We start from the raw sequence: 60,313 nt of genomic DNA on the forward strand, positions 1-60,313 counted from the left end.
ACTGTGACTCCAGTTCTAGGGGACCCAACACCCAAGACAAAACAGCAGTACACATCCCTGGCAGGGTGTTAGTAGCGTGAAAGCACATAAGCACTAAACTTTCACCTTGTTTCAAAGGCTGCTTGTGTTGAAGTGTACCCACAACGGGTCATTTGTCATCAGGCAGAATGCAGCAGTGTTTCCACTTAATGTTTATCTGCACACCAAGTGTGTACCTGGTGCCAGAGGGGCCCAAAAGAGGATGTTGGCGCTGAGACTTGAACCTGTGTCCTCTGAAAGAACAGCCTGTGTTCTTTATAGCTGATCCATCTCTCCAGGCCCTAAAGATAATCCTTGCTGATACTGGTGAAGGTGTGTCAAGAAAACAAATTCTGGGCTGGAGAGATGGCTCGGCGGTTAAGAGCACTGGCTGCTCTTCCAGAGGACCTGAGTTCAATTCCCAGCAACCACATGGTGGCTCACAACCATCTGTAATGAGATCTGGTGCCCTCTTCTGGCCTGCAGGGATACATGCAAGCAGAGCACTGTATACATAATAAATAAATGAATAAATCTTAAAAAAAAAAAAAAAAGAAAAGAAAAAAAATTCTTGGAGCAAAGACTTTTTAATGAATATTTTACAAATACACCAGAGAATCATGCAATGCTGCCTGCATTGGATGCAATCCTGGGCCACAAGTCTGCACATTCCTTTGCGACTGGACCTGTGATAGCAGAACCTGCACAGAAAAGGAAGACGGGTCAGACAGAGGGTCAGATAGTTCATGCTCCCAGAGCAGTCACCCAGCCCGAGACACACAAGATAGCTTGAACTGATTCGTACCTTTCATCTCGCCTTTATTGTTTACTATGACTCCTGCATTGTCTTCAAAATAAAGAAACACCCCATCTTTTCTTCGATACGACTTTCGTTGTCGAATTACCACCGCTGGATGGACTAAGGAGGAGAAACAGGGCAGCAGTTATCACCTGGCAAAGCCCTAAAACAAGCATAAAGGCAAGCAGCTATACCACAGAACGTCCACTCAGCATTAGGTTTCCATCACCCAGCTGCGAGGACAAGAATCAAGGCAAACATCACCCCTTAAGCAGCCATCATTTTTGTTCAGAAAGAGATATATACATTCCTTTCCAGAATAATTCCAAAATATAAACTTAAAACACTGTCTGCTACGCCTTTCCCTCTTATCTAGCAAGCTAGGACCACAGGATCAGATGTCAGCGCCCAAGAGCTCAGTTGACAGAATTTGCCTTGTATGCAAGAGTGATGTAGTAGTTAGTACATGCCTGTAACCTAGCACTCTAATGAAGAATGTGGCCTTCACAACAACCTTAGAGGGCTTCCCCTACAACGTACACACATTTTGACCTACAAATATTAACTACACCAAATAAAAACATATTTTTACGTGTCAGTTTCTACACAGTTCCTTGTTTGCTGTCCAACACATCTAAAGAGAACCCATTACTGGTGTTTGTTTGAAGTATATTATCCCCTGAACTGCCCAATTAATGCCCAGTACACTCTACCTTACTAAGGACAGGAAATGTTTTCTTTAGACTTTGTGTTCCTTTACTGGAGAAAGAATTCTCATCGGTATACAGTGATGCACAAATATTACACACAATCCATTCTGTTACTTTTGCCTAATGATGAGGTAGTTCCACTTGGAAAAAACAAGACTAGATCCCTTTGGGACCTTACCGATGTCAGACAAGACACAACAAGAACCACCACCATCTCTTCAGAGTCTAAAAACCACCTAGCCTGGCTTCCACTTCTATTGTAGAATTAGAACTAAGCTCAACTTTTAAAGCTACCTGTTTAAAAGCCCTCTCTTCTGCATATTCAAGTTGATGCACTACCTTTATGCACAATATTAAGACTGAATTCCTAAAGACAGAGATTCTGACTCCCGTTAAAGCTACAGATCAGGAAAAAATAAATAACTAATACTAATAAGTAACTAACGCTAAGTCTCAGTTGGAGATTCCCAACTATGATGGCAGAAACCAAGGATGTCCCCACCAGTGGTAGAGACAACAACAGTACAGCCAGCTGTTACCCTCCCCACAGTAAGGGTCACATGCTCTACTCTCCTCTGACAGCTTCCTGAGCCACCAACCAGAGCTTGGAAGTGTTCTGAGAAGAGGCTTGGGGGAACAAAGAAAGCTCCTCCCTGCCCCCCATACAGTCTCTTTGTGTAGCTTTGCAGCCTGTCCTGTAACTTGCAGAGATCCACCTGGCTCTGCCTCCCCAAGTGCTGGGATTAAAGATGTGTGCCACCACCTCCTGGCTTTCCCCGTTTTTTGAGACAGGACATCTGTGTAGCCCTGGCTGTCCTTGAACTTGCTCTGCAGACCAGGCTGGCCTCTGCCTCATGGAGTGCTGGGACTAAAGGGGTGTGACATGACCACTGCCCAGCACACAGATTTCTAACTGAACACTGGGGTTTGTGGAGGCTGACTGCAAAGTGTTGCTATAGCACAACAGCACACCCCCACCCCATTTGTGCCATGCCAAGGGACTGCTAGGAACGTCCCTGGGGGGGGGGGGGACAGAACAGTGCTTTTAAACCCAGCACCTAGGAAACTGAGGTGTGTGGATCTGAGTTCAAGGCCAGGCAGGTCTACATTGAAACCCTGCAGTGAAAGAGTTCAATAGCCAGCCAGGGAGGTTGAGGCCTGTCCCTTGTAATTCATCCATATACCTGATGGGAACACTTTTTGGGGTTGTGCATTACTCCGTTTATGGCTATCATAAAAGGAAACATGCTCTTCTGTGGTGACAACAAGACACCTTTAAAGCTGTGCTTGCTTCCAGCTGTTCAAACAATAAGCCACACATCAAATACACCCATTCAGGATTACCATACAAGGAACCAGAGACCTTTCCTCATAAAACCAGGTGGTCTATTACTGTCTGATGAACTTTGCCAGGTGAGCCACAGATTAAACAGCAGAGACCTGAGCTTACAGAAGAATATTCAGGAAAACGACAAGACGATACTCCATAAACCAAAACAGTCAGGCCTGTGGCTCATGCCTCAAAGTCCAATACAGGCTACAAAGTCTGGGAGCACGAAAAACTGTAGGAGCAGTACAACCGATCAACAGCGTCTCAAATGAACAGAAGTCATGTGGAGGTTTTGGCAGCCACCAAAATAAGAAAAAAAAAAAAAAAATCAATCCCCTTCCCCAATATATGGAGAACTTCAACTATCCACCATGGTCTACTCACCCTTTTTCCTTAGTTCTGGTTTGCCTTTCTTAACTGTGGCCATCACCATGTCGCCCACACCAGCAGCAGGAAGTCTGTTCAGTCGTCCCTTGATTCCCTTCACAGAGATGATATACAAATTTTTGGCTCCTACCAAAACGAGAAAAAAAAAGTTAAAAATAAAACAGGTGCAAAGGAAAAAATAATATTTGCAGGAGACGGCGGCGGTATATTGCCCGCTTAGGGTCAGCCCGGGCCACGCAGCAAGTATCTCAACCTCAAAAAGCCAAAGAAACAAAACAAAAGCGACTTCTTACACTTCCCAAGCCCCTTCACACTCACTGGACAGCCAAGCAATCTTTCAGATGTATCTTGTCACAACACCGATTGAAGTAAACAACACCACAAGTTGCCACTTCACCCAAAAGTGGTGTTTTCACTCTGCCCCTTCTTGACGGCTCAGTGGGTCACCAGCAAACGGCCCACTGAGTGCTTTTAAAAGGGGGATCGCGGCGGGCACGGCCGAGAGGCTCACCTGTATTGTCAGCACAGTTGATCACAGCTCCTACCGGAAGACCCAGGGAAATCCGGAATTTCGCTCCGGAGGACCCACCACGTCCTGCGGGGAGGGAAAGAAACCAGATAAAGCAACCACTGTGTCCAGGATTCCCAGTGCCCCCTCACAGTCCCACACTAAAATGGCATAAACTTTGCAAGAATAGCGTCTCCCTGTGTGCCGCCCCGTTGCCACAGGACCTGGCTGACCCCATATTACCATCCTCCTGTCGAGGTTAAGGGGGTTTGGACGACTCCAGCCTCAACTTTTAATCATCGATTCTGCAAAGGCAGGCCGGCTAGCACCCCACTGCGCAGCCGTGCGCGGGGCGATCTCACGGGCTCCGTCCAGCCCCACGCTCCTCTCCTGCCAGCTCGGCGCCCCAACTCCGCCACCCTCCTCCTCCAGGGCTTTCCCGAGGCCTCCGCGGCGCCCATCCACTCCCTCTCCGGCCCGAGAACTGCAAAGCGCCGCCGCCGCCCGGAGCCGTCGCCACAGACCCGAGCGGCCGCCCAGCGCGGCGGATGCCCGCGGATCCCCAAGCCCAAATTCTCACCTCGCTTCGACATCTTGAACGCCCGGAAAGAGTCAGAAAGGAAGTCAGTACAAGGGACACTGGGATATGAACGGGAAGCCCCGCCCAGCCAGCCATGTGACCGGATCTCCGGACACCCGCCTCTTCCCTCGTGGCGCAGCTGTATGACGTAGAAAGCCTGGGCCTCTGCAACGTCCGGGAGGTGTAAACGGTGGTTTAATGATGTAGGCGCAAATGAATTTGGTTCTCTTCCCAACGGCCGCGGAAGTAATTGGAGACATAGACACATTGTTTTTTGTCTTTATTAATTTGCTCAACGGCTTCTTTTGAGCTTCGTTGCCAAGCTCTTCTCTGGATACCAGGAATTCAAAAATAATGCGTGCACCGGGCGTGGTGGTACTCTCTGGGAATCCAAATAAATACATAAGTAAAAATAAATTGTCCAGTAAGGGTTCCCAAAGAACAGATAGACATCGGGGAAGAGCGAGCTCACAATGGTTTCATTAAGTTCTGGAACAATGAATGCCTGTGGGGCGCTACAGGTCACTCCCATCTGTGTGTTTGGTACCATTACATTCTGTTGTTTTAATTTTATTTTTTTTCCAAAGTGAAGAAAGAATACTTTCTTTTTTGCTCGGTTTTTCTAAACAGAGTTTCTCTGTGTAGCCCTGGCTGTCCAGGAACTCGCTCTGTAGACCAGGCTGGTCTTCGAACTCAGAAATCAGAGATTCGCACTCCCCTGCCTCTGCCTCCCGAGTGCTGGGATTAAAGGCGTGCTGCACCACTGGCGAGCCCAATACTTTTTCTTTTTCTTTTTTTCGAAACAGGGTTTCTCTGTGTAGTTTTTGGTGCCTGTCCTGAATCTCTCTCTGTAGACCAGGCTGGCCTCGAACTAACAGAGATCTGCCTGCCTCTGCCTCCCGAGTGCTGGGATTAAAGGCGTGTGCCACCACTGCCCTACTTCTTAGTGACAGTGCACACAGCTGAAGTCAGACAACCAGTCAGTATCTCATCTTTATTACTCTCAAAATTACCCTATACAGCTATCAGTGAACGATTGGCTCTGTTGCTTCTTAAAGATGTGCAAAGTTCCTAAATAAAGTTTAAATATAGTATAATTTATATATATATTTATAGTATAATCAAAATGAGCGTATTTTAATTTATTAGTATTAATCGTCCCCTTTTCACTGCCTCAACCTCTCCCCATTTTTCTGGCCTCTTTCCTTCTGTTGACACATTCATTCAAATATATGTTGAATGCTTACTTTAGGCCAGATTCTGTCTGAGTCATACATCAGATTACACGAAGGAACAAAATAGAATTGTTCTTGCCTTTATGGATTTTACCACCTGCCAGAGTAGAGGTTAGAACCAGATATTAGACACTAAAGAACAGAACTAGTTTTGAAAATTGCAGTAGTGCATTAAGTGGAACAAATCATTATGAAGAAAAAAAAGTGACGGGTCTGGAAAGTGAAGAGGCAGATTACATAGGAAATATTAATGCCTGATGGTGCAGACTTGTAATCCCACATATTCAGAAGTTAGGCAGGAGGATCCCAAGTTCAAGGCCACCTTGGGCAATGTAGAAAGACCCTGTCTGAAACTGTAAAGTAGGAAAAGGGCTGGAGGTGTATCTCAGTGGTGGAACACATGCCTAACAAGATTCTAGGTCTTGTCCCCAACACTGAAAAAAGGTGGGAAATTTCTTTTTAGTTTCTATTTGTGGGTGCGTGTGCGTGTGCGTGTGCGTGTGTGTGTGTGTGTGTGTGTTGTATGTAAAATCATGGCCAGAAAGATGGATCCAGGAGTAAAGGTGCTTGCCATGTAAGCCAGACCACTGAGTTTGATCCCCAGAACCCAGGTAAAGGTGGAAGGAGAGAACCAACTCCATAAAGTTTTCCTCTGAACCCACACACAGCATGGCACATGTGCCCACACACATTATTTATTCATAAGCAACAATGATAAAGTTTAAAGTATCCAACTGTCAAAGGTCACTTACAAGCCCTAGACAAGAACTTGCCTAAGACTTGTGACTAGCAAGGAAGCTGGGTGTCACTGAGAGAGGCAAGGAAGGATGAACAGCAGGAGCACGAAGGAACTAAAGAAAATAATGATAAATTATTTTAGAAAGTGTAAGTCCAGAATGGTGGAATGTCTGAAGTCTCAGGACTTGGGAGGCAGTGGACGGAGGATTGCTGGGTGTTTGAAGTCAGCTTGTGCCATTCTGCAATTTCCTGTCTCAAAACAAAACACACACACACACACACACAACACACACACACACACACACACCAAGAAAAAAAAAAAAAAGAAGAAGAAAAGAAAGAAAAGAAGGGGCGAGCTACAGAGGTTACTCAGTGGTTAAGGAGCATTTGCTCCTTTGGCAGAGGACCTGGTTCTGTCCCCAGTACACACACAGCAGTTTACAACCATCTGTGACTCTAGTTCCCATGGCTCTGACACTCTCTTTTGGCTCTGTGGGCATCTGGCAAGTATGTAGTGCACATATCCATATGCAGGCAAACACTCGTATACATAAAAATCAAATTAAAAAGGTGGAAAAATATGAAAAGAATAATGGAAATGGGTCATGGAGAGCTTTGCTCCCTGCTGTAGAGATGTGGGAAACTGTGGCCCGATTTCAAGCCAACATGGGGCACAATCTGAATGTCTGGTCAGAGGAAGGTTGCTGCAGAGCCGCTCTTCACAAAAGAAGTGCTTGATTTGGATTTGAGTGACAGCAGGAGAACTAATGTGATGAAGTGAGATTCTAGATTCATTTTGGAGATGAAACCAAAATAAGTGGAATGGGAAAGAAAAGAGCCGAGACGTGCCTAAGGCCCCGAGTCGTCCTGGACATTGGGAAGATGGCATTGCCATCAACCCACACAGAGACTACGGGAGGACTCTGTGTCTGTCTCCCTGATGCTAGGAACAGTCCTTTGGGTTAGGGCTACCACCAGTGTGACAACTAGAGAAAGTGATACATTATTTTTTCTCTTTCCCATGCAGCCAGATTTAATCACCAGGGACTGTTAACTCTTCCTGAACTGTTTGCCAGGCTTCCCAAGGCAGGCCTTTGACTCAGCACTATCGCAGCAGCTTCTAAGTGGTCTAACCCCAGTCTTCCATTGCTTGCAACTCTGTGCTAGACCCAATGTTCTCGTAGAATAAAGTCTAAGGTTCTGTCTTAGTTACTGTCTATTGCTGTGAAGAGACACCATGACCAAGGCAACTTATAAAAAATAAAGCATTTAAGTAGGGGCTTGCTTCCCAGTCAGAGGGTAAATCCATGGCTACCAATGTAGGGAGCATGGCACCAGGCAGGCATGAGAACGTGAAGTAACTGAGAGCTTACATCTGACCCCAAGTTGGAGGTAGAGAACAAGAGACTAGGTCTGGCATGAGCTTTTGAAATCTCCAGTCCACCCCTAGTGACAGACTTCTCCAACAAGGCCACACCTCCTAATCCTTCCCAAAACAGTTCCACCAACTAGGAACCAAGCATTCAAATATAAAAGCCTATGGGGACATTCTCATTCAAACCACCCCAGTTCCTTACCACAGCATTGCAATCTTTCCCACAATTGCTTGTCCCCAATTGACCTCATCTCCTGCCATCTTGTCTCTTATACTTCACATTCCAGCAACACCAAATGACCCAGGGTTCCTGGTTATACCCTTCAATTTCACACCTTATATTTGTATAGTGTATCCTGTTTTCCACTACCCATCAAGGACAGGGTCTTGGAGCCCGGAGTGGTGGTGCACGTCTTTAATCTCAGCATTGAGGAAGCAGAGGCAGGTGGATCTCTTGCCTGGTCTACAGAGAGTTTCAGGATAGCCAGAGCTGCACAGAGAAATTGTCTTGAAAAACAAAACAAACAAAAAAAACAAACAAAAAAGATAGGGTCAGGGCTGGAGAGATGGCTCAGCGGTTAGGAGCATTGGTTGCTCTTCCAGAAGTCCGGAGTTCAATTCCCAGCACCCACATGGTGGCTCACAATCATCTGTAATGAAATCTGATGCTGTCTTCTGGCATAAAGGTATATGTGCAGAAAGAGCACTACATAAAATAAATATAAATACATCTTTTTTTTTTTTTTTTTTTTTTTTTTTTTAAGACAGGGTCTTTCATGATTTGCCCTGTAAGGTGCTCATATAGCCTTGAAGTCACTCTGTGACTCAGGCAGGACTTGAACTTTTTTGTTTTTTGTTTTTTTTTTTTTTTTTGGTTTTTCGAGACAGGGTTTCTCTGTGTAGCTTTGTGCCTTTCCTGGAACTCACTTGGTAGCCCAGGCTGACCTCGAACTCACAGAGATCCGCCTGGCTCTGCCTCCCGAGTGCTGGGATTAAAGGCGTGCGCCACCACCGCCCGGCTAACTTTTTTGTTTTGTTTTGTTTTTCCAGACAGGGTTTCTCTGTGTAGCTTTAGAGCCTGTCCTGGATCTCACTCTGTAGACAGAGATCCCCCTGGCTCTGCCTCCAGAGTGCTGGGATCAAAGGTGTGTGCCACCGCTGCCCGGCGGGACTAGAACTTACGATCCTCCTGATTTAGCTTCCTGTGCCACCATGCTCAGCTTTTACTCTTAATTTTTTTTTTTTTTTTTTTTTTTGAGATAGAGTCTCACTGTGTATCCCTGGCTGGCCTGGAACAAGATATTGCCCAAGATATTTTCTCCGTAATAAGTTGAGGACGATCATGTTGGGAAGAGAGATCTCAGGAACTGAGCACAAGAGTGACAGACTAGAGAAAATTTAAAAAGAAAAAGAAAAACCTAAAAAGGAGGCTGGAATCGACCAGTATTCCTCTGTATTAGTCATCGGGCCGTTGTCTCCTTCCTCCTTCCCCTCCTCCCCCTCCTCCCCCTCCTCCCCCTCCTCCCCTCCTCCCCCTCTTTTTCACCTTTACTCTCACCCCTTCATCAATATCGTCTCCCCCTTCTCCTTCTTCACTGTCTGTATCAGGAATCAATAGTATTGCAAGGGATTGGGCCAAATGCCACATTTTTTAGAGACAGAGTCTCTCTGTGTAACTCAGTTCATGTAAACTAGGACGGCTGGCCTCGAACTCACAGGGATCTACTTGCGTCTACCCCGAGTGCTTGGATTAAATGTGTTAGCCACTATTTTAGAGTTACTATTACTGGGATGAAACAACACGACCAAAAGCAAGTTGGGGAGGAAAGGGTTTATTTGGCTTCCCCTTCCACATCACTGTTCACTACTGGAGGAAGCCAGGACAGGAACTCAATCAAGCCTGGCAGGAACTGGAGGCAGAAGCTGATATAGAAGCCATGAAGGGTATTGCTTACTAGCTTGTTCTTTATGGCTTGCTCAGCCTGCTGTCTCATAGAACCCAGGCCCACCAGCCCGGGGATAGAACCACCCACAGTGGGCTGGGCCCTCCCTATCAGTCACTAATTAAGAAAATGCCCTACAGGCTTCCCTACAGCTTGATCTTATAAAGGCATTTTCCTGGGACTAACTGTAGATCAGGCTGGCCTCGAACTTTCAGAGATCCACCTGATGGAGGCGTTTTCTTAATTGAGGTTCCCTCCTTTTTGATGACTTAGCTTGTGTCAAGTTGATATAGAACCATCCAATAGAGCCAACTTGTTCAACTGTCACATATCACCTTTTTAAATTTAAAAAAAAAATTTTTTTTGGGGGGGGGTTTCGAGACAGGGTTTCTCTGTGTAGCTTTGCGCCATTCCTGGAACTCGCTTTGTAGACCAGGCTGGCCTGGAACTCAGAAAGATCCGCCTGCCTCTGCCTCCCAAGTGCTGGATCACATGTCACCTTTGATGACCTCTCCTAACTCATTTGCATGGAATGACCAGTGAACTGGATAAAGAAGTCCTGTGATGCTTCATGCTACCTCTTCCCGGTGGCTTTATTCTGAGTTTGACTTGAATGTTTTGTCAAATCCTTTCCAGACTTTTATTTCAGTGCATTTTGAAGATGGATCACCTCTCTCATCTGGATGAAGTTCTTTGGAGAGAACTTTTTCTTTTTTTAAACTTCTTTTCTGGTGTTTTGAGGCAAGGTTTCGAGGCCAGCCTGGTCTATAGAGTGAGTTTTAGGACAAACAGAGCTGTTATAGATAGAAACCTTGTCTTGATAACCGGGCGGTGGTGGTGCACACCTTTAATCTAAGCACTGGGGAGCCAGAGGCAGGCGGATCTTTGTGAGTTCCAGGACAGCCTGGTCTGCAAAATGAGTTCCAGGAAAGGCGCAAAAACACAGAGAAACCCTGTCTCGAAAAACCAAAAAACAAACAACAAAAAAAACCCAAAAAACCTTGTCTTCAAAAAAACACAAACAAACAAACAAAAAAACAGAAACAAAATTCGATTGCAGCAGGCATAGCTGAAGAACTGGCTCAGTGGTTAAGAGTACTTACTGGCTGCGCTGAGTGGTGGTGGCGGCGGCGGCGGCGGCGGCGGCGGCGGCGGCGCACGCCTTTAATCCCAGCACTCAGGAGGCAGAGACAGGTGGATCTTGAGGCCAGCCTGGTCTACAAAGAGAGTTCCAGGACAGCCAGGATTGTTACAGAGAGAAACCCTGTCTCAAAAAAAAAAAAAATCTGTTGCCTAGGACTTTTAGTGTAGTGTGCAAAACCAAAACCCCCAAATGTCTAACATCCAGTTTACAGACATTAAATGCTCCCCAATGAGGGAAGTATAAAGCCAAATTGTCTTCAGTAATGTTTCCCCATTTATTTATTTATTTAGTTTTTTTGAGACAGGGTTTTTCTGTGTAGCCCTGTCTGTCCTGAAACTCATTCTGTAGATCAGGCTGGCCTTGAACTCAGAAAACTGCCTGCCTCTGCCCAAGTGCTGGGACTAAAGGTATACACCACCACTGCCTGGCCCTATTTATTTATTTATTTGTTTGTTTGTTTATTTTGAGACAGGGTTTCTCTGTGTAACTTTGGAGTCTGCCCTGGAAATTGTTCTGTAGACCAGGCTGGCCTTGAACTCATGACTTAGACGCTGAAGGAATGGTGGGATAAAAAGTTTATACAAACTGAAAGGTCACTCACCCAGGATGCTTTCAAACAGAATGCAGACCTCCATCTAAAGCTCTGAAAATGAAAGAAACGCTATCGAACACAACCACCCCTAAACCACCCCCTCAGAATCAACCGAGGGCTCCCCAGTCGAATCACAGGATGCTGGAGCCACAAAAAGATCCTTCCCCTGAAGCAGCACCAGGCACTTGGGCACTAGGAGATCATGTTGGTCCTGGAAGCCGATCTGGGGCCTCCTCTAGTGCAAGTGGATTTTCCCAGGCTGTGGTGGCACACGCCTTTAATCCCAGCACTCTTGAGGCAGAGGCAGGTGGCTCTCTATAAATTCTAGGCCAGTCTGGTCTACAGAGCAAGTACCTGGCCAGCCAAGGGCTAACTACTGATACTGTTTACAAAAATTAGAAGAAAGAGGAGGAGGAGAAAGAGAGGAAGGAAGGAAGGTTGCATTGTCCTTGGGGCCCCTCTTTGAGCACCATAATTGGACTGTACAAAACCTCACACCATTGTCACCTCAAAAGGAATAAGAGTTTATTCAGGAGCCAAACACAAGTGACTGTGGCCTGGGAGCACAGATTCAGTTCATTCTAAACGCCACGTTTCAATGTGTTCAATATGATAACAATTCTCTGAAGTTTTTACAGAAATAGAACAAGGAAAAACCACAAATCAAGGCTTTGTGTGTGTGTGTGTGTGTGTGTGTGTGTGTGTGTGTGTGTGTGTGTGTGTGTTTTGTTGTCCTGGGATTACAGGCATGTGCCTTCATGCCTGGTCCTAACACACTTTTAAAAGGAATTGGTGAAAACAGCAGGTAGGCAAGTTACATCAAAGTGGGAAGCCTCTTGGAATAGTCCTGGAATGTTTTCTGATGGCAGCCTTTAACTGGTGGGGTCTGTTGCTACATTCCATAAGGATTTACCTAATAGTCACAAGGATGTTAGGTCATTCATAGACACCTGCAATTAGAGATAATCCTCTACTTAGAGGGTAAGATAGCCCAAGACATTCCAACTGTCCACAATCAGTGATGTTCTTTTGTTTTTTTCCCCAGACAGCGCTTCTCTGTAGCCCTGGCTGTCCTGGATCTCGCTCTGTAGACCAGGCTGACCTTAAACTCACAGAGATCCGCCTGCCTCTGCCTCCCGAGTGCTGGGATTAAAGGCTTGTGCCATCACCTCCTGGCTACATTTATTTCTAAATATAACCTGTTTGTTTCATCCATGCAGTGTTGCTTGGATACATGTTTTCAGGCTTACCATTTGGAACTGGACAACCAGTAGATGTGCTGTCCCTGGGAGACCCACCTCTCCTGCTTCTGGTTTTATTCAATTGCCTGTCACTCTTTGTGTAGGGCCAAGGCCTTGTGGGGTTTCCCTGTCCATTTTGGCATATTCATTGATGTCATCCTCGTCCAGCTCACATTTGGACAGCCATGTTGGTGAGACTTTATGTGTGGAGCTTCTGATGTTACTAGGAGACACAGTCTCACAGCAAAGTCCCCGATCCTCTGCCTCTTAACAGTCTTTAGGTCTCCTCTTCTGCAGAGTTCCCTGAGCATTCTGAAGGAGTGTTTTGTAGATGTGTCCATTAGGACTGGGCTCCACAATTCTGCATGTTAATTAGTGGTATTTTCTATAATGGTCTCTGTTGCAAAGAGACGATTCCTTGATTGGGGTGAAGACTACACTTATCTGGGTAAAAGTCTACTAGAGCATTGGCCAAGCATGTCCCAAAGCTCTGGGTTCAACTCCCAGCACAAAGTCTTGGATTTCGTCATCAAAGAGCCGTCTTAGATATTCTCTCCGCATTTTGATTTTGGAGTGCTTCTTACTTGGAACATATATCTTGTTTAATATTTTAAATTGCACTTAAAGTGTGTGTGTGTGTGTGTGTGTGTGTGTGTGTGTGTAACTTGTGGGAACTGATCCTTTTCTTACACTCAGGGATTGAACTCAAATCGTGGGGTTTGGTGGTAAGTACCTTTACCTGCTGAGCCGTCTCACCCACCCTAAGTCCAGGCAAACTGTTTGCTTCTTGAGTGCCGGGATCACTTTGCGGTCTTTGTGTTCTCCAAAGTCCTTGCTTGGCACACTGCCTGATTCACTGTGAGCCTTAGGATGTATTTCCTTGCCAGCTTACAAGCTGAGTAACTTCAACTCCATGACTGCAGCCAGCAGCTGAGTGTTATCGAGAAAAAGCACACGCCACTCCACCCACCTCTAAAAGGTTTTGTCTAGCATTCCTACACCTCTGCCCAAGTATGTTCACCTTTTTCCTTTCCAAAATGATCACCCTATGGTTTCTCCTGTCTTGAACCGCCCCCCCCCCCCCATGCTCTTGCCTCTTTCTCTCAGCTGAAGAGCTTGCCCATTCCTTTCTGCAGAAAACAGCTGCAATGGTGGGATGGGAAACACTAAGTACAGGGGATCTCTAGGTAGGTTTGCCAACTCTTGTCTTAGAAATACACACACGGGGCTGGAGAGATGGCTCAGTGGTTAAGGGCACCAGCTACTCTTCTAGAGTTCAATTCCCAGCACCCCCATGGCAGATCACAGCTATCTGTAACTCCTGTTCTGAGATATCCGACGTCCTCATGCAGGCAAAGCACCAATACATGTGAAATAAAAGAAGTAAGTAAGGCGGGGCAGTGGTGGTGCACGCCTTTAATCCCAGCACTCGGGAGGCAGAGGCAGGCGGATCTCTGTGAGTTCGAGGCCAGCCTGGTCTACATATCAAGATCCAGGACAGGCACCAAAGCTACACAGAGAAACCCTGTCTTGAAAAACCAAAAAAAAAAAAAAAAAAAAAAAAAAAGTAAATAAATCCTTTAAAAAGAATAGCCTGATGCAGTGGTGGCCTATGCTTTCAACATCTGCCTGAAATATCCATCTAATGTCTCCATTCTGTATATAGCTTAGTGGTAGAAAACTCACATGGCATGCTGAACTCCTAAGCTCAATCCCCAGTGCCATCAAAAGTAAAAACATTGAACACACACACACACACACACACACACACACACACACACACACACGCACGCACAACACATGGGGTTTCTCTCTGTAGCCTCGGCTGGATATTGAGCCTACTGTTGACTGTAGCACCAGAATATGACTTCTGCAAGGATAGGGAGCCATGCACTTATTGCTTTCTCTTGAATGAGACTTTCATTATTGCTGTTGTTGAGACAGGGTCATGCCATAGAGCCCAGACTGGACCTGGAATTGGAACTGGCCATCGTTTTCCTCAGCCTTCAAAGTGCAGTCATTACAGGTGTAACTCACCACATCTGGCTGAGATTTTTCAAAAAGATGTTTTTTTTTTTTTTACTTTAAACAAAATTATTTATTTATTTATTTTATGTGTATGTGTGTAAGTGAAGATGTGCCACAGCAAATGAGTGGCAATCAAGGGACAGCTCTTAAGTCCTTCCTTCCCACTCTGGCTCTGGAGATTGACCTCAGCTCATCAGGCTCGGTGGCAAATGCCTTTACTCACTAATCCATCCCCGTTTCTCAGTGCTATCTGAATTTACCAACTAACAAGGACGAATTAAGAGCGGTGTCTTTAAATGTTACAGGCACGTCACGTTGTGTGCCTGTTATCCCAGCACTGAGGAAGCCGAGTCAGGAGGATCACCACCAGTTCTGGGTCAGCCAGAGCTACATATTGAGACTTTGTCTCAAAATAAACTATTAAAAACATCTTTGGGTAAATTTTCATGTTACCAAGCCAATGAACTCATCTTTTCTTTATTATCAATACTTGAGAAGCTGAATCATAATTGAAAGTGGCTTAGTGAATGTCACTGGTGCCAAAGAAATGCACTAAGTGATTTTACTATTCAACTACCCAGCCAAAGTAGAGGTTACCTAGGGATCACACCGGTAGAGATATCAAGGCACTCACTTGTTCAGGAACCTCTATATAGATGGTGATCAAAGGCACACTGTAACAAACCCACATGCACTGGAATGATCTCCAAAAAGATGGGGTTTTTAAATAAATATTTATTTATTTTAAGACAGGGTTTCTCTGTGTAGTTTTGGTGCCTGTCCTGGATCTCACTCTGTAGACCAGGCTGGCCTCGAACTCACAGAGATCCGCCTGACTCTGCCTCCCAAGTGCTGGGATCAAAGGCATGTGTCACTGCTGTCTGGCAAGATGAGTTTTTTTTAATTAACATTTTTTTACATTTATTGTGTGTGTGTATGTGTGAGTGTTTAGGTGAGTGTAGAGGTTAGAGAATAACTTGCAAGAGTTGATTCTCTCCTTCTACTACATGGGTTCTAGGAAATGAACTCAAATTATCAGGCTGAATAGCAAGTACCTCTACTTGAACTATCTTGTTGGGCCCCCAAAAACATGGTGTGTGTGTTTGTGTTAGGATCTAATCCACAGCCCAGAGCCTTCAGTAGTCTAGGTGACTCTGTCATTGAGTACATCCTTAGCTCCAAAGAGAAATGCTTGGCTTTTTATTTTCTTACATATTCTATCTTTTCTGTTTCTGTTTGTCTGTTTGTCTTTCTCTCTGTCTCACGTAGTTCAGATTGACCTTGAACTCTATATGTGGTTGAGGCTGGCCTTTCTGATGCTCACAGTACTGGAATTACAGGTATGTGCCATCACACCTAGACACCTTGAATTCAAACCAGTGAGACTGATCCAGTACAGGGCCTGGTGTCTGTCAGGCAAGCCCCGCCCCCCACCACTAAGCCACACCCCAGGGCTCTGGGCACAGAGTTGTGGAACAGTTGTCTAGAATTCACTCACCTTTGTACAACTGATGGCAGCGCCCTGTGTCCCTCTGTCCCAGTTCCTACTAACCACCATTTATTTCCCTTTCTGCTTCTGTGGTTGGCCTTGAACTCAGAGATCTGCCTGCTTCTGTCTCCTGAGTGCTGAGATCAACCGCATTAGCTGGTACCACCACTGCCCCGCAAGTATTTATGCTAATTCACCTGTGAATTTAGTCCTAGTCGGTCTCTAGCACATTGTGAACTCAGAGAGCTAGGACTTCTCTATCTTAGTTGAAAGTTTGTTTTGTTTCTTGAGAGAGCAACATAGTGAGTGCTCTAAGAATCCTAAGAGGGCAACCATGCCTCGCAGTGGCTGTTCTGTTTGAGGCGGTATTTGTATTCTGGAGAGAGCAGAGAAAAAAGTCTTCCAACGCAGTTTTGCAAGAGAAAGATAAATGATTAGAAACTGGATAAAGTATTGAGTCTAACTCGCATTCCAGATGGAGTTATATGGTGAAACCCTGCTTTAAAAAAAAAAAGGAGGCCGGGCGGTGGTGGCGCACGCCTTTAATCCCAGCACTCGGGAGGCAGAGCCAGGCGGATCTCTATGAGTTCGAGGCCATCCTGGACTACCAAGTGAGTTCCAGGAAAGGCGCAAAGCTACACAGAGAAACCCTGTCTCGAAAAAAAAAAAAAAAAAAGGAGTTTGCAACCTAAATTCATGTTTTCAAATTGTCAGTGTGCTTTTAGCTTTTTTTTAAGATGTATGCCTTTATATTGGTTAAATTCAATATTACTTAGCCAAAAAAATGTTACTTTTAAAAGTGTAAAGTCTCAAAAATGAAAAGTATACAAGTCATGTAAAAAGAATTTTCTCAGCTCACACCAGCAGAGGGGGTATAGCTCAGTGGTAGAGCATTTGACTGCAGATCAAGAGGTCCCCGGTTCAAATCCGGGTGCCCCCTTAATGGGTGTGCATATTTTTCATTGACATTCATATATAATTCCACTACTCAGTTATTTCCAACTCAAATATCTCCTCTATCCTCCAAATTTTCCACACCGGTTCATGGTCCTCCAGAATCAGCAGTAACTAGTAGGATCCCTACTCTCCTAATGTACTGGACTAGTCCCAGTCATAACATGCTTTTGGATCACAAAGTGTTGAGGTGTGAAAGCAGTATTACTTTTACCTAGTTTGTATCCTGACCCAAAAGACTAAGATGAATCCAGACACCGAATGTTTATAAACTTGTTTGTAGCAACGTGTGGTAGTACATGCCTGTTACTCCCAGCACTTAGAAGTCAGAGGCAGGAGGATCAGAGTCCAAGGGAGTTTAAGATTAGCCTTGGCCTATATATCAAAATTGAGGCCAGCCTGGGCTATATGACGTTCTGTATGCAAAAAAAAAAAAAAAAAAAAGACACGGTCTAAAGATAAAAAAATGAGAACCTTCTTCACTGAGAAGTTGAGGCCTGATAAAATACAACTTCACGGCCTAGTGCCTGGGAAGTGAGACGCACTGGTCAGGTATTTCTGGTCTCTGCCCTGCAGCTGTTCTAGCCCCTTCCTTGTTCAGCCCAGCAGAGAACAGTAATGGGAACTGGGAAGCAAAAAAATGCACGAGAGTATTCCCCTGGGGTCCTGGGATGACACAACCAGATTCCGTGTTTAAAATATCACAGCCGCACCCTGACCCAGGCAGCACGCCTCTCCCTGTCTCTTTTCTTTTTCCTTTTTTTGGGCAAAACCTAGCTGAGGGGGCCGCCCTTGCCTCCTTCTTTACACTGAGATTTCTTCCAGCCCAGATACCGTAAGCCACACACTCAGCAGATGGACACCTGTCCCCCCCTTTGAGGATTTCAAACCCGATAGCTTTGTAGTAACACTCCAGTGATCCTCAAAGACCGGTCCCTGGGTCCCTGAGTGCCTCACCTGGAAAATCCGTCAAAGAGCTAATTGGCAAGGCCTCCCTCCAGGTCTACACAATAGGAAACTGGGGATGTTTTAATGAGCCCTCTAGGTCGTTCTGGAGCACGCATAAGTCTGAAAACCACTGCACTAATTTATATTACTTGGCTTTGGGATCTTACTCTTGCACTGTAAAGAGCTGATGGGTACGCAGCTGCCGGTCTCGTGTTCTCGAAGGGCTTTTACTCGGTCCGAACCACCAAGCAACAGGGAGGCTTGAGAAGAACATAGAATAATTAAGAACGCAGAATGAAAAAAAGGAAAAAAGAAAGCTTAGGTTGGGGGAAGGGCCATATCTGTGAGTTTTCCTCTTTTGACCTACCCTTATCCTCATGGGACATAGAATGCCAACCTGGGGAGTGACCTTGGCTCCTGAAACCCAAGTGTGGAATCATCCAATCAAAACCTGCAAGGCTACAGTAGGCAGAAATCACCACTCCGGCGCCAGTCAAATGAGGTCGCGCAACTTCTGTTCCTGACAGTTCTTCCGCTGGATACAAGGCAAAAACGAAGGCTTTCTGCTTAGATTGTAAAATGAATAACTTTTTTTTTTTAACCTATTTTAACCCAGGATTGGGTTAAGATCATATTTGAAATGATACGTATCGTTATTTGGCCATTAAATTGAGGAAAAGACTCCGAGGGGGCACCCGGATTTGAACCAGGGACCTCTTGATCTGCAGTCAAATGCTCTACCACTGAGCTATACCCCCACACCGTTCCAGTGGTTGGAGCAAATTCCTTTCAGTAGTAAGATACTGTTGCAGCTGCTACACGGATAACACAGGGGTAAGGGAAAAGAATAAAAGAGCAAATGGGATCAAGCTAAAAGCAGAGGATGCCCAGGAACCCCTAGAAATCCTGCAGCTCAGAGGCGCAGGGAGTGCGAACACCCAGACGCGTTGAGTCCAAAGGGAAAGGGGCAGGTACCAATGTAGGAGGGGACGTGGGCGGGAAGGGAACTAGCTGGGGCACTGGGCGGAGCAGGTGGGGTTCCCCGCAGGTTCACGTTGGGTACCCACTGGTATAAAGAAAGTCCCCGAGTCTGGAGAATCCGTACCATCCCCACCCTCATCGGGTGCGTGGGGTCGGCCCTCTCACGGGAGATCGGGCTTTGTCGCAGTCGCATATGTATCTCCAGTTGGGTCAGAGCCGTGGTCAGGAACTGCCGTCAGTCGGGGAGCCCAGGGGCGCGGGCACCCGGAGAGCTTAGGGACTCCAGCACCCACGTCCTGCAGCCCTCCCCGGAACCCGCCCCCACGCAGCCCCACGTCGCCCGGGGAGCGCGCCTTGTCGCGCGCGCCCCTTTCCGCGTCCGAGGCGCGTCCCCGCCCCAGCCAGTGCGGCCCCTCCTCCCCACCGTGTTTATTAGGGGAAGGAGGGCGGAGGCGGAGGCCAGTTCCCCAGTTCCAGTCGCCGTCGCCTGCACAGTTGCAGCCGCCGCCTCCCAGCCGCTCGCCCAAGGAAAAGGGAACGCGCGCGAGCTCGGGCGTCCCCGCCCCAGTCTTTCCCCGGAACCATGAACCCTAACTGTGCCCGGTGCGGCAAGATCGTGTATCCCACGGAGAAGGTGAACTGTCTGGATAAGGTGAGCTCAGGCACCCGGGCGCCGCGGGCTAGGCATTCCCAGTGCAGCTCTCAATCGGGGGAGAAAGGAGGGACTGGGTCTTTTGGGGCTCTTCTCTGTGATCCCCTGAGCAGGGAAGGAAGGCGGGACGTGACTTGGGGTGCGGAGACAGACCCCAGTCTGGAACCCGGGAAATCCGAGGCGAGGCGGTGGGCAGCCACCGCTGGAAAAGGATGGGCTCTGTGCGTCGGGGCTAGGAGGGCTGGAAGGGCGGGAGAGCACCAGGAAACCAGGATCGCCGGGGTGTGTGCTGGAGGTTAGAGGTGCAGTCCCGCCCCCCCCAGAGCCGGGAGTAAGAGAGGAGACGGCCGCTCCCTTTCCCCGCGGCGCCCAGCGCCAAGTAGGCGGAAGCGCGGGGCGCTGGGGGGAGGGGGCGGCGGGGGCGGGGCGGAGGCTGGGGCCAGCGCAACCCTCCGGGCTTGGGCTGCTGGTAGCCCAGCTTCCTGGCCTAGAAGCTGGGTCGGGTCCTTTGGCCAGCGAGTGCCAATTGTGGTGAAAGGGACTTAGGGGCAGCACTGGAATCTTATTTCGAGACACCCCCCCCCCCCGTTTTGAACGACCTGCTGGACTGTTGGAACCACCTTGCTGGTTCCGTGGTTGGGGAACCCGCAGACCTCCTTCATAGCTTTCCCAATCGCCAATTCAAATTGCAAGCCACTCTGGGTGCTGGGCAGCCCAGCAGGAGCTGGGCGGGGTGGGGTGCTGAGGTGGGGAGGGTTGGAGGGGACGCTTCTCCGAGATCTGAAATTGTGCTCAGCCTGGAGACCAGCTTAGAGAACAAAGAGCTAACTTTTCAGAGCTGGTTTCATCAATGGAGGGTGGGATTGGCCGACTTCTGGGGAAGCCAAGGAAAGGGAGAATTTTTTTAGAGGGGAGGGCGGAGAGGGTAGCCTTCTGGAAATTAGCTGTCCCCTAGGGGCTCTTACACATCCCCGGCCCAGGCTGGACTCGTTCATCTGGTTGCCATCACACTTCTGCAAGGGGAATTGAAGAGTAGATCTGGGTGTTTCCGGTACAGTTTGAGGTGGGACCCTCCTGCCTCGCTGTGAGCCTTCTAAAGCCGAAGGCAACCTGTCCCTTCTCTGTGTTCCCCTCTGAAGGGACGCCTCTGTGATTTGGCTCCTCGTGGGTACATTGTATCTAGCTCCCGAAGCTAGATAGGAGTTTACCTATTCCCACCTTTCGGTCTGAACAGGCGGTAGGCCTGCGCCCGAGAGAGGGGATCTAGTTTTGTTGGAAATGGATACTTTGTTAAATACTTTGTCTCTCCTCTCCCGACTAAGATTAGTTCGTTCTTAGGAACCTTTGACCTCTGAGCCCAGGTCAAGAGGTGGGGACTCGTGGTTCTGAAACATTTGGACTTTTTTTTCTGGAGGAAAAGGACATGGGGCTTGGCTAGCCCGGAGTCTAGGAGGGGCTTACGGAAGGTACTGACCTTCTCAGTCACTGTACTAGTCCCTGGAGAGTGGCACTCCTAGATGGAGACCCCCCCAAACAAACAAACAAACAAACAAACTTGAGAAGTTAACTGTCCTTACGTGAAGATCTTTGTCATTCCTGGTCAAGTGTTTTGACCCCTGCATTTGCAGTTCCCTAGGCTGACAAGTGGGCTTCCCAGTAATGAGTGGGGAGAGGCAATGGATGATGGGAGCCTGGGAAGTGGGAGACAGTCCTAGCCCAGGTCTATGCCCATCAGCTTTATGAATGGTTCTGGGCCTCAGTATTCCCGGTCACCAGATGGGTATCGATGATGTCATTGCCTCGGAGGTGGGCAGTGCAGGGAGTGTGGTCAAGGCCCTTCTCGTCTCTCTTTTCTGCCCAGCACCCCAGCCACTCTCCTTGTGAAGACCTTCAGGGCTGTGTGTCATAGGGAAGGGGGCAGGGATCCTATATGCCCTAGCTAGAAGGGGATATTCTAGTTGGGGTTGCCCTGGGAAGTGGGAGTGGGTGATTCCTTTCTGGTTTTAGAACTCCCCCTAGCGGAAGTGGCCCTGGAGAGACATCTGCCTTTCACCCCCTCCACAGACTGGAAAATCCTGCCTTCTTGTCTCTTCCGTCCATGCCCTACAGGCAATAAGAACAGATAGTTAGAACTGGAGCCCTGGAGAATGCTGAGCAGAGACCTGGGTATGAGGAAAGTTCAGTCCCATAGGCATGGTTGCTACCCAACTTCCCAAGGCTTCTGGTCGACAGTCAGGGAGAATCAAGTTGGACTGGCCTGATTTACTGCAATCCCCTATGGCATGCTGCCTGCTGCTTGGCTAGAGCGTAAGCTGTGTCCTTGATGAGCAGTCTTTTCTCCTGCCTGAGCCTTATCTGTCAAAGGCATAAGTGGGTAAACCTTATCACCAATGAAGGCCACTCTGTCCCCAACCCATAGTACCAGCGAGCTCTGCATGCTGGATAAATAAATCTGTAGTGCTGACGGTGTTTTGAGGAAGGAGGTTGAGGTTTGTTTCCCTAGAGGGTTTCTGGGATTAGAGCAGGAAGGAGAGCCAGGGTGACCTCATTCATTTAACAAATATTTATTGAACACCTACTTTGTATCTAGTGACCTACACTGTTGAGAATCTGCCACAGCTTTCTCTCACTTTCTTTCTTCCTCAGCTTCTAAAAACGGGTGGAGACAGTCAGGAAAGCTGGGGGATTGGCCCACTGACAGTTACTTTGGAATGTCCCATTAGAGAGGGCTTCCTGCCCCAAATGGCTGTTAGGGTGTACCCCTGTTCCCTCAAAGGAACAAAGTTCATGTAGCCGTGAACAACAATTTTGTTGTTGTTTGGTTTATTTTATGTGTACAGATCTTTACCTGCATATATGTCTGCGCACCATGTGTGTGCCTGGTGTCAGAGGAAGCCAAGAAGTGTTGGCATGGCTGGGACTGGAATTGACAAAATTCTGAGACCCACCGTGTCGGTTTGGGGAATTGAACCAGGGTCCTCTGGAAGATCGGCCCTTGCTCTTAACCACTGAGCTCTTGTTCCAGCCCCCTATCCCCATGTTTTTGTTTTTGTTGTTAAAAAGAAAAGTTTAGAACACCCTGCAATCACTTCAGGACCAGCCATTCATATTAGGTTCTACTTACTGAAGTGTACTGGGCTGAGCAGCCTCACAAATGGGGTGGGGATGGGGGTGGGGGTCGGGTGGGGTGGGGGAAGATAGCTCCTATGAGCTATGAGCCTGATAAGCGAGTGTGTCCGACTTTTTGACTTTGGGACATGATATTGTCATCTACAAGATTCTCAATAGAAAAATATACAATCAAGTCACTCAAATTGCAAAAAATAAAAAAACGTTCTTACAATATTTTAAGTGAGCTTGCCGTTTTGTGTTGGACCACGCTCCGGAGGACCTTACCCACCCAGAGGAGGCTGATGGACAGACTGTCTCCCTCCTTTAGCTAAAGTTTTATCTGTCTTTCTTTTTTTTTTTTTTTTAATCCTTCTGCCTCAGCTTCCTAAGTGCTGGGTTACAGTCATGTGTCACTATGACTTGCAACATTTTTTTTTAAAGACAGGGTCTCATGTAGCCCAGGCTATCCTTGAACTCACAATCCTCTTCTTACCTCCGCCTCCCAAGGGCTGGGGTGACTGATGAGTTTTGCCACCACACACCACACCCACTTTTTACAGTGCTGAGTATTGGTCACAGGATTTTATCTTTGTGCCTGCTGGGCGAGCCCTTTATCAACCGAGCTACCTCCTCAGCTCCCAAAATTCTGGCTGTCTGTCATCTGCTGGTGTATTTGCAAACAAGTATTTTTATTTACACTGTCTCTTTTCCAAAAGGGGGTCCCACTTAGGCAGCGTAGTGGTACACACGTTTAATCCCAGTATTTGGGAGGCAGAGGCAGGAGGATCTCTGTGTGTGAGGTCAGTAGACTGGGCTACATTGTGTATTCCTAGGCCAGCCAGAGCTACCTAGTGAAACCCTGTTGGTCAGAGGAGGGCAGGGAGTGGGTCCCACCCTTCCTCATCCTGTCTGGAGGAATGTGTTGGGCCTAGGATCCTGAGGGCTCTGGTTCCAGGAGCTTCAGGTTACTAGAAAGGAATTGTGGAAGTAAGTGCGTTGAGTTTTAAGCTGGAGGCCCTGAGTTAGACTGATGGCCTGAGCCTGGGTGGTGCTGGTGTTGACCCTAGGAAGGGACAAACTCTTAACTCTAGGCTACAGGAAGGGAGGAGTCTCATACTCCAGCCCTGAGTCACTGTGACAGGGAGCAGGTGACAGGCTGCAGGTACAGGGACCTGGATGAAGCTCCTCTCTCCCTCTCCTATAGCCATGGAGCCGCAGTGTCTGGCTCCAGTGTGTGGGATCCTTGCAGGGGCTTCTGTCCCCACTGGCCTGTCTGTCTTTCTGTAGAGTCATTTTCCCCGCACAGCATTTCGGACGGGAAGGGTGGTTGTCTGGTGCCTGGGGTCTGACTGAGCTGCATCTCCTGGGCAGCTTGCCTGGTGACTAGGGATACCTCCTGGTGCCGTTTGCTTCCTCAGTCATAAATCCTAGGAGCGCATGCCCAAAGTCTGCCCTGGACCTTGCAAACAGGGCCGTTCTTGCTGTGAACTAAGTAAGGCTCCTAGGACCAGGGGAAGAAGGCAGGTCCTCTTGGGACTTCTTTTATAGCATCTTTCCTCCATACCTGACAAGAGACAGCATGAAGTTTCTCTCATTCTGGAGTTGGTTCATGAGCACTCGAATGAATGGCCATTTCCTGCCTCCCCAAAGGAGTGGCCTTCTCATTCTCCTACAGTTCCTGGGAGAGAGATCATAGTTGTGGCCCTGCTTTACAGATGTGGAGACCTCCTTTGGTGAGTCACCCAGCAGATACTCAACTCACTCTGGTTTCCATTACTCTGCTCCTGAGCGGCCCAAAAAAGGACAGATGACCACCCTCCCTTGTCGTAGGCTGATGTATCAAGTTGAGAACATTGGCTCCCTTAGGATCTCTAGGAGTAAACTGCTAATGGGAGCAAGCTCTTGGGAGCAGCCTGGGGTTCCTGTGGGAACTCTAGCCTGGTCTGTATTCTACTAGCCCTCTCTCCACAGGGCCTGGCTCTAGGGTGAGGATCTGGTCATCTGCTAGAGATCTCTTTCCTGACCCGGACCTTGAAGGTCCCTAGCCCTAGGACAGTGTATTCCTGCATATGTGTGTGTGAAAGTGGGTCATGGTCTGGATTCTGCAGAATGTTTTTCCTGGCAGGCCCCTGCGGGGGTAGGGGAGGCAGGGGCCCAGGCAGGGGCCCAGGCAGGGGCAGCAGGCAGAGGCTGCAGACTAGCTGGTGACAGCTGGGGCAATCTGCCAATGCCTCCCAGTCAGGGGAATCTATGGGGGAAGGACCACCCTGTTTTGATTTTTCTGGGGGTTTTTATGTTGGGGGTATGTGACACCCCCAAACAGTTAAGGATTCTGAGTGTTACTGTGAGTGGGGGTGGAGGCAGTGGCTCTTGGAGGGGCCCAGGTGGGGGTGGGGCCAAGCTCAGACCACCCCACCCTTTACTTCCAGACTTACAGCTGGCTCTCTTCCCAAAGAGTCCTTTCCTGTGTCGCCTTGTTAACATTCCCTGTTAGATTTTTTTTTCCCTGTTGGGTCTCCTTGATAGGAAAAATGTCCCATTAGAGGGCAATTACCCCCAGAAATAGTCCTAGTGTGCTGAGGTGCAGGGGTGGAATCCCAGCCACTGAGCTTCCTTTCTTCTGGCCCCTCCTCCAGTGTGTCTGAAGCTCTCTTAGTTTGGGAAACATGTTTTAAAAAGCACCACTTTGGGGGAGTTCTTTGACAGATGGCTGGGAATCAGTCCTACCGCTCACTCAGTCACTTTCTGAGGTCTCCCTGGCTCCTCCCTGGCCTCTGGCTACCTCCTTTGGGGGTCAAGACTGCTGAGACAGGCAGATACAAGCAGCCTAAAGCCTAAATTCTGGGATGGAGTCGCTTCACGTGGTTTCTCCTTCTTTCCATCAACCACCTTGGATTAGTCTTGATGGATGTTTTAGAACCCTGGTTTACTAGGGTTGCGCCTCTGTCCCATGTACCCATGTTGGAGCTCAAGTTAGACCGTGTGAGTGCCTCCAGTGTCCAGCACCTGCATGGAAGGAGAGTGCCAGGTGCTTTGCTGGGGGGGAGGGGGCAGGTGTTTTCTCATGAATCTTTAACAGCCCCGGGAAGACAGGCATTATTCTATGCAGTCCGTAGACAGGAAGTAGAATCAGACTCCCAGGTGCTTTGCAGACAGGGTGAGGCCAAGGTCATCCCACTTTCTGGGTGGGGTTGTGATATGGACACACCTGGAGTCTAGCTGAGAGCTTGAAAACAAAGCTCTTTTCTGCCGCTTCAGGGTATCTCCCACCCTTGTCCAGCTGCGGATGGGAGAGATGGGAGTGGACAGGATGTGGGTGTGGCTGGGGCACCTACCGGCTCCTCTAATTGGGGTGTCTTTTGGGAAGTGAGAGCCAGCTAAGCTAGAGCATCGTGGAGGGGAGCTCCAGAGGGTCAGCAGTTTAGAGGGCAGATAGGTATGCCCCGGGCTGGGCCTTTGTGCCGTTGGCTGTGCTCTCTTCTGCAGGCTTGGTGGCCGAGGACCTGCTCCTTCCCAGTGTGCTGCTTAGCAACGGAGTGCCGCTTTGCATAATCAATGAGGCTCATCCAGTTCTGGGCTGGAGTGGTCTGGGGACGTGGAGATGCCTTTCTGGGGGCTGCTACCTCCTTCTTAACTGGGTTCTTCCCCCTTTACTCTCTCAGATCTGATCTACTTGCTGTCCTGACAGCTAAATAATTGTCTGGTGGGGCATGAGGAGGGGAGGGGAGTGTCATTGGCTGCCAGAGCCTGTGACCTGAAATGCCCCTGTTCACCAGGTGGTGGTTTTTTTTTTTTTTAAAGACAGAGTTTCTCTGTGTAGCCCTGGCTGTCCTGAAATTCACTCTGTAGATCAGGCTGGCCTCAAATTCAGAGATCCGCCTGCCTCCACCCGCTGAGTGCTGGGATTAAAGGCCTGTGCTGCCACTGCCACCACCCAGCTTCCCCAGGTGTTCTTACAGCCTTAGGCGAGTGTCCATGCGTAGGGAAGTGCTGCTGTCTAATGGTGTCTTCTCTCTGTCCCCACCCAGTTCTGGCATAAAGCATGCTTTCACTGCGAGACCTGCAAGATGACCCTGAACATGAAGAACTACAAGGGCTATGAGAAGAAACCTTACTGCAATGCGTGAGTCTCGGGGGACACGGGAGTCTTCGGGGTGCCTGGCTTTCCTCCCAACTCCCCTCCCCCAGCCCAAGGTGACATTGTCGCACTTGCACACCCTACTCGATAGATTGTGACAATAGTGTGTCACATTGTCCCTCCATAGCAGAGTGCTTTTGTTGTCCCCATTTTACAGATGGGAAAACAGGCTTGGGAAGGGAGGGGACTTTCCCAGGATCACATGACGAGGCTAATGTGAGGCTGGTTCATGGACAGCCTCTGGGTAGTAAAGCCAGTGGGCTACTTCCCTTGTACCGTGTTTTGCAAGGGGTACAGCAGGGATTAAGAGACCTGTCCTGTGCCTGCCGCCGTGTATCCAGGCTTGGGAGTGGGGGTTCTCCCCTTGGCTTTCTCTCATTTGGTGGTTCTTTTCTCCATTGTCCCTTCTAGAAGGTTCTAGAGACCTCTTGTTTCTTTCTTTTTTTTTTTTTTTTTTTTTTTTAAAGATTTATTTATTTGTTTATTATGTATACAGTGTTCTGCCTACATGTGACCCTGCAGGCCAGAAGAGGGCACCAGGTCTCATTACAGGTGGTTGAGAGCACCATGTGGTTGCTGGGAATTGAACTCAGGACCTCTGGAAGAGCAGCCAGTGCTCTTAACCACTGAGCCATCTCTCCAGCCCCCTCTTGTTTCTTTCTTTTCTTTCTCTCTCTCGCTCTCTTTTTTTTTTGAGAATACAAAACAAAACATATTTGTTCATTTATTTTATGTTATGTGTATGAATGTTTTGCCTACATTTGTGTATGAGTACCACTTGGGTGTCTGGTATCCATGGAGACCAGAAGAGGGCATCAGATCTCCTGGAACTGGAGTTGTAGGTAGTTGTGAGCCTACATGGGGGTGCTGCAAGTTGGACCCAGGTCCTCTGCAAAAGCAGCCAGTGCTCTTAACCCCTAAGCCATCTCTTCAGCCCCCTTTTCATATTGAGGAGAAGGGTGTCGCCTGGCATAAGCAACTCCTTTTCTGCCTTGCAGGGAGACCAGTGACACTGTTGTCCATTATTCTGAGAGTCGCTGGCTCGGCTTCTGTTCCTTATATAGAATCCTGAGTTGTGGCCAGCTGGATGCAGGGCTTGGGGAGGGAGGCCATTGTCTCCCACCCTAGAGGGACACCATCCTGGAAGTGAGTCTCCTGCAGTTTCAGAGAGGGTTGAAACTCTTATCTCCAAGGGGACTCGTGAGTAGCAAGTGCACTCTCAGCATCAAGTCCAGAGCAGGTGCAGCAGCTGACCTCAGACCACTTGCAAGATCTGGGCTTTAGGAGGTCAGGTTCCTCAAAGGGAGGTACTGAGATCAGTAATCAGTGAAGTTTCTGATCTGACTTGTCCAGGTATTTTTGCTTGTTTGTCTCACATATCCCAGACTAGTCTAGACTCACATGTAGCTGAGGATAGATAACCTAAAACTTCTTGCCTTCGCCTCCAGATGTGTGGGTTTATAAACATGTTTCACCATGACCGGCTGGTCTCCTAATTTAATTCTCCTTAGCCAAAGTTTACCAGAAGGAAAACTGGAGACATGTCTCTTTGAGGGCAGGCTATCGTGCCCCCACCTCCTTGGCCCAAGGACCTTGGGGGTTTGAGCATTCACCAGACACTTGTTGCCCTGCCCTCTGCTCTATGCCAACCTGCCTCAGGTGCTGGGGACCTGATTTCTGATACAGTCTCAAGCCCAAGAGGCATCACGGCCATTGTTCCCGTCTTACGTCCAGCCCAGGGTGGTTCTGAGTAGAGGAAGGCCCACAGCTTTTTTGGTCCCTTAGTTCTCCTGATTTCTATGGCTCCTTGGCCTACCCAGCCCCCCAGCACTCCAAGCCCCAAGGGAAATGGGACATTCTTTGAATTCTTAAGAGCTCACACAAACCCTGATTCTCTGCCACTTCCTCCCTCCTTTGGGGAGTGGGGTGGGGTTCAGAAAAAACAGGGCACTTAACCTTTTGGGTGCCGGACTACTTCAGGCTGGTCTGCCAGCCTCCTCTGGGGCATCTTCTGGGTGGGCCTCCACTTCCTGGCAGAAGTCTAGCTGAGCATGGGGAGCTCAGGGTGATGACCCTTTGCTCTCTTCTCCAGCCAGCTTACCTGCTACCCAGCGAGCGCTGGAATTCGGAGAAAGAATGTTTTCTATCAGAATGCCCTTAGCCCTGGTGCCAGAGTTCTAGCTTCGTCTTGAGAGAGACAGGCAGCAAATGGGAGAGGAGAGAGCCTTTGGGGCCTGGGGAAAGTAGGAGATAAGTCTTCCCTGCTTGGGGAGTCACCAGTTATATCCCTTTCCTGACATTCCGTTAGAACAGGTGGGTGTCTCTCCTGACTTCAGCTCTATACAGGTGACCTTTAACCTCTGGCCCAGTGGGTGTTTGCTGGGAAGGACCTGCATCGGGTTGTGTCTTGGTGTGCGTGCGTGGTGCGTGCGTGCGTGCGTGCGTGCGTGCGTGCGTGCGTGCGTGTGTGTGTGCACATCCGCATGTGTGTGTGTGTGTGTGTGTGTGTGTGTGTGTGCACATCCGCATGTGTGTGTGTGTGTGTGTGTGTGTGCACATCCGCATGTGTGCGTGTGTGTGTGTGCACATCCGCATGTGTGTGTCTCAGCTGTGCTTCATTTCATTCCAGCTGCATCAGCCTCTTGGCTGCTGCTCCGTGCTGGCTTTGTGTCTGTGGAAGTTGTCTGCTAAGCTCCTTGTCCCCAGCCAAATGCAGACAGGTGGCCTCCGCACCTGTCTGAACTGGGTCCCCCTGCCCGAGATCAGAATCCCTGCTGTGTGCTAGACCCTGAGTCAAGTGGTCACTTATTCTCTCCCATTTCGAGTTGTCTCTGAGCCAGTGACGCTCAGATTCCCGAATCTCAGGGCTTCTCCCTCCTACACTCCAGACTCCTTCCAGTCCTGGGTGTGTTTGTGGGCCACAGGCTAGACCTTCTGCAGGGTGCTGCTCCCCTCCACTGGACTAAACCTGACTAGGACGGGACACACAGGGCTAGGTGACATCTCCTGGCAATCTGCCAGGGCTCTAGGCCACCCAGGGAGTGTGGGGTGAGTCTGGTGTGCAGGGAATTTCTCTGTGCTACCTGCCTGTTCCTGGCTGGTGTCTGAGCCTGGGGGCATCTTAGGGTCTTGTGGAAGAAGAGGAAATGAGAGAAGAAAGCCGAGTGTCCCTTCTGTCTTTCCAAAGTTCTAGAAAGTGAGTGAACAGTGAAAAGGGCTTCTGTCTCTCTCCTTGCAAGGACGTGTTTGAGGAGGCAGGGGCATGAACACAGGCTAGTGCTCGCAAGCTTGCCTGATGTGGTGAGCCACAGGCATGCAGTTAGACACTGTCCTGGAGTGGCCTCATACCATCCCCTGGGCTCCCCTCGGCTCCCACTGAGATTCCTGCAGATTCCTTATGGTGAACTCTTCACAGTGAGGGAGCGGGGCACACTCCTACCTGTAGGGCAGCCCAAGCACGCCTGCTCACCTCTTCTTTCATGAAGCTTCCAGGTGGGTGGAGTGGGCCTGTTTTGTTGGCTAGAGAAATATTTATGCCCTGGAGTATTTGTTTTGTAAATTGGATCATCGGAACCCTGGCTCATGCAAACCTGTTTCGCTGGGTCCACACAAACAGTCACTGGAGTGTGGAGGTCAGAGCTGGGGTTGGGGTGGCAATGGGACTAATTGCCCTGGGGACCTGCAGTCAGGATGCCCACTGTAGACTAGAGGAACCGTGTGGCGAAGGAAGAGAGACCTCAGTAGGACCTTTTCCCTCAAAGTGACCGCAGATATCTGGGGTCCTGATTCAGTTTTCCAGAACTGTAGGGTGAGGGGCTGAGCTGAGAAGAGTGGAAATGTCCTTCCTGCTGGGGACTGTGAATCTTCCCATTTCTAGGGCCTAGTCAGTGTATTCTGGCATCCTGATCCCCCAGTGTTTGTGAAACAGTCTCAGGTAGCCCAGGCTGGCCTTAAGCTCAGTATGTAACCAAGGATGACCTTGAACTTTAAAAGGTTTGTGTATGTGTGAAGGGGGAGAGAAGGAGAGAGGTACGTGTATGTATGAGTGCTGGCAATCACATGCCAGTGCGTTCATGTCGAGGTCGATGGATGACTTTCAGAACTGGGTTCTCTTTCCACTGCAGGTTCCAAAGTTTGAACTCATGTTGTAGAGCTGAGATGTCTTGCTTCTTTGTCTGACCTTGAACTTCTGATCTTCCTGCCTCCACCTCCAAGTGCTGACATAGTTTATTCATGGCTGGAGTTTGAACCAAGGGCTTTGGCTTGCTAGCTCGGCCAGGTATTCTGCACTGAGCTACCTCCAGCCACAGGTTGGTTTGTTTTGAGCTGGGTCTTGCTATGTATGTAGTAGATCTGGTTGGCCTTGCTACAGTCCTGGGGTGGGGGGCATTTGCGGCATCCCAGGCTTGCCTACCTCCCCCAATTCTCTGCTTCTTGAATCAAGCGTGTTAGGGAGCTAGGAGCAATACAGGTGTAAGGGGTGTGTGTGGTATGTTTGGGGTGAAGGAGGCCAGCAAAAACAGGGAGCCAGAGTGTCAAAGGCAGCCATCAAGCACCTCACCTGCCTCATTCACCCCCCCCCCCCCCCATAGCCCTGCTTGTAGACATGTCAGGGCCTCAAGGCATCTTGGAGATCACTTTCGCTCCCAGTGCCCCATTTTTATTGATAAGGAATTTGAGGCCCAATATTTTCATGCCTTACTTAGCTTGGCAATATTTTTCTCTTTAAACTGTGGACATTGTTTAAAGTTGTTAGTGAATGAAAAGAAAAAAAAAAGAATTAAAAGGATGTGGTTTTTCATTTTGTCTGCCAAGTCTAAGAACTGGTAAGTTCTTTCTCCAGTCTACCCTTAATCTTTTTGGACTGCTCATTTTTGAGCTCTGGTCAAACAATGCCTCCTTGTTTTTTTCCTATCCCTAACACTTTAGTCCTGTAGGCCTAGAGGGGGACTGGGAAGAATCAGGGCTAATGGACCCTGTCCTCTCTGCGTGTCTGTGGGCAGTGTTCCCAGCAGGGGCTTTGGAGATCCGCAGCTCTAACCAGTGGCAGGATGTTAGGGCTTTTTTTCTTCTCTCTTTTCTTTTGGTAAAAACCAAAAGTTCCTTGTTTTTTGTTGATGTATTTTTACTCCTCTTTGAACACAAAGCTGTGGGTTTTTTGTTTTTTTTTTTTTAAAGATCCTAGACTGGAAGGGATGATGTTCCCTGCAAAAATGGAGAGCTGGGCATTCAGAATCTGTGGCCTGTCCTAGGTCAGCCCTGGGGATACAACTTCTGCTCACACTGTCGTCCCACTCGCTCTCTGACATCTAGGAGCGACTTCACAAGGCCATGGAACAGTGTGCTTAGGTCCTCAGGTGTGTAGCTAGCTCATCGCCTGAGATGGAGGCCACCCTTAGGTCACTGTCCTCAAGGGTTCAAAGGTCAGGCTGGGAAGTGGGCTGGGCTTGAAGGATGAAGCACGTTGTTTGGCAATCACCCTACCAATTACACCTTTCACAGAGTTCTGGGAGCTGGAGCTGGACCAGGGCCATCTGCCCTAACAGGTCTGCATGCCCTCAGCTGGCCAGGCAGCTGTGGGGCAGAGGAAAGGATGCCAAACAAAGTCTCTATCCTTAACTCCAAGCCTCAGTTACTCTGTATGCGAAATCGGTATCCAGGTGGTACCTGCCTTTTCCAGCCCTGTGGGGCATTTGGGGAGAGGTTGTGCATCTTGACAGCCTGTGATTCTGTGCAGCCTGTGGAGGAACTGAGCTGTGAGGCTGTGGTGTCTGTGTCTCCTTTCCCCCCCCCAACAGCTGCCCAGCTCCCCACCTACCTTCTGGCTACCACAGGCTTTTCCTGCTTTCACCTTCCTGGCTGCCAGGTAAGCTTCCTTGTCCCTCCCCACCCAGCTACCTGTCCTATTGGACTATCTATGTGTCCTTGTGTGTCCGTCCGTCGTGTCCCTCCCCGCTCAGCTATCGTAGGCAAAGACAGGTCTGTGGAGAGGCCTCTGGTGAAGGCACCACACTCTGGGAATGATTAATAAGGGGCTAGCCCAGGAAGGGACAAAGAGCAGCTGTGCTCTGTGGACTCAGGGCTGCACCTTTATACTGTTTCTCATTTCGTCTCCGTTGTAGCCTGAAGATCTGGCTGGGGTGGGTGGTCTTAGCTGTTAACTGGTGTGTTCCTGTCCCACCCCCCACCCTCACCCTCGCCCCCTGAATCTGAAGGTGAAAGGTGGCTTCAACCTGGGGTCTAACGGGGGCGGGGGAGAAAAGTAGAATTCCCAGCAATGGTTTCTGGAAGATCGCTTGGAGTCCTCTTCAAAGACCACCATGTTGGGGAGGAGTGCAAGCCTGGGCCTCTGGTGTCTGTCTTCTAGAAACAAACCTGAGCACAGCTGTCTGTAAGAAACCAGCCCAGGCCCCTTGGGCATCTTCTTGGTTGAGGATACTCTTGCATTCTGTCTTCCCCTGCCCCCATACCCCATAGACCTCTCTCTCCCTCCTTTCTCTGCTCTCCTGCCTGGAGCTGAGGATGAGGTTGCCATGGGAACCTGAAGCACAGCAGCTAGCAGGAGAAGGGAAAGGCAGGGTTGTCTCAGCCAGGGTTGGGGGCTGTGGGGAGGGGACTGGGCTGACCCATCAGGAGGAATGCAGTCCCTGTGGAGCCCTTCCTCTGCCTGGGGTTGGGGGTAGCAACCCGCCGGAGTGTCTGGAGCTCTTTAATCTACGAGAACTGATACAGGATTAAAGTCCTTCCCCATCCCTAGCACTCTGGAGTCCACATCTAGACTGCTCCCCCTCCCCCATTAATATTCCTGCTCTAGAGGGTGGAGAAGAGCATGGTGGCTACAAAGAGGTGATGCCTGGGATCTTCTGATGGGGTTAGGGTGTAGCAGAGGAACAGGGTGAGTGGAGGAGGTATGTGAATGTGGGGGTCCATGGCTGCCAGCTCCATGTCCAATTCGGAGGACACACCTATGTGTTAATCACTCCCGAGGCAGATGCTGTGTGTACCAGAGCCGCAGAACTAGGGAGAGGGTGTGGCTGTCTGCACGTGGCTGGTAATCCCTGGGCCAATGGAGATGGCTTTCTGCCTTAAGTCTGCACATAGGGCCAAACGAGAGCAATCCCCAGGGTTTGTGGACGGGCTTCTACGGATGTGTGCTTGCGGCGTCCCTGCCTTCAGCTCTCCAGGCTGCTTCCACTCTGTCCAACATAGTGCTAGCTGGTTCTCAGACTTGACCCTCTACACCTGGCCAGAGCTGCCGGGATCCCGGATCCCTCACTTCTGCTGTGTGCATCTCTACTGACAGATGCCCGGCTCACCCTGGTGAGTGTCCCACTTCCCTTCAGAGTGGGTCCAGTTTGTGTGGAGGGTCCTTTCTGAAGCCTTATCTCCTAGGGTCTCAGGGCCAGCCTATTTCCCTAGAGATCTCACTTCTATTCCTTCTGTTCATTTCTTGTCTCTAGGAACAGAGTCCTGCTTGATCCTCCCTGGCCCTGAGCAGGAGCAGGAATTTTTGGATGGGCTCCTGAGCTGTGGGTGGCCTGGCGGCAGGGCACTGGGCCAGACCTGGGGGTGGGACCTTGCCGTTGCCTGCCTTCATTCACAGCCGTTCCTGCTGCCAGCTGCAGGCACCTGTGTTTATTTTTCCCGTCTAGCTCCCTCCTTTGGCTGGGGAAGCTCTTTATCTGGCTCACTGGGATGGCTAGGACCCACATAGGCATCGCCTAGGCCTAGGACAGTGACATTGCAAGGGGGTGAAGATGGTCACCTAGAAACAGAGCCTATCACTGTGTCCCTTGGAGTCACACCCTCTCTGGTCATCCTCTCTACCCAGGGTAGCCCAGAGGGACATCATATGTTGGTACAGGTGGCTGGGGAACATGCCAGGTTGGCTAAAGCATACAAGCGTGTGGCAGCTCATGAGCTGCTGTGGGTATGTCGGCCGGCCTGGGTGGGTCATACCTAGAGAAAGGCCCCCATGGGCCATCTGTCTCTTACCTGGTGCTGGGCTGGCTGCCTGTGTGTGAGTCAGGGGGTCTGTACTGTGATGGGCGCAGTCACCCAGAGCTAAACACAGTCAAGTCAGACTTCTCAATACGATTTTTGCTTGGAGAAGCCACCCGCCGATCCATGAGATGGGTGAGGTCCATGTGGACCCTACCTATTTCACATTCCAGCACCAGACACAGACCATGGCTGGTTTACCTGAGGACCTCACGGTGACACACGGGGGTTGTCCGGAGTTCTCCGGTCCTAGCCCAACTTCAGCACCTCGTGTGACATTTGTTTCTTCAGGTCTCTTTGAGCCTCAACCGCTGTTCTGGAAGCTTGGATAAAGCAATAGACAAGTGACCAAAAGCAATTTTCTCCCTTCCTGGAGAAGAGAGTGGCGATGTGATGAATGTGTGAACTCAGAGATTGCTGAGTGACAAGGGCTAGTCCCCACACACTGGTCACCTCTCCGTCAGTAAGGACATTATCCTTCAGGTCCTTGCAGACTGGGTTCTGGGCTACCTCTAAATGTTTTCTGGGAGCAGAATACTGACCTGTTTCTGTGTGTTTAGACCATACTGTTCAACCTCTCTAGCCTCTGCTCTGTAAAGGAGGACAGTGACAGCAAGTTTGATAGAATAAGTCCCATAAGCCCTTAGCACAGGGCAACACTAACTGCTGTCACCTGTCACTGGAAAGTGACTAGACACAAGCAGACCTTCCCACCTACCCTGTGACTTGGACATTGTTAGCCCTTATAACACCATGTTGGACACCTGTTCTCTCTCTCTCTCTCTCTCTCTCTCTCTCTCTCTCTCTCTCTCTCTCTCTCTCTGGTTTATGAGACAAGGTTTCTCTGTCTACCCATGCCTGTCCTGGAACTCGCTCTGTAGACCAGGCTGGCCTCGAGCTCAGAGATCCACCTACCTTTGCCTCCCAGGTGCTGGGATTAAAGGCGTGCGCCACCACCTCCTAGCACATGTATTCTCTTAGCACACCAATTTACAACTTCTGACAGGGAACCTTCTGGGTTTTCAGTATTCATTTTTCCTTCAGTCTTGGTCTCTCATGCTCTTCTGTGTCTAAATTGGTCTCCATTGCTAGTCTGAGTTCTGATCCTGTGCCCATCTGCACAGCTGACTAGGCCCTCCTGGGTGGCCTGTCCCTGGGATCCTCTGTGGGAGACTCCAAGGCATGGATTATCTGAAACGAGGGTAATCGGAAACCCTCAGCAGCCTCCCTGTGGCCCTGGACAGTTCTGTCTGCCAGGCAGCCACTGTGTCGTGCCCTCTCAGCTAGCCTGGGCTGTGCCTGAGAAGTTCCTGACTCCCTAAGGCAGCACTGACGGTGGGCAGGGGCCGTCCAACATTAGAGAAGCCCGGAGTTCCCTGTCCTTCCCCAGCGTGATGCCTGATTTTCTTTCTGTCCGGCAGACACTACCCCAAGCAGTCCTTCACCATGGTGGCCGACACTCCGGAAAACCTCCGCCTCAAGCAACAGAGCGAACTGCAGAGTCAGGTGAGGGGCGGGCACTCTGTGGCTGGTGGAAGGGGAGGGCCTGTGTAACCGGATTGGGCAAGGGCACCTGTGGTCTCTGTGAGGCCTGAGATGCTGAAATCCCAGGCCTGTCTGTCTCCCCGCCCCCACCTTTCCTCAGTTACTTCACACTTCCTGACTCCTGGGGGTGGGTTCGGGGTGGGGATGCTGCCTTCCTACCTGAAGTTGGTTGGAGAGATGTGGGCATCTGTTACACTCTGCTACAGCTCCTAAAGCTTGCCTTTTCCAGGAAGCTGCCCCCTGTCTGCCACTTCATTCACACCCGGCACAGAAGGGCATGGAACCAACCAGAAACTTGCCAGTGTGGGTTACACAGCCTGTCCTCTGGCAGCCATGTCCCAAAACCTTTCCGGTTCCTTGGAGAGAGGACAGCGTAAGGGGGCGGTCTTCCTGACAGTAGAGAAGACGACATTGTCTGCCCTGGCTTGGAGAAGTCTCTGCCCTTTGGGGATATGAGCTACATTGAGCTAGGTGGTCTGGAGCCCTGAGACCTTATTAACTGAACCCTGCCTGGAACCAGCCTGGCCTGCCTCAGCAAGGATTAAAAGATTAAATGAGAAAATACAAGTAGGGGAATTTACTGGGTTGGCAAGGTGCCCAGGGTAATGCCAGCTGGGCCACAGGACTCAATCCTCATCCATGAGAAGTGGGGCGTCCCTTGTAGGACTGTTTCTGGTGGGTTTTTTTGTTTGTTTGTTCTGGTTGTTGTTGTTTTGAGATGATAATGTCACGTAGCCCTTCTAAAAAATTGCCTTGGGGCCTAGAAAGACTGCTCAGGGCCCCCGTCATTACATTTCGGGGACCCAAAGCCTCTGGCCTCTGCAGGCATCTGCATTCACATGTGTATAGCCACATGGAGACACATACACCTACATATAATTGAATGTTTAAAAAAAGTTCTTAGCTGGGCAATGTTGGCATACTTGGGAGGCAGAGGCAGGGGAATTTCTATGAGTTCCGGGACAGCCAGAGCTACACAGAGAAACCTTGCTTTGAAAAAAATCAAAAGCAAAACCAAACACAAAAAAAAAATTTTAGGAGTGGGGCTGGAGATACAGCTCAGTGGTTAAAAGCACTGATTGCTCTTCCAAAGGACCTGGATTCAATTCCCAGCACCCACACGGCAGCTCATAACTGTCTGTAACTCCAGTTCCAGGGGACCTGACACCCATAGCAAAACACCAATGCACATAGGTAAAAATTAATAAATTTAAAAAAATCTCAGGAGGAAAAGAAAGAATGACATTGAACTCCTCATCCTCCTGTCTCCCGTCTCCCAAGTTCTGGGTTGAGGTTGTACCACACCTGGTGGCTTTATGGTTTCCTATCCACTGCCTGCAGAGAACAGTCTCCCCGCTCTTAAAAAAACGCAAAATGGTCCCTGATGCTGCTGAGAACTTGTGAAACCTAACAAGTGATGTAGTACTTCCCTTTCTTGTCCTTGATGCAACTCCAGGGGTAGGTGGGAAGATAGCTCCCTTCCTGTCCCTGCTTGGGAAGTGAGTCTCGAGTTGCAGGCCACATGAGCGAGGCTGTGGGCTCTGGGCTCTGTCGCTCACGCACACAAGTGCGGTGCCTTGGGTGTGGGTAACCCTCCAGTGTGTTCCACCGCACCGGCTTGTCCCCAGCAGTTCCAGGGGAAGCCGCTGCCTCCAGCAGGCAAGGAGAGGGAGGGGTGAGGGGGGCAGGTGCCTGGGCCAAGCAAGAGAACTTTTTGTGTGTTTTCCTTTCTTTCTCTGTCCCACTCTAAGGAGAAATTCCACACCCTTGCCTGGTGAGCCCCGCTAGAGCTTCACCCTCAGTTCTTTTTGCTTCTGGAATCTGACTCCTGTGGGGTAGGGCCCGATATCAGGAACCAGTCAGCCTGCCTTTTACCTACCCCTGCCTCCGTATATGAGCACTTGGGCTGGGGTTGCTGTTGGGAGGGCTGTTCTGCTCCCCACACACAGATTTGAAGGTTCCTAGACTATCGGGGGCCTGATGTGGGCTCCAGTAGGCAGGGTAAGTAGGAACAATGTCTTTCTCGGAGGTTCTTACTAAGGGACAGGCCCTGCACATATATATCTGTGTGTGTCAGTCTTCACAACCATATTGTCAAAAAGGGAAAAGCCCCCTTTTTAGGGGGGGGGGCTTTCTCTATATTTATTTATTTATTTATTCATTCATTCATTCATTCATTTATTTATTTATTTATTTTTGCGCCAAGGTCTCACTCTATCCTTGGCTGGTCTGGAATCTGGAATTCTCTGTGTAGTCCAGGCTGGGATTCTCCTGCCTCAGCCTCTTGGATGCTGAGATTTTAGGTGTGAGCCGCCACCCCTAGCTTAAGAAGGGGTTGTTCCTATTATGTAGGAGGGGTCACTGAGGTTTGGGGAGGCCACGCTGATATATCGTTATTCTCTAGCCACGGCCCCCTTCTCCCTCTCTGTCTGCCTACTGGGGTATCTAACTCCTAGTCTCTCAATCTCTCAACACCACTTGCCCAGGGCTCGAGGCAGGTAGATTTTGAATTCAGCTGGTCGGGCCTCACAGCATGTACAGCTGGACCTCTTCTATAGGGCTGATTGCCCATCACACCAACTTACCGGAGGTTAACCCAGGCTGGCCTCAAACCCCGGTAATCCTTCAGACTCAGTCTCCCGAGGGTTGGGATTACTGGTTATATGCCACCATGCCCAACCAGGGTGTTCTGGAGGCTTGCTCTGCTGGGCTGCCAGGTGGAGCTTTGGGGTGGTGCCACACTGGGGATCTGTGTCAGGCAACAGGATGGGAGGCGAGGGAGTTGACCTTCTGCACTGAGGGCACAGCTCTATTCCTGGACCTGGGGACCTGGAGGAGGATGTGGAAAGGAGAGAGCCCGGTCCTCTTCGCGGCATGTGTCTCTCCCACCTCCTACCATCTGTGCAGTCTGAGGCTTTTTTTTTCTTTTTCCCCTCATAGTTTTTTCTCCCCCTCTGAGTAGTGAAATGGGGACAGAGACCCGTTTGCCTAGAAGCTGGGGGCTGGGCCTGATGTGAGGCTTGGAAGGACAGGCCTGCTTGGCTGGCTTGGTGATAGTTCTGTGGCTGCTCTGGGGGCAGCACTGCTTAGAGCTTTGTGTGACAGGCTGGAAGGAGAGTGGGAGCCTTCTCCCCTTCCCTGCCCTACCCCAGCAGGGTGTCCTGGGCTCCTTCCAGGGCTGGCTCCTCACTGGCCGGGCTTCATGTGTGGGTTCTTTTTCCTTTGGGGAGCTGCCCAGGCCATTCCAGCTTTGTTTTTGTCCCACTGCTGTATCGGCTCCCAAAGTGGCACTTGGGGTGTCTGGGATATCTGCAACCTCCCCAACCACAGAACTGCCCAGAAATGACATTCTGAGTGCTGCTGTCTAAGCTGGCATTACCCCCCCCCCTTCTCACTTGCAGCCCACCACGTGGAGGCGGCAGCTTTGGGGTGGGGCTGAGGAGAGGCTGTGTGTGTGTGACTGGAGTCCAAGCCCCCTCCCAGGCAGAAGTGCGGGGAGTGTCTCTCTGCATTTTCTTCCCTGACACCTTCTTAGAGTGTTTGAGGAAATGCCCTTGAGGGGAGGGAAGTGTGCTGTGCCTCTCTGCCATCATCTCGGGGCAGGGTTCTCACGCCTGTCTTGGATCCCGTGACCAGCGGGACAGCGGCACTCCCTGAAGAGTGCCCCTCTCACTAATGTGGAACAAAGAGGACTAGGGCCCTAGCTCCAGTGGTAAAGTCCTTGCCCTCTCCGGTTCTTGGCACCCAGGTAAAAAATGCCCGAGGAGTTCCTGCTTGTAATCCCTCAGTGGGCAGGCAAAGACCAGGGCATTCCCGGGGGCTCTGTCCTGATTGGTGAGCTCCAGGCCTATAAGAAGCCCTGCCTCGCCGGGCGGTGGTGGCGCACGCCTTTAATCCCAGCACTCGGGAGGCAGAGCCAGGCGGATCTCTGTGAGTTCGAGGCCAGCTTGGGCTACCAAGTGAGTTCCAGGAAAGGCGCAAAGCTACACAGAGAAACCCTGTCTCGAAAAACCAGAAAAAAAAAAAAAGAAGCCCTGCCTCAAAGGAGGAGGGTGGTGTCTTTGAGGTTGTGCTAGACACAGATACACACACACACACACACACACACACACACGAACGTGCATGCATGTACAGGAAACTTGAAAATGCTCTATTAATAGTTTGAGCCAGGCGTGGTGGCGTGCACCCTCAGGAGGATCGACAAGCCCAGGCTGTATACTGAGACCTTGTCTCATTCTTACCAGAGCCAGCGGCCTGAGGTTGAGTCTTAGATTACCACAACTAGCTGTGACTTGGGACTAGTTATTTAACGCCCTGCCAAGGGGCCTCCATGTGTAAAGTGGGGATCGTCTCCCCCAGGGTTGGCTATGGGGATGTTAGTATGTGTGAGGTGTCTGCCCTTCCTGGCATGGTGCCAGAGCTTGGTAACTGTTTCCTTCTACTGTTCTCTAGGAAGGGAGAGGAAGTGGATGCAGTGACTGTGACCCCTCCATTCCCAGCTCTGATCTCTCATTAGTTCCTCACATCTGTGGGTCTGACGTAAAGTCCAGCTGCTTTTTTATTCTACAGGAATGGGTTCCATAGTGTGGGTCTAACGCAAAAATGAGGTCATGGTATTACAGGAAGTGGGAATGGTTGGTAGAATGTTTGTTTCTGTTTTTTTTTTTTTTTTGAGACAGTCTTATTGCATACCCCTGGCTGGCCTAGGACTTACCCAGGAGTCCCTAGAGCTCAGAAAGAACTACTTGCCTCTACCTGGATTAAAAGTGTACACATGCCCCCCATCCCCACACCCCTCTTTTTTTTTTTTTTTTTTTTTTTTTGAGAGAGAGAGAGAGAGAGGCTTGCTATGTAGCACAGGCTGGCCTAGAACTTTCAATCCTGCCCAAGCCTCACTAGGATTACTGTGTGTAGCAAAAGCCGGACTTCTTATGCTGGATCATGACGGATGATGTGTCTGTATTCAATTCATTTCTTCTTTATCCGGTAAACACTGGTATGTACCAGCTCTCAGCTGGGATGAATGAGAGGGTAATGAAACCTACCTAAGAAAGGTAGATCTTCATGGATAGCACCTCTCTGGGCGTCATGCCCTGTGCTGTTGTGGGAATTTCCAGAGAGGGAGGCCTTGGCAGCACCGAGCAGGGATGGAGTCATCTGGTCAAAGTTCAGGCTCTATTGTAGCCAAACTGACAACTGGGTTGAGTGACCTGGCAGGCTGTGTCCCCACGGCTACCCTGTCATAGCTGGTGAGTCATCCAGACAAATGCAGGCACTCTGGCGTGGGTGAGGGGAAGGTCTCAGTGAGGGCCTCCCAGCTACCCCTTTTAGCAATAAAAAGCTCTCAGAACTTTCCTCAGCTCTGTTCTCCTGTTACGGCCAAAAGCTGCTTAGATAGAGCCACAGACTCCAGAATGAGTGGACTTTGAGAGACTGGCTAGCCAGCACTCCTTCCCTATACCCCAACCTCAAGAGGGGACCTGTAGCCACACTGTGGCACCCAGGCTTCCCTGCCTCCACCCACCCTGCCTCCACCCACTCTACCTTCTCTGCCTCCCACGCTGGGGGGGTGAAATGGATGATTCTTTCAGTGAGGAGGAAAGGCCATTCCTAAGCCTGGGAACTAGTTGATGTCATTGCGGTGTTGCCATGGTAACTGTCCCTGGATTAGGGGCCTGACCCTTGCAGAGCCAGGAAACAGGAGGGAGTGGGGCTTGGCATGGGCTCAGCGCATTAGCCTTGGCAAAGCGCTGGCACAGTTGCCCTCGTGTGCTGTGCGGCACAGTTGCCCTCGTGTGCTGTGCGGCACAGCACTTCCGCTTCAGCACTGGCGCCACCATTGATTTCCCATTTTACAGATGTGGAACCCGAGGCTTCAGAGGTTAAGATTACAAAGCAGCTTGGAGATTGGATTTATCAGTCCAAGCTCCTGGTTCTGAGCCCATATTTAGTGACCTGAAAGTCTCCCATCTTTTGACATGAAGGAGAGAGAATTTGATCTTATTGTGTAAACTGGGCTGGCCTCAAATGCATGATCTTCCTGCCTCTGCCTCTAGTCATAATATAACAGGCATGCATCACTATGCCCAGCTGTGTGTGTGTGTGTGTGTGTGTGTGTGTGTGTGCATGTATCAGATCTCATGATAGGTGGTTGTGAGCCACCATGTGGTTGTTGGGAATTGAACTCAGGTCCTCTGGAAGAGCAGCCAGTACTCTTAACCACTGAGCCATCTCTCCAGCCCCTTGTCTTGAACTCTTACCTTTCTCTACCTTTCAAGCGTAGTGATTATAGGTATATATGACCATCCCTGGCTTTTCTCATGGTTTTTTTATTTTTATTTTTTTAAATTTTTTAATTTTATTATTTTTTATATTTTTTTATTTTAATTTCTCATGTTTTAACTAATATCTGTGATGGTTCTTTTTATAGGAAGCTAAGGCTAGGTAGGACCCTTCTGGGTTTCTGCATTCTCCATTTTTCTTCTCTTTACAGATGTCTCCTTTCTGAAGTACCTTCTAGTTGTCATGTGCTGTTTCAGGCCTCCCTAGGAGGGTGGATGTTAGGCACTCACCTGACATCCCTCTGGGTGGCCTGGGCCTGAACTTTTCTCTTATAACTTCAGGCGTTTTTCACAAGCCTGTGTCAGGCCAGGTCCATGTCCTTGTCTCATGTGAACCTGCATTAAATCTGCCAGATCTTTATGGTCTCGCTACATAGATGTATCCTAATCTAGCCGGTTGAATGCTGGATTACAGGCCTGAGCTACCAGGCTGGTTTAGGCCTTCCTTTTTATCTGCATCGAAGGAGGAAGGACCCACCTAAGTTGTGATCCTGACCATGGAGGACCTGACAGTGCTCACAAGCTGTGAGTCCTCAGTGCGGTAGCTTCCGTGTGACCGAAGACTCCAGGCATAGGAGCTGCCCGGGCTTCCTGGAAACTCCCAACATCCTGGCCCCTATGTCCTGGGTTGACCTGTTTCAGGATAGTGCAGCCACTGTAGAGGAAACCCAGGCAGCTGGTGAGGCCTGGAACAGATACTGAGGTGGAGGACAGTGGACATCCGAAGCCAAGAAACAGTTCTCTACCCTGGAAGTATTTCCAGCGTCTGTTCTGTTTTCTAAAATCCCCAGGGAAGCACAAGCTGTTCATTCTTCAGATTGTAGTTCCTTTAGTGCCGGGGAAGTCCTTTCTGTAGTATATCCTGAGTGCCTCTAGTTTTCCATAGAGTTCTTAAGAGAGGGGGCAGCAGTGGTGTGGTGTGGCTCTCCCCAGAGCTCGGACCCTGTTCTGAGGTTCTGCCTGCTCAGCCACCTCCCTTCTCAGTAGTTTCTTTTTTATGTAGCCCTAGATGTCCTGGAGCTCACTATGTTGACTAGACTGGCCTTGAACTCACAGAGATCCGCCTGCCTCTGATTCCCAAGTGCTGGGATTAAAGGCATGGACCACTACGCCTAGCTGATGCTGTCCTCTGGTGTCAGCACTTTCTGATGTCAGGACTTTGAGCAAAAGTGCCTCCATCTTTATTTTCTTTATTCTGTGTTTTAAGTGCTCACTGAGTTCCTCTGGAGGAGCAGCTAGTACTCATAACTACTGAGTTATCTCTCTACCCCAAGATGTTGCCTCTTTATGGGCGTTCAGTGTGTGGCCTCCCCTCAGAACCTTCTAGATATGTGGTTATTAGTGGGGTTATTATTGCTCTGACACTTTCTGGCTCGGGCTTCTGCTTTGTGTTGGGGGTTTCTGGCCAGGGGCCTCAGGCTAGGCATGCCTGTGCTCACATTTCACCTCACCCCAGGCTTTCCTCTTCCTTCCTGGCCTCCAGGTGCGCTACAAGGAGGAGTTTGAGAAGAACAAGGGTAAAGGCTTCAGCGTGGTGGCGGACACACCTGAGCTGCAGAGAATCAAGAAGACCCAGGACCAGATCAGCAACGTGAGCCCCCGCTCCTGTTACCCAGGCTCCCCTCTGCCCTTCCTCTCTCACCCTCTCCCTAGCCACCCGGTCTTGGCTCCTCAGGGGAGCCTGTGTGGCGGTGTCTTGAATAGAAGGAAGGGAGAATTTGGGGTTCCCAAGTGTCTTGTCTTTGCTCCCGCCTCTTTGCAAGGCATCTGCCCAAGTGGCATTTCCTCCTTAAAGAGACTGCCGTGTGTGTGTGTGTGTGTGTGTGTGTGTGTGTGTGTGTGTGTGTGTGTGTATGGGGATATTAAGTTACCTCCCACTCTCTAGAGTGGGGGGCCGCCATCACCCCTTTGGGGTGGTGGGGGTCAGCGTGCAGATTAGATGCTTGGTTTAGCATCAGGGTCAAAGCTGAGGTTGAGGGGGTTGACAAGCCTCCTGTCTGCGTCTGGGTGCTAACACTGCAGTCATTTCCGCCCTCCCTCGCCAGCCTCCCACCTCAGCTTGCTCTTCCTTCCTGTGTGAAAACCCAGCTGGCGTTGCCGCTGGCCCTACACCCTCTCCAGCCCCTTCAGAGGGTGGTAAAGTGACAGCCGGGAGCTAGAGAACAGGCCTCAGTTGCCTTCTGTGCCTTCTGTGCCTAGCCGTAGACTAGCAGCTTGTGTGGCTCTGACTTCCAGGGGCCTGATTTGGAGTATGTGGGAGTAGGGTGCTGCTGTGAGTGACCTCACAGGACATGGGCACAAGCCTGAGCACAGAGCTCTAGAACATGCCCAGTCAGCTGCAACAAGACCCCTATCAATGAAGGATGAGGCAGGCCATTGTCCTCATGTCTGTCACAGGAAAGGGTTCACCAGTGTCACCCTGGGCTGAGGGACTGGGAGTGGAATGGATAGGACCCAGATTCAGATGGCCCACCTAAGTCTCCACCCTCTGGGCCCCACTTGCTCTCTATCCTGCCGCCCTCATTAGCTAGCTGGGCTGTGCTGGTGAGCCATAGTGGAGGAGGGTCAGGTAGATTCCATAAACACAGGGCCGAGATGGAACCACCCCTGCCCCGGGGTAATAGCTTTCACATCCTGCCCTCTGTCTAGAAGAATCATTTCCTTTATTTAATGATCCATGCCTGTAATCCCTGCTCTTGGGAGGTTGAGGCAGGAGAGTCATGGATTCCAAGCCACTTGGAGGTTGAGGCACAGATCAAGAGGCTGGGCTCTCTAAGGAGACCTTGTGGGAAGCAAAGAAAACTTCTTGAAAGAGAGCTGAGGATGTAGATTCGTGGCAGAGCATTTACCCAGCATGCATCAGGCCCAGAGTGCCCTCCTCAGCATCAAAAAGAGGAAAAAAAAGGAAACTGCTGTCATAAGTGCTGTGGACTTGGGGAGCTCATTCAGACATTTTCTGTTCTTGTTTCATAAATGCCAGGGACCGTCTAACCCAGTGGGTTTTGCAACCCAGTTGTTGAGCTGAAGTTTAAAATGAATGGCCTGAGGGAATAATGGACTGCTTCTCCTGGGCTGGAGGGTGATTCTCAGAAAGCTTCAAACTTTGTTTGGCCCCCAGGAAACCCTCTTACAGTTGCCCTCTTCCAGCCTGGGCCTGACAAACACCCTGGAGTTTCCTTTCTGGCTCAGACCACCCAAAGGGTAAAAGGGTGTGTCAGGGAACTCCCTATTTGGAAAGAAGGGAAGTGGTGTGGCCTTGGGTGATTGGGAAACCGTGGAATGGCTCAAAGAGCTGGAGTCATGTGGCTTTGTGTCCTGAGACACCGCCAGTCAATGCTGCCAACCTCTGGGACATTCATTCATTGATTTACCCTGTGAGTTTGGAGACTCGTAGGAGGGAAGCAAGCCCTAGTCATCCCTGTGTCACTTTCTGGAAGATTTCCAGAATGTTCTGACACCCAGTCTGTTTCCCCTGTCTTCCTGCACCCTTTTATTGAACATTGGATGCATTAGTGCCTGAGGAGGTTTCTGGTAACAAAAACTGGCTGTGGCCAAGATATCCACACTAGAGATAGCATCTTATCAGCCACCTCAGGGCTGCAATTAGCTGATTGCCCTGGTTCTGAGCTGGGGGAGGTACCTTGATCCTAGCCTGGGCTTCCAGAGCGACCAGACAGCCTGAGCTGGGAGTTGGGAGGTGTGACTGAATGCTGGAAGTCTTTCTCTTGGTCCTAATGAATGTGATTAAAGTCGAGGTCTCTGTCAGAGCCCCCCCCCCCCCCCCCCCCCGCAGTCAGCTGGGCAATACCTTAGCATGCACAAGGACCTGTGGGTTCAGTTTCCCCATATGTACACAAAGGGTCCCCTGCCACCAGGGGAAACTGCACTTAGTAAAAATGCAGGCCCTCTATACCCCCAGCATTCCAGTTTGTCACCCCTGGACTGGAGCCCGAGATTCAGCGTTTGTCACCCCTGGACTGGAGCCCGAGATTCAGCGTTTGTCACCCCTGGACTGGAGCCCGAGATTCAGCGTTGTAAACACATCCCCTGGTGTACTGTGGTCCTCACTGAGAAAAAGTTATCACTTAAACTCAGAAGGTTTCACCAGCCCCTCAGTCAGAGGACACCAGACCTGGCTGTGTCCCAGAACTGAGGGAGGGAACTTTTTAACCACAGGCAGAACTGTGGCTAAGTTGTGCCAACCTCCAGCAGAACTCTGAGAAGGCTGCTGTTCAGAGCCACACTGTATTTTGGCTCCAAAATAGCATCCCTGTGTGTGGCTCGGCTTCCCAGATTAGCACCTAATGACAGGTGGTCTTTTCTGAAGGTCAGACTGTCCTGTAGAGATGGAGCCTGCCTTCACCAGCCAGAGCAGTTGAAAACCAAGTGCCTATTCTCCTGGGATGGTGATGTCTGCTTGGTGACGTGCGGTCTGTCCTGAGCCTTGTGTAAGGCACGAGGGTGAGAGAGACACAGGCATTCCGGCTGGAATGAGAGTTCCTGTCTTTGCATTCCACATCTGCTGGGCCGCTCTGAGCTTTGATTTACTCCTCTGTAAAAGTACTAGTAGTCATGTGACTGCAAGGTGAGCGTGCCTCCGTGATGAGCATTGTCAGTGGTGTTCAGAGGCAGAGACGCTTCTCTACATTGTGAGAAAAGAAGGGTCGTGAAGGGCCTGCGGGTGCAGCTTAGTGGCGGAGTGTGGATTTAGCATGTGCGAGGCTATGAGGTCCATCTCTAGCAGAGGGAGGAAGAAGGGAGGGAGGGAATTGCATATCTCACAATCCTGTCTTCACTGGAGGCGTGTCCTGGTGCTGTGCTGTGCGGCAAAGACTTTAAGTTTACATACGTGTTTGCTCCAGATCGCTGAGGACTTTAATGAGTGAGAAATGGCTTTCCTGAAGCCTTTGGTGGGAGCCTTGCTTTTTCTTGTTCACATGTCTATACCTCCAGCCCCAATTTTCCCTTTTTCCCCCCTTGCGAACCGAACCACACTGTAGCAGGTACAGTGAACAGACAGCTCTTCTCTCACTGTGCAAATCAAGCCTAGGGGAGACAAGCTGTGGTAGAACGTGTGCCTTACATTCATGAGGTCTTGGGCCTGATCTTCAGTTTCACTTAAAGAAAAAGAAAGAAAAAAGCCAGGCGGTGGTGGCTCACACCTTTAATCCCAGCTCTCGGGAGGCAGAGGCGGGTGGGTCTCTGAGTTCAAGGCCAGCCTGTCTACAGAGCAAGTTCCAGGGCAGCCAGGGTTACACAGGGAAACCGTCTCAGATGGGGTGGGACCTGAGTCTCTGATAGGAAGCCATATTACATGGTGGTTGAGAACTAAGGCTCTTATGTTAGTAGTAGATTCTGTTGTAGCCTATTTAACCTTCAGCCTTGGTTTCCCCATCTGTGTAATGGGGACAATAACGAAATGTTATTCTTGGGCTGGGTGAGAAAAGGAAAGGAGTAATATATTAGGCACCAAGTAGAACTTCACCCCTCCCCCCAAAGGGGCAGGTTTATGAGAGCAAGCTGGTTATTCCATTTAAAGCTTGATGTTACTGGCTAAGCCATGACACAGCGTCATGTGGGGGCAGACGGATGGCCAGTCAGACTTTTTTCCACTGCAGTCAGGAAGCAGGTGCTTCAGAAAGCAGAACATGAACCACCAGCCTTGGAGGGACCTTACTTAGTCACACCGAAGGCCTGCCCAATAAGAAAGAGTCTTTAGGCTCCAGTCACCAAACCCACATGCACAGGGACCTCGTGGTACAGTAGAGGCCTGGCTTCCTTCCACAGAGGCCCTGGACCTCATTTGGGCTCTTTCTCTGAGTTTGAGGCCAGCCTCGTCTACAGAGTGAGTTCCAGGACAGCCAGGGTTAAAAACAAACAATAACAACAACAACAAAAAAAAAAAACCCCAGAACTTTGGGGAGTGCTTACTGCTCTTGCAGAGAACGTAATTTGGTTCCCAGCACCCACATGCTGCCTTACAATCACCTGTAACTCCTGTTCCAGGGGATCCAGTGCCCTCTTCTGACCTCTGAAGGCACCGAGTATGTGGTACACAGACATACGTGTAGGTAAAACACACACACACACACACACACATAAAATAATAAAAGTTAGGGGGGAAAAAAGATCTGAGTCACAGCTGGGCAGTGGTGGCGCATGTCATTAATCTCAACACTCGGGAGGCAGAGGCAGGCGGATCTCTGTGAGTTCGAAGCCAGCCTGGTCTACAGAGCAAGATCCAGGACAGGCACCAAAACCCTGTCTTGAAAAACAAAACAAAACAAAAGTTCTGAGTCCCATGATTGGCAGGATCCTCTGGAGGACGTCGCTTTGCCTGTTTGCTTAAGAAACTACTAGGTGGGCCAGGAGTAATCACGCAGCTTCCCTATTTTGCTGGGGAGGAAGTGGAGGGCAGTGGCCAGCCTGAACAGGGCCTCGCTTTTCAGCCATGGTGCCCCATGCTTCCTCTCCTAGTTTGTGTATCTAGGCCCTCCCCAGGGGAGGGTGGTCCTATGATTATCCCCCATTCTGAGGGAGATAGAGGTACACGCAGTGTTTGGACAGAAGAAGAGAGAATGGTGACGAGGCCTGTAGTCACTCTGCCCGTGCTTGCTCTCAAGAAAAGGCCTGCCTGTCTGTCTGTCTGTCTGTCTGGGACTTTGTCCACGGTCCCAGTGAAAGTTCCATCATAGAGGTCTCCAAGTCTTTCTTCCATCTCCTCCTCTCTGAAATGGGAATGAAAGGTTGTATTCGTCTTGAACTATCACTTACTTAGTATGTGTGCTGTGGAGGTCAGAGGACAACTTGAAAGCCAGCCCCTGCTTAGAGTTTAGGGTGACTGTTGTCAGGGTCAGGGAGATAATGTGTGGGACACTTTGGTGACATTGGTGTGAAGAGCTGTGCAGATGTTAAGGTTGTCAATATATTTTTGTTGGTTTTTTGTTTTTTGTTTTGGTTGGTTTTTTGTTTTTTCAAGACAGAATTTCTCTGTGTAGCCCCAGCTGTCCTAGAACTTGCTCTGTAGGCCAGGCTGGCCTCAAACTCAGAGATCCCCCTGCCTCTGCTGGGATTAAAGGCATGTGCCACCACTGCCTGGCTTGTCGATAATTCATTGACGGAGGCAAGTGGCGTCTGTGGGTCAAGGGACGATGAGGATGTCTTGTGTTCAGGCTATCACTATTCAAGATGCCTGAGTCTTTGGGGTCTAATTTTATACGCATCTTCCCCTGGGTAGTAACTTTGATTATCTATTTCTTTCTATCTATCTATCTATCTATCTATCTATCTATCTATCTATCTATCTATCTAATTTATCGGTAGGGTCTTGCTATGTAGCCCTGTCGGGTTCAGAGCTCACTATCTAGACCAGACTGGCCTTCAAAGGTTGTGGCATCCTCCTGCTTCTGCCTCCTGAGTGGCTGGGTTTGTAAACATATATCACCATGCTTGGCTACACAAATGACTTCTAAGAAGTATGGCAGGTGGAGCTAATGTGGAAATACACATGTCCACATGCCTGCCTTGGGAACTGATGGGAGTAGGTGTCACTGTGGCCTCGCTTATAGATGAGGAAATGAGGCATTAGTAAACAATGCAGGTTGCCTGTCTTTCAAGAATGAGTTATGGGCGGGGCCTAGTAGCCCTGGAGCCTATAGGACAGTGATGGGGCCCTTTGTCCCCCAAGAACCCTTGTTGTGGAGGAGGAGTGTGGGCCCCACATGCACTTTTTAAAGCTTCCTCTCACCCCATCTTTAATGTAGAGCCCCACTCAGGGAAGGGCTCACATTCAGGGTCACCTGGCTCTGCAGCTGGACACTGCAGACCTGTTTCCTCCTCTTCCTCACTTCCTTTCTTGGTTATTGGCCATGGAGCAGGGTCCTTAAGGAACTGGAGCTGGAGAGGTCCCCCTTTACCCTGTGTCTGTGCATGCCTCACGCCTGGGTACCCTTCCAGGTGGTATTAGGAGTTTACCCCGTGGAGTTTTTAGTCCAGCCTTATCTCAGACTGTTTCACCGTTTGAATGTGTGTCCCTGCTTGGTCATGACGGAGGAAGGGAGAGGTCTTGGTCTCTACCCAAACTCTGAGAGTCAGCAGTACTCTGCGGCATCTAGTGGACACTGCTCCCACACTCCATGTCCTGCCGGCTGCTGTCCTGCCGGCCTGTCAGCCCACGCTGCAGTATAACCATTATTTAGCCAGTGGTGACCCAGGTGTCCCCAGTTGGCCACGGCTCTGTGCCTCTTACTGACTGTGCACAGAGAATGCTCAGAGAGAGGGGGCGCAGCAGAGACAGCGCGGGGCGTGGATGGCCAAAGCCCTCACCGCGACTTCCGGAGGGAGCCCCGGCTTGCTCGGCTTCTTTTCTGTTCTACGAAAATCAGCAGGCTTTGCCCAGCTCCCTGCTTCTCCCTTCCACTGCCATCCTCCAGGGTTAGGAGAGGGCGGGGTCCTGGTAAACAAGCGAGAAACAGCCTTCCAGGCAGGGGCTGAAGCCCCCCTAGGATGGGACGGTCACCATGCTGTTCTCTCAGGGTTGGGAACAGCTGTTCAGTGTGTCTCTGCCTCCTTCCTTCTGCCCAAACCCGGGCCTTCTCCTTTCCCTTCTCGACCTCCCCACCAGTTTCCTCTGTGGGAGAGCAGGGAGGAGACCTCACTGCGGCTCTTCAAGATGGGAGGAGAGGATGTGTCCCACGAGGGAGCAGGAAGGACACTGAGAACCTCTGGCCTGCTGCTTCTCTGACTCATATTTTGTGGATCACTTTTTTTTTTTTTCCGCATTTTACAATATACATTCTGTAATTGTATAGTGATGTTTCTGTGTCGTCATTAAGGTAGTGTGTGCTTTGCCAGGGTTGTGCTAAAGTCACTCAAGGGAGTATTTGTCGGCCTTTTGTCAAGCCCAGCGGCTGGCACAGCCACTGTGTCACGTGTTGGTCCTGTAAAATGAGCAGCCTGTGATAGTAACTGAGCCTGGGCACAGGGCCTGGCCACAGCAAGGACCAGTTAATAGGAGCGACTATGGTGGTTAGGATTGACCATAGTGGGAGCTAGAAAGGTCCAGCCCCTACCACATGCTCATACAAGGGGGAGCGCTCCCTCCTCCGTCTCCTAGTCTGTGTAGCCAAGGATGACCTTGAACTTTGTGTCTGCTTGTTTTGAGACAGTCTCACTATACAGTCCTGGTTAGCCTGGAACTGGTTATGTAAACCAGGCTGGCATCAAACTAAGGGCCACCTGTCCCTGCCTCCCAAGTGCTGCTATTAAAGGTGTATCATGCCTGGTGTTGTGCAGCATGGGGGCTTTGTGCACACTGTACTAGACCAAGCACTCCATCAACTGAACCACAGAACCAGGCTCAAGATACAGAGCCAGTCCTTGCATGGACTCTTCATGGCTGTTATCTCATTGTACCCTGTAGTAACTCATTGCATACACATCTGGTGATCCTTTTTAAGAGGTTTAACTAAGCCAGGAAGCAGGTGAACATCTGTTAAGTTCCAGGGCAGCCTGGTCTGTGTGGTGAGACTTTATTTCAAAAAAAGAAAAAGAAAGGTTTAGCTGAGGCTTGTTGTGGTTAAGTTACTAAGACAGCTGGTACTCTTTCTGTAGCTCTCCAGGAGACTCTCGTGTGTGTGTGTGTGTGTGTGTGTGTGTGTGTGTCTGTCTGTCTGTCTGTCTGTCTGTCTCACTGTGTTGCTCAGGCTGGCCTGGAGTTCCCAGCTCCTCCCTCCTGCCTCAGTGGCTAGGATGACAGGCACCGGACCCAGCTTGAGTGGCACTGGGAGCGGACTGGTTGGCTTGCCACGGAGCCCTTCACCCATTCCTTCTGCAGATCAAATACCATGAGGAGTTTGAGAAGAGCCGCATGGGGCCCAGTGGAGGCGAAGGTGTGGAGCCAGAGCGCCGAGAACCCCAGGACAGCAGCAGCTACCGGAGGCCGCCAGAGCAGCAACAACCACAGCCTCACCACATCCCGACCAGTGCCCCAGGTGAGTGCTAGCCTGGGCGCTGGGGAGGGCAGGAGGGGGCCCTGAGGTCAGGAGAGTGGGCAGTGAGAAAGTGCTGCACACACACACACAGAGGCGTCCATGCATGTGGGACTGTTCCCTATAATTGCATTCCCGTCCCTGCTAAGGGTGTGAGTGCAGGAGATCTGGAAGAGTAGATCCCAGTATGAGGAGCATATGGCCCCCATGAAGGTCCAAGACACTAAGTGCGCACCTAGCCATAAGCCTTTGTGGGGGGTTGCTGAGCAAGGCTGGGGTGGGCTTGAAAGTTCATGCCTTTGGTTTTATAGGACATGGGGGAGTGGGCTTGGCGAGATCCCAGGGCATGGGGGAGTGGGCTTGGCCTGACGCTTTCTGAGTCCTGCCTCTTCCATCTTCTAGTCTACCAGCAGTCCCAACAGCAGCAGCTGACTCAGTCCTATGGTGGCTACAAGGAGCCCGCAGCCCCTGTCTCCATACAGCGTAGTGCCCCGGGTGGCGGCGGGGTGAGTATCTGCCTGGAAATGAGAGACCCTGGGGTGAGAGAGGTCACAGCTGTATGCACCTGTGTGTGGGCACACACACACACACAAAGATAAACACTAAGGCTGTAGCTCAGTGGTAGAGCACTTCCTAATATGCACGGGACTTTGGGGGTCCGTTCCCAGTACCGTATCCCTTCCCCCCCAGAAAACAATAATGTACTACCAGCTCTTGTGTCCTGGTGTAGGCAGGAGGTAGCCTTTTGGTGCCGGCTTGAGCCAGGCCTATGGGAGGACTCATCAGGTTTTTCTGGATGAGAAAATGGGCAGCAGAAAGAGCTGGCTGTCGTTGGTGAACATGCTGGCCGTGACGTTCTAGGATACGTCCCACTAGGGTGCCCTAGGCTGATCTCCATGTCAGAGTGGGAGAGAAATAAAATAGCCTGGGATAGATGACACCAAGAGGCTGTGTGTAAAGGATAAGGTAGTGAGTGGCCTGTCGTATGCAGACAGCAGAGACAAGCTCTAACATTTCCCAACAGTCCTTATTAGAGTAGAGGAATGAAATGGTCCAGGGGGAACAGCAGGTACAAAGGCCCTGTGGCAGAATATCCTTGGAAGGGTCAGGATCCTGCAGGAAGGTGCAGGTTCCTGGAGACAGGAAAAGGAAGTAGATGAGGTCAGGCCCTTTGGGGACTTTGGAGGCCAGGGGGAAGACTTTGTGACCAGTGTGTTTGACTTTCGCTTTATGAAACTCACCCTGGCAGTTGGGTGTGGGTGTAATCTCAGCACTTGGGAGTTTGAGGCAGGAGAATTACTGCAAGTTCAAGACTAGCCTGGCTACATAGCTAGACCTTGTTTCAAATGTTCGCTTGTTTGTTTTAAAGAAAGAAAAGACAGTTCACCCTGGTGCCTGTGTGGGGAAAGACGCCGTAGCAGACTGAAGGGCGGGAGTGTTGGGAGGTCGTGTAGAGCATAGCCTTAGGCTGCAGGCGGCAGCTCAGGTTGGAGAGGACAGTCAACAGACACACCAGGATCTGTTGGCATGTCGTGACAGGTTTGGAAGGCAGACACTCTTAGAAGCCTTTTGTCCCCCATTTGGGACTGAGGTCAGACTAACATTGGTTTCAAAGGGAGACAGTGGTACTAATAACCCTTCAGATAATAGTGACTAGGCTGTACCTCTTTTTGTTTTGTGGTGTTGAGAATCAAACCCAAGACCCAAGCATACCAGGGATTTTATTTAAGACAACTACCTAGTCCAGGCTGGCCTTGAACTCAGGATCCTCCTGATTCAGTCTCTTGAACGCTGAGTTAAAAATCCTATTTCACCATGCCCAGTATGGCATATCACATTTTATTTTATTTTTGGTTTTTTTTTTTGTTTGTTTTTTGTTTTTTGTTTTTTCGAGACAGGGTTTCTCTGTGTAGCTTTGTGCCTTCCCTGGAACTCACTTGGTAGCCCTGGCCAGCCTCGAACTCACAGAGATCCGCCTGGCTCTGCCTCCCGAGTGCTGGGATTAAAGGCGTGCGCCACCACCACCCGGCTATTTTTGGTTTTTTGAGACAAGGTTTGTCTGTGTAGCTTTGGCTGTCCTGGATCTCGCTCTGTAGACTCAAACTCACAGAGATCCACCTGCCTCTGCCTCCCGAGTGCTGGGATTAAAGGCATGCGCCACCACCGCCCGGCTGTCATATCACACTTTAAAACTGTTATCTTAGCGTTGAGTCTATGGGACTTTCCTGCTGACCTGTGGAAACAGGTACAAGAAACTCCATGGCAGAGCCGATCCCTAAGCCCCATCTTCTGGTTCATTGTTCTCCTGAGGTCCCTGAGAGGTAGAGAGAAACATGGGGCCTGAGAGTCGCTTGGTGGAGCACTTGCCTGGCCCAGGTGAAGGTCTGGGTATGGGAGAGCCTACATCTAGTACCCAGGCTGACTGTTGCCTGTGCTCCCCAGAAACGGTACCGTGCAGTGTATGACTACAGTGCTGCCGACGAGGACGAGGTCTCCTTCCAGGATGGGGACACCATCGTCAACGTGCAGCAGATCGATGACGGCTGGATGTATGGGACCGTGGAGCGCACCGGCGACACAGGGATGCTGCCAGCCAACTACGTGGAGGCCATCTGAGCCCTGTGCCGCCCCACCCTCCGTCTTCAGTGCATTCCATGGCATCACATCTGTCCTGGGGCCTGACCCATCCACCCTTCAGTGTCTCTGTCTTTTAAGATCCGCCGCTGCTTCTTTATCCCCGCCCCTCCTCCAGCTTCTTTTGCCAACCCAGGCCTTGTTCTGCCACTGTCTCGGGCTCCTTCCTCTGGCAGGTTTTCCCTTGGACCAACCGACTGATTGATTTTTCTCTCTGGATGGAACAGGCTGGGCACTCTGGGGAGGGTGGGCTCACAGGGCTGACCTGAAATGGGAGACCCATTAAAGAGATCAGATAGTCCAGGCATGGTGGCACACACCTTTAATCCCAGCACTCGGGAGGCAGAGACAAACAGTTCTCTGAATTCAAGGCCAGCCTGGTCTACATCATGAGTTCCAGGACAGCCAGAGAGAGCTATGTGGTGAGACCCTGTCTGGGGGAGGGGAGGATTGTTAGCTCCCAGCTTCACTTCCTGCCTTAGGCCCTTCAGAACCCCTGGCCTAGCTCCTCTGACACCCTATAGCCTAGGGCTGGGGTGAGCCCCATACTCCTCCTACCTCCAGGTGGGGTTCCACACATTCCTGGGGGGAGTGTGGGGGGTTACCGAGGCCTCAGTTATGTCGGGACCAATGTAATGAGTTTACCTTTCCACTAGTCCGCCCTCCTGACCCCGTGTGTGTTCCTTCACACACTGAGTGTGCCGTCCTGCCCACGCAAACCCGGGGTGGCCAGAGAGCTCCTCGGGAAGCACAGTTTGGGTCAAGTTCTTGCCTTAGTTCTAAGGGCAGCGGCAGCAGGAAGGAGGGGACAGGGTGGTCTCCCCAGGCCTATTTGCTTCCACCCCCCAGCCTCCAGGGACTCTCTTTATCTCCCTGGCTGGGATCCTGCTGTGAAGGGTAGAGCAAGGGATGCCTTTGGGACTTGAGTTAACTGAGCTGTTCCTTCCTGCTCCCCTGGGAAGAGGTCTCTGCGTCTCCTATGGCCTTCCCTCCCTGGAACAAGGCTGGATGGGGCTTGGAGCTCTGTGAACAGTCTCCTGGACACACAGGAGGCCTCAGCCTTTTGCTCAGTCACTGGGGAGGTGGGAGAAGGCTTTTCCTGTCCTTGTGTCTGAGGCTACAGAGTACAGTAGGACCAAGTCACCCCCACTGTGGCACCTCCCTCAAGGCTCTCCTGTCCATGAAACAAGGGAGCGAGTCCCGGACGCCAAAGCTGGCGGCACCATCTCTGGACTGGTGCTAAACTCAGGTTCCTCCTTTGCATCTGGGGCCTGGGACAGCCCTCACGCGGCTCCATTCATCTCTGGGTTTTCTTGTCAGCTCTCCCGGGTCCCCCGACTCTCGTCTTGACTCCGAGTCTTGTATCAGGCCCCTTTGCACACAGACCCTACCGCAGGTGAGGCTTGAACCTGAAGGCACTGGTCAGGCCAGCAATGCGGTCAGTCGTCCAGACAACCAGCCTTGATGGATTAGCGAGTAACCACCCTCCTGCTTGGTCAGTCTCCTCTGACCCTGACCTGGGCCATGGCAAGTAGGAGCAGTATGGGGAGAACTTCGTGGAAACATTTTAGGAGCCCCTGGGGAGGCACCAGTCCATTCCATTTCCTTTTCATCTCAAAGCACAATGCGGTTCTGGGGACCAGAGGTCAGGGACTCTTGCTCTTGGAGGGCCTGTGCTTGGGAGGTGCCTGATTGCAGTCAGGTGAACCTCCCTTCCCAACATGTCAAGCCAGCTGCTCCTCTACCGCCCTAGAAATGGGGGAGGCCTTCACACACCTGCAGAGGCAAGAGGAACTATCCCTTGGTGCTGAGGGCCCCAGCTGGAGTCCATATTCTTTTTCTAGAAGCATCCACTCCTAGAAGAGCACAGGATCCCCAAGCCCATGATCTCTTCCTTCATAAAGGTCTTTCAGCCAATCAAAACCCAGGAAAAAAAGCACCTTGGCTAGACTGTGAACTTAACTTTTGTGGGCCAATCCTGCAATGAAAGAAGCCCCGTGGTGAGGGACATGAATTCTCCCCAGACTGCTTCCTGTTTTCCGCCCTCGTGTCCCTCCAGGGAACATTTTTATTTGTTAATAGCTGGACACAAGACAAAAAGTACCACCCCACAAAGCCTGTATTTAAAAGGAAACAGAAGTGGCCCTGTGAAATTCGCCTCTGTCCGACATTTCATCTGTGGTGTGTGTGTGTGTGTGTGTGTGTGTGTGTGTGTGTGTGTGTGTGTGTGTGAAGCCACCCACTCATCTTTTATATGAGGTTGTCAACTTTCTTTGATCTGTTTGGTCCCCTCCCTCCTGGCCTCGAGCTCGGGATCAGTTCTTTCTGGCCTGTTATGAATCTGAACATTGACTTGAACCACAAAGTGAATCTTTATCCTGGTGACGCAAATAAAAGTCTAATTTTTACCTGCGGACTGGGCTTCCTCTTTGGCTCTGAAGTAACTTCTGTGTGTGTCCTGTCTGCCAGCGGGCATTGACAGTGAGCTCAGTTACCCCCCCAAAGAGAGGAATGACCCAGAAACCAAAGGGTAGCTGGCTCTTCATCATGCCTGCTTCTTGAGGACATACCTCAGTTCTCCAGTGGCTTCCAAAGTGACAGTTCTGCCCAGCCTGGGGTTCTGTTCCATGCAAGGCTGGCATTCCCTGAATTCTGAGGCTCCCCATGTTGTCCCCTCTCTTCGATTAAGCATCCTCCCTCCTAGGGGACTGTCATGGGTCTCATTCAAGTTCTTGGTCTCGCCGGGGCATGGTGGCACACCCTTTAATCCCAGCACTTGGGAGGCAGAGGCAGGTAGATCTCTGTGAGTTCAAGGCCAGCCTGGGTTACAGAGTGAGTTCCAGGAGAGCCAGGACTACACAGAGAAATGCTGTCCCAAACCCCCACCCCCAAAAAAAGAAGTTCCCTGTCTTTGGCTATGGGCAGGCTGCTCTACAAATGTTCAAGCCAGCCAGTGAGCTCAGCCCAAGCTTGCTCTAGCCCAGTGTGTACCACCGCCATGTTTGAATTGTAAAACGATAACAATTAGGACAGCCACAGTGCCGCAGAGCCTGGATAAACCCACCATAGAGTGGCCTAGCAGGCAACACAAGCCAGACTTCCCACTTTCCTGTCTCATCTCCTCCCAGCCCTGTGATGGCTTGTCCCCAGCCAGCCTGATTGCAGTACTGCAGCCAGCCTCTGTTCAGTGGGCCTGGGAAGGGACCTGTGGTAGGCAAAAGGCACTCCTGGACCCTGGACCCTGGCTCCTGGTCATCCTCCACCTGCCTGGAGGCTTGGTGGAGGGGGCATTTTACTATTGGGGCTACACAGGAAGTATTCTCTGGCCCCAGGGGAGCAGCAAGTGAGAGGCAAAGTGGGAAATGTAATCAGAATGGCATGCTGAACCCAGCAGAACACTGGTGTGGGGAGTGCTCCAGGTCCGGGGAGTTCCCACAAAGGCAGGTCCAGCAGTGTCCCCCCCGGAAGGAGCTGGCTGGCACCTTAGAGTGCCCAACAGCATCAGAAGAGCCTGCTCAGCTGGTATTGATATGCCTTGCTGGAACTGTCACTTGTCACCTGCTGGACTGTCTGCTCAAGGAAGGCTCCTCTTCTGGGAGTGGCCGGGGCTCCTGAGGCCTCGTGTTAGAAGGGGGTTCCTAATATCTCAAGGCTTGGGCCCTTCAAATAAATTGTTTGGGGTGAGGCTAAGGATGTAGACCTCAGACTTGGCCTACAGGATTTTTCTTCCTTTTTATAATAAATAGTTGGTGCACACACACACAGCAGAAGTCAACAAAATATCTCACTGAGGAAGCATGGGCTTTTTAACGTTATTTTTTTATTTATTGTGCATGCTTGTGCAAGTATGTATGTGTTTACACCACAGGACATGTGTGACACCCCAGGACAATTTACGGGAGTCAGTTCTGTCTGTCCACCATGTAGGGCCCAGGGCTTGAACTCAGGTCGTGAGGTTTTGTGCAAGGTACTTTTACTCTCTCAGCCCTGCTGTTGGGCCTCATATCACTGACTTTTAATAAGACATCCATCTTTGCTCCCTTAGAAGAAACCACTTGGAAGCTGACTGGAGGTCGAGAGGTGGAGGCAGAGGACTCCAATCAAGGCCAGCCTGGGCTACATGTGACTCTCAAAGCAAAACAAAAAACAACAAAAAGGAAAAAAAAAAACCAACTTAAATTTGCATTTCTAGACACTGTCTACCCAGGAGTGGGTGTGTAGGTTCCTCAGTCTTCTCTGAGGATGACACTGGGCTAAACTCTCCGAGGAGACAAAGTGAGTATGGGTAAAGACAGAACAGAAAGGGTAGAGGAGAGACCTCCTGTCTCCCAGACCAACAAGACAAGCCAGTGTGAGGTGGACTCAAAAAGAACATGGAATTAGGCCAGGCAGTTGTGGTGCGTGCCGCTATTTAAAATCCCAGCACTCAGGAGGATCCACAAATGGAGTTCCAGGACAGCCAAGGACTGCTACACAGAGAAACCCTGTCTTGAAAAAACAAAAGAGAGAAAGGATATGGGTTTAGCACTGTGAGAGCCTTGCCTTGAGTCCTGCCCACAGTTGACAAGCTGTGAAATATTGTAAGGCAGGCTCCTGACCATCTCAGAGTCCAGGCTATAACAGACTTCAGAGCGGTTGAAATCACCCCGTGCGCAATCCCTGGCACAGCGTAAAACTTGCGTCCATGCCAGGGATGCCCCTGAGACCACATGAGACCTTCTTCCGTGTTCCCCTTTGAACTAGCAGATGACCCACACAACTGGTAACAATTAGTTTTCTGAGATAAATTGCTAGAGGTGTGAGAGGAAGAAGGAAGAGGGCAGGCAGGAGAATCCGTTCCTGAAGGGTCAGTAGAGATCCTCCACTCACACCTCCCCGGGCAGCCCACTCAGTGCAGAAACT

At 50.3% G+C, this 60,313-nt stretch overlaps 2 protein-coding genes, 1 long non-coding RNA gene and 3 other non-coding genes across 7 annotated transcripts; 2 read left to right on the forward strand and 4 right to left on the reverse strand.

Annotated features, from left to right (window-relative positions):
• Nucleotides 1-586: 586 nt before the first annotated feature.
• Nucleotides 587-962, reverse strand: LOC131916351 (uncharacterized). Its single transcript, XR_009380540.1, has 2 exons — nucleotides 824-962; nucleotides 587-719 (listed from the first exon to the last, which is right to left on the reverse strand). It is a non-coding gene; the product is annotated as an uncharacterized LOC131916351 (long non-coding RNA).
• Nucleotides 963-3,218: 2,256 nt separating this feature from the next.
• Rpl23 (ribosomal protein L23) lies at nucleotides 3,219-4,460 on the reverse strand. 2 transcript variants are annotated; one of them, XM_059269657.1, is made up of 3 exons: nucleotides 4,333-4,460; nucleotides 3,756-3,839; nucleotides 3,219-3,370 (listed from the first exon to the last, which is right to left on the reverse strand). In XM_059269657.1, the coding sequence occupies exons 1-3, from the start codon at nucleotides 4,343-4,345 to the stop codon at nucleotides 3,234-3,236; spliced, it is 234 nt and encodes a 77-aa protein (XP_059125640.1). In that variant the 5' UTR covers nucleotides 4,346-4,460; the 3' UTR covers nucleotides 3,219-3,233. The 2 variants fall into 2 exon arrangements, 1 of the variants encoding a protein (XP_059125640.1); XR_009380539.1 differs by lacking the exon at nucleotides 4,333-4,460 and adding an exon at nucleotides 3,996-4,014 and having other exon boundaries at nucleotides 3,229-3,370.
• LOC131918139 (small nucleolar RNA SNORA21) lies at nucleotides 3,591-3,725 on the reverse strand. The gene has a single exon (XR_009380879.1). It is a non-coding gene; the product is annotated as a small nucleolar RNA SNORA21 (small nucleolar RNA).
• Nucleotides 4,461-16,985: 12,525 nt separating the features above from the next.
• Trnac-gca (transfer RNA cysteine (anticodon GCA)) lies at nucleotides 16,986-17,057 on the forward strand. The gene has a single exon. It is a non-coding gene; the product is annotated as a tRNA-Cys (tRNA).
• Nucleotides 17,058-18,705: 1,648 nt separating this feature from the next.
• On the reverse strand, nucleotides 18,706-18,777 carry Trnac-gca (transfer RNA cysteine (anticodon GCA)). The gene has a single exon. It is a non-coding gene; the product is annotated as a tRNA-Cys (tRNA).
• A 670-nt stretch (nucleotides 18,778-19,447) lies between these two features.
• On the forward strand, nucleotides 19,448-55,467 carry Lasp1 (LIM and SH3 protein 1). The gene is made up of 7 exons (XM_059271660.1): nucleotides 19,448-19,652; nucleotides 26,792-26,886; nucleotides 36,324-36,408; nucleotides 44,272-44,379; nucleotides 52,624-52,780; nucleotides 53,180-53,283; nucleotides 55,220-55,467. Exons 1-7 carry the CDS (start codon nucleotides 19,584-19,586, stop codon nucleotides 55,391-55,393), a joined length of 792 nt encoding a protein of 263 aa, XP_059127643.1. The 5' UTR covers nucleotides 19,448-19,583; the 3' UTR covers nucleotides 55,394-55,467.
• The last annotated feature ends 4,846 nt before the right edge of the window (nucleotides 55,468-60,313 follow it).

The sequence above is a fragment of the Peromyscus eremicus genome, chromosome 8a, assembly GCF_949786415.1.
Source record: "Peromyscus eremicus chromosome 8a, PerEre_H2_v1, whole genome shotgun sequence".
In the NCBI taxonomy this organism is placed as follows: Eukaryota; Metazoa; Chordata; class Mammalia; order Rodentia; family Cricetidae; genus Peromyscus; species Peromyscus eremicus.

What these genes read in the sequence shown, in the direction of transcription:
- Rpl23 (XM_059269657.1), bottom strand. An exon ending in CAACTGTGCTGACAATACAG is followed by an intron (nt 3,371 to 3,755) that starts GTGAGCCTCTCG and finishes TCGTTTTGGTAG; the next exon opens with GAGCCAAAAATTTGTATATC.
- Lasp1 (XM_059271660.1), top strand. Translation starts at nt 19,584, where the DNA reads ATGAACCCTAACTGTGCCCGGTGCGGCAAGATCGTGTATCCCACGGAG. An exon ending in AGGTGAACTGTCTGGATAAG is followed by an intron (nt 19,653 to 26,791) that starts GTGAGCTCAGGC and finishes GTCCCCACCCAG; the next exon opens with TTCTGGCATAAAGCATGCTT. An exon ending in CATCCCGACCAGTGCCCCAG is followed by an intron (nt 52,781 to 53,179) that starts GTGAGTGCTAGC and finishes TCCATCTTCTAG; the next exon opens with TCTACCAGCAGTCCCAACAG.